This window comes from Lepisma saccharinum, chromosome 18, assembly GCF_977018435.1.
Source record: "Lepisma saccharinum chromosome 18, izLepSacc3.1, whole genome shotgun sequence".
Lineage (NCBI taxonomy): Eukaryota > Metazoa > Arthropoda > Insecta > Zygentoma > Lepismatidae > Lepisma > Lepisma saccharinum.
In genome coordinates, this window is record NC_139246.1 from 23,750,677 (window position 1) to 23,822,765 (window position 72,089).

The 72,089-nt window shown below is 39.2% G+C and overlaps 4 protein-coding genes and 1 non-coding gene across 5 annotated transcripts; 2 read left to right on the plus strand and 3 right to left on the minus strand.

Moving 5' to 3' along the window:
• Positions 1–24,006: 24,006 nt before the first annotated feature.
• LOC146001916 (uncharacterized) lies at positions 24,007–39,689 on the minus strand. The gene is made up of 5 exons (XM_083139633.1): positions 39,550–39,689; positions 30,775–30,829; positions 29,196–29,224; positions 26,476–27,868; positions 24,007–24,842 (listed from the first exon to the last, which is right to left on the minus strand). Exons 1-5 carry the CDS (start codon positions 39,607–39,609, stop codon positions 24,637–24,639), a joined length of 1,743 nt encoding a protein of 580 aa, XP_082995759.1. The 5' UTR covers positions 39,610–39,689; the 3' UTR covers positions 24,007–24,636.
• Positions 34,543–34,614, minus strand: TRNAH-GUG (transfer RNA histidin (anticodon GUG)). Its single transcript has one exon. It is a non-coding gene; the product is annotated as a tRNA-His (tRNA).
• An 8,702-nt stretch (positions 39,690–48,391) lies between the features above and the next one.
• LOC146002473 (uncharacterized) lies at positions 48,392–51,614 on the plus strand. The gene has a single exon (XM_083140344.1). It carries the CDS (start codon positions 48,433–48,435, stop codon positions 51,427–51,429), a length of 2,997 nt encoding a protein of 998 aa, XP_082996470.1. The 5' UTR covers positions 48,392–48,432; the 3' UTR covers positions 51,430–51,614.
• Positions 51,615–52,983: 1,369 nt separating this feature from the next.
• On the plus strand, positions 52,984–56,742 carry LOC146001917 (tetraspanin-18-like). The gene is made up of 2 exons (XM_083139634.1): positions 52,984–53,071; positions 55,862–56,742. The coding sequence occupies exon 2, from the start codon at positions 55,913–55,915 to the stop codon at positions 56,606–56,608; it is 696 nt and encodes a 231-aa protein (XP_082995760.1). The 5' UTR covers positions 52,984–53,071; positions 55,862–55,912; the 3' UTR covers positions 56,609–56,742.
• A 6,039-nt stretch (positions 56,743–62,781) lies between these two features.
• Positions 62,782–69,097, minus strand: LOC146001918 (uncharacterized). The gene is made up of 3 exons (XM_083139635.1): positions 69,001–69,097; positions 63,736–64,033; positions 62,782–62,860 (listed from the first exon to the last, which is right to left on the minus strand). Exons 1-3 carry the CDS (start codon positions 69,049–69,051, stop codon positions 62,847–62,849), a joined length of 363 nt encoding a protein of 120 aa, XP_082995761.1. The 5' UTR covers positions 69,052–69,097; the 3' UTR covers positions 62,782–62,846.
• Between the last annotated feature and the right edge of the window lie 2,992 nt (positions 69,098–72,089).

Genomic DNA, 72,089 nt, shown 5'->3' on the forward strand with positions numbered 1-72,089 from the left:
TTCATGGGCCATCTGCTACATTTTTTTTATAAAATATTTATTGGTTGTGGACAAAATCCATGCACCAGTTAACAATTTATCAATTGGTAATATATACATGTATGTACATAATATTTACTCACAATTATTCCTTTCATAATAAATAGTTTCCAAATTTAATTACACTTTTACAGATTTATATTAGACTTATTAAGATATTTTGTAAGAATATAGATAACCGAGGATGAAGGTGAAGTCAGTAAACAAGGGAGTGTCAGTGGCGCTTGATGTCCACTCCTGTACAGTGTCTCTCAAAAGTTTTAGGACAACGACATTTTAAACTAGGCAACCCAATTTACGCAAAGCGTTGGTGGGTTGCGTGTACAGTTAGGCTCTATTTCAGGGTTGCCACATGCACAATAGATATTTATAAAATACGCGAAAGAAATAAAAACAAGTATTATCGTATGAAATTATTAAAAATATCACTATTATATCGCAAGTGACAAAATTATTTCTCAAAGAAAAAAATAGGTTTTCTAGTATTTCATTGCTGATGAGTCTACAGAAAGGAAAAGAGGTGATAGAAAACGAAAGGTGACAAAGAAGAGGAGAAAGAGAAAGCGAAAGGAGAAGAGGAAAAGTAGAGAAGAGAAGAAAGAAAGGATAGACGAGGAGAGGAAATGTCGTAAGGAGAATGGAAGAAGGTTCTAGGAGAGATGAGGAAAATGGAGCAAAGAAGAGAAAAGAGAAGGAAAACGAGATGAGAGAAGAGGAGACGAGAAGAGGGGAGTGGAGAGTAGAGTAAAGGAGAGAAAAGAGAAGAAGGAAAAGACGATTGCAGTGGAGTCGGAAATCTAAGACAGGAAAGGAGATACGAGGAGTGGAGATGAGTGGGATAGAGATAAGATGCGAGTAAAGTAGGGAAGGCGATATGAGATAAAAGCAGAGCAGAAGGAGGGAAGAAGAAGGAGAAGGAGAAGAGAAGAACAGTAGGGACTGAAGAGAAGAGGTAGTTGCAGAAAATATGGTCTCAGCGTCAAGAATTGATGCATTGGTCAAATTATCGACATGAAACATTCAATAACATTTTGAAATGTATTGGAGAATGTATTAGATCGGTGCGAAATGCGTTTTGGCTTAGTTCAGAGCAAGATAAAATCTTCCATGCAAGATCTTTGATTTTACCTGCGATTATACCACTAAAAACATGAATGTAAATTTAATATTTATAAGAATTATCTCATTTTTGTCCACTTCTCGGTTCGTTGAAATGGAGATTTTGTAATTTAATATTTCCCCTCCCCCCATCCTTAATTTCAAACTGAATCATTCCGTTTCACATGGCGTGGACAATGAACACAATGGGATAGGTCTAAAACTTACGAAAATGTTCTGCCACCGGAAGGGTTTGAACCTACGACCATGAGATTGACAGTCCTGAACGGTAAACACTACCCTACAAGCTTTCGCTCCTGAAAGTAAGTAGAAGGAGCTGACCAATGTGAAATGTAGATGCAACTCTCCTCCTACATGTAATGTGCAAACAATACTTGTTTGTAACAAAGAAATCGAAGGTAGTACGACTCGGCGAAAACATTTAATGGAGAATTGCACATGATGAAAACTTTTCATTCTATATTTGCAGAGGTTTCCTTGCATTGAACTCGAGTGGGAAAAGGGGTAAAATTAGTATGTCCTGAATTTCCACAAATATAAATAGTTATTTCATTAATATTTGTCAATGTCTTTGAAGCAGTACACAATTATCGTTAGAGTATCATAATTCACGATCGTATACATGAAAATATCCCTTTGAACGTGTGTCAATTCATTTATTTGTTTATCTTTTTTTATAAATTCCATATGCAGAACAATGTAGCCACTATACACTGCTATTACAAAAAATGTTACCATACTCTTGTTTAATAGAATTGAATTAAAAATAGAAAAAAAAGAACACCTAGTATGGAGGATCGAACCTGAGACCGCAATCAATGCTTTCAAGAACTCTAACCAATACACTACGCCCTTTGTTTTCCTTGGATCAACAGTTTGAAATTCTTCCGTCGCGTCAATATTGTAAACGTTATCCTGCAAAAAGAAGTTCAATACTCTGATATAGCTCTGTACTTCTAGAATTACTCTATACACATGCATTTGTAATTTAACTCTGAATTTATTTCTTCGTTGTTAGTATATCTAAGCTTGTGAATATATATTTTATTTGTAATTTTATAACGGTTACATGAACATCTACGAAATAGTTCCTTATAATTACCTCCGGTTGACCAAGTTGCCAATATAAACAAATGGAATACAGATTGTCTTTGAGCTTACATTGTTAAGAAGGAGCGGATACACGTATTATTATCCAATACTTATTCAATAAGGTTTCTTGTTTGTCAGAAATTATCACTTAAAATATTGCATGTTGAGCTAGTGCCCACCTAGCTGCCTCTGATGAAATATATCATTCTTCAGATTTTCTTTAAAATTCGACTCTGGTCACTTGTAACTTGCTGGGTGCAGACACTGTGCATGGACGCACACTGTTTTGCGATAAGAAGCGGCCTTGAATAGCGTGAGTGAGTCACTTTGAACGCGAACAAGCTGCCCTACCAAGCTTGTCTGCCTTTGAAAACCAAGTCACTTTTTTTCACCGTTTCCGAACGCGATTGCTATTGTAGAAGTATATATTCTCTCAAAAGAGCAAGAAAGGAAATTAGACCAATGTTCTCCCGTCGTTTACAACCAAATATTATCTATTAAACGAAAAGTTCACGATTGTCAATAAACCTATCTGAGCATAAGGTGGATGTAAATAATAAATTTAATAGAAAGATTCTCCAAATTTCTCTCCCACTGTCTACGTCAAGCCAGTACCCAGGGGGGGGGGCATGGGGGCCATGCCCCCTCGAACCCTGAAATATTTAAATGTGAACCTATCAATAACTACGTAAATAACATCGTCGATTTTAGAAATGTGTAAACATTTCAATTTTGTTTTTACATTAATTATTCTGTTTCTTGCGCAAAAGTCTTCAGGCTGCAATATTGCATGGTTTTAGTTTCATAATGCAAGGCTAGCAGACGTCCGATTCACCGATTTAGTCAGGACAGTGCGTTACTTTCAATCCCTGTATCGACTTTTTCGAACTGCAATCGTGATTTGAGAATGTCTCTTTATTATTTTTTCCCTTAACTCACAATTAGACATGTTCTTTCTTGTAATAATAATTCCTAGTACGCAACATTTAATTTATATATATATATTTTTTTCTAAACATAGAATTATCATGACTTTTCAATGGCGCTCACACTATTTGAACTATTTTTTAATATCTGTGTCTCTCTCTCTCTCATATATATATATATGTAATATATAATAAAATATATATAAATTTGGGTCTGGCCCCTCCCTCAAAGAAATCCTGCGTACGGGCCTTGTCTACGTCAATGTCAGAAATGCAAGCAATATTTTTATTTATTTTTAACCCAATTAAAGGAATGTGGAAGAATTTAAAAGAAATAAGAAAGAGCGGAACGACTGTTGCTCTACTTTAAAAATTGTTGTTCTTCGAGGAAGAAAAATAAGAAGGATTTACTCCAGCACCTTAACACAGTGTCCCACGATTCTCTCTTGACTAATACTGTCAAATGTGAAGTGATTTTATGAATAAAATTTTCCGCCTGTTTACGTCTAACGTTGCGCAGATTTGGTAGTTCGCAAACGGTGTAATTGTTTCATGTTACCTTACGCAACAGCAAATATATTTCTGAACACGAGACTTGCGTCAGGAAACAAGCATTTAGTCTGTTCCAGTATTGCAGGAAAAGAATATCGTCCTGCAATGTTCAAGCCTCTAGATATTTTCCATTAATAATGTCTAATCACAATAATAAGTTAGAAGAAATAACTCGCATTTTCACAACTACTAATATTCTCGTTTTTCTTCATCACTTAGAAAATTATATCTCGAAGATATCTGCTATACTACAAGAAAGCAATTCAAAATTAAAGTAAAAGTTCAACTACATGTATACCCTACGACATTTACAAAATTGGAGGGACAGAATACTTGAAAATTGTTTCTTCAATAGAAGGTAAGGGCGTGGTGTAGTGGTTACAGTACTCTGTTGGACAGCTAACGGTCCCAGGTTCGATCCTCCATACTAGGTGTTTCTTTTTTTTCTATTTTTAATTCAATTCTATTAAACAAGAGTATGGTAACATTATTTGTAATAGCAGTATATAGTGGCTACATTGTTCTGCATATGGAATTTATAAAAAAGATAAACAAATAAATGAATTGACACACGTTCAAAGGGATATTTTCATGTATACGATCGCAGCCCGACCCTGTGGCCGAGTGGGAGTCGTGGCCGTGCAGGTATCAGTTCGTACCGAGCTCCGCTCTTCGCGTGAGAAGGCTTAGTGATCGAACTGTCCGAGTTAGCTAGGGCCGTATACGGTTTGCTAGTGTTGTGTTAGTTCCTTTTTCCTTTCGAGTGAAAGCGAGGTTTTGACTACAATTACCGTGAGCCAGAGAAGATACGATGAAATAGTTCACGATGAATACACAAAGAGAAAACACATTGAAATTTGTTTTCCGTGAGGTCAAAACGCGACCTACGTCATTGGATTTTCATCGATGGTTTCATGATGTCTACCAAGTGTCTCCGAACCAAGTGCTCAGTTTTGAAATAGATTACTTTCGTAAGTGTTTGTACGTGAAATTTGCGACAAAAGTGGTAGGAGAACGGTTACTAAATGATTTTGGTGCTGAGGTAATCTATAGTGACGTAGATGGTGATCATAAAGTTGAAGTAGAATGGGCCCACCAGCGGCATGTAATCGTCAGAATCCATGTAGTCCCAATTGAATTAAGTGCAGAAGTGATAAGTCGTGTCATGAGGTCTTATGGGGAAGTGTTAAAAATTGAAGACGAGACATACTCTGCAGATCACATTTACCCTACTCGAACTGGACGTGTCTTGATTAAAATGATACTACGTAAACCCATACCCTCATATGTAACAATGAATGGAGACTCTTATTGGGTAACATACCCTGGGCAGGTGCGTACGTGCCTCGCGTGTTCGGGGGAGGATCATGTAGTTGCTCAGTGCCCTAAGCGTCGATCCTCAGGGAACCAGCCCCGCAGGGGTCCGGTTAATATACCCGCTGACAATGTACCGATGGTATATGAACCAACTGTGCTACCCGTACGGACTAAACCAAGAGATTCAGCTCCGTTAGTTGCAGAAGTCCCAGCGTCAGGAGATAGCAATGGAGGGAACACGGATAGCCCCAGAATCACCGACGAGGAGACAGGTACCAGACAGGAAGTTAGTGTGAAGAATGCACCCACAGGAAGGGAAGAGATGGAGCAGCCAACATTGACCACTGCAGAGGAGATGTATCACATACCCCCGCCCCCACCCCCAAGTGCTTTGTTCGCGGAGGCAGAATTCCCCGTAGTTACCTCTCCTAGGAAATCACGGTCAAGATCTGTATCAAGGTTACGGTCAGTGGCGGAAGAGTCCATGGTGCTACGTAGAAAGAAGAAGAAAAATAATGAATGCGTAAGTTCCACAATAGTTCATAACGAATTTAGAGTAGAACCTGGTACCCCAAAACAAGATGTTTCAAAGGGTAGTTTAACAAGTCATTCAGGAAATGTAACTAAAGAGAAACCTTCGACGAGTAACAAACTTACCCCAGATTTATTTAGTGGAAAGCATAGTTAATGCAATATAGGCAGAAATTAGAGTTTAGTAATGTTGAAGAATGTAAGTAAGTTTAGTTTTCTTTTGTGGACAGTTATAATCATGCAAACATTTACCTTGGCATCTATAAATTTGAATCAAATGCAAAGTAAGACCAAAATAATTGCTCTCAATGACTTTCTCATTAAATCGTCTATTGATGTGGCCCTCTTACAACAGGTAGCCATAGACGATTTTTCTGTAATGAACATGTTTAAAGTTTACAACAATTTTACTCCCTTTGCACAAGGGACTGCCATAGCATGTAGGCGACACTTGGATTTACGTAATGTAGTGCCCCATCCCACGGGCAGACAAATAAGTGCCAAATTAGGCTCAGTGTTTCTCTGTAATGTGTATGCTCCGTCAGGAAGCCAAAACAGACGGGAAAGAGAAGATTTTTTTTCAACAGTTGTAGGGCCCGAATTGACATCCCACACACTAGACACTATACTAGTGGGAGATTTTAACTGCGTAATTCGTTCACAAGATCAAAATCCAGGATACAACTTCTCGCGTGCGCTCTATGAATTAACGCAGGGGTTACAACTGCGTGACGCTTGGATACACACCAATGGCGAAAGTCAAGGTTACACACATATCACCTCCAATAGTGCGTCAAGGATCGATAGGTTTTATGTCGCACCAAGATTTCAGGAATATATCATTAGTGTTCAAAATTTTCCAGTATGCTTTAGTGATCATAGTGTCCCAATTCTCAAAATAAATTTAGATTTGATCAAACCCCGACAAGGTAGCGGATACTGGCTTTTAAATAGCACATTATTACGCAATGGTAGTTATGTCCAGCTAATCAGGGAAACGTGGAACGAACTCAAGGCCTCTCGGCCAGTGCACAAGACCCTAATCGAGTGGTGGGAAACTCGAGTTAAGCCTAAATTTCGTCAGGTCAGTAAATTCTTCAGTGCAGAGGTTAGTAGAGATCAAAGAAACAAATATAATTTTTTGTATGCAGTCTTGAATGATCTCCATCGTTTAGCATTGCAAGGTAATTTCGATCGTCCTTATGCAAATGAAATAAAAGCGCAATTACTTGCTATACATAGGAAACGAAAATCTGCAGCAATAATAAAGAGCAAGATTCTTCCTATAGACCCAGACGAGCAAGCCACACTAAGTCACATTCTTCAAGAACATGAACACGCCAGGAGTCACGTTATTCATAAATTAACTTTAGATTCCGGTGAAGTTGTCACCAGCCCTCATAGTATACACGACAGGTTTTTGCAATACTATAAAAATCTTCTTGGTCAAGCCTTTAATCCAACAGAAACGCAATGCAATTTTTTGAACTACCTCCCTGCGTCACTGACAGAAAATGAAAGAACTGAGCTCACACAACCGTTTAGTAAAAAGGAGGTTCATGATGCAGTATTCAAAGCTCCGAGGAATAAAACTACAGCCGAAGATGGATTACCATCAGAATTCTATCAATGATTCTGGGATCTAATAGGAGTCGAATTAACGGAATGGGTCAACGAAGTGTTGACAACAGAGACTATAGGGAAGACCAGTAGCACGGGAGTTATAGATTTTCGTTTTATAAGGACATCGCTTTACAGGTATGCTACCAGTTATTACGACATGAGACAATTACACCATCTGTTAAAAAGTTATATAGTGAAATCAATAGTTTCAAGCACACAGTACCACGAATAGTCCGGGATTTCAATACACATAATTGGCCACAAATATGGGAAAATGTCTCCGCCAAACACCTTTCAAAAGCTGCCCAATCAATATGGTACAAAGTGGTTCATCGTGTTATAGTGACAAGAGATAGGACATACCAATATGGAATCAGTGACTCTCCTAACTGTATATCATGCAACGTGCCTGACTCTTTAGCCCACAGGATAACCAAGTGTCGCAACTCCTCCACGGCGTGGAACAAATTGCGAACAATGCTAAGTCGTATATGCCGCACCTCATTAACAAAGTTTACGGATACAGATATAGTTTTTCCTGCTTTCAATTTTTATCCACCAACAAAACAACGAGCAGTACAATGGTTGATAACAGAATACTTATTATATATATATTTCACAATGACGAGAGCAGTTTTAAGAAACAATTCAGTATCTTCTTGCAAGAACAATATAAAAAAATTCCTCTCCAAGCAAGGAAGAAATGGTATGCAAATTTCTTATTAGTGCTTTATACTTAATTTAGGTCAAACAAAAATGTAAAGGTTAACCAGATAGAAATACGAATTGTAATAGCAGTACTACACTTATGTCAAAAACAATGTAATTCCATAACTTGTATATCAGAATGAGACAATAAAAAAAAAAAAAAAAAAGAGTGGTTAGCACATCGCGCTGCGACGCCAAGGGTCCCGGGTTCGATTCCCGGTCGGGCTTGGTTGTTTGTGAATGTCCATTCATCAATTTCATCATTTCATCACTCATCCCCATCTTCGCAAATTAGCCAAGAGGCACAAAACGCGAAGTAAAATAAACTAAATCAAATAAAAAAAACAACAAAAAAACAAAATGTATACGATCGTGAATTGTGATACTCTAACGATAATTGTGTACTGCTTCAAAGACATTGACAAATATTAATGAAATAACTATTTATATTTGTGGAAATTCAGGACATACTAGTTTTACCCCTTTTCCCACTCGAGTTCAATGCAAGGAAACCTCTGCAAATATAGAATGAAAAGTTTTCATCATGTGCAATTCTCCATTAAATGTTTTCGCCGAGTCGTACTACCTTCGATTTCTTTGTTACAAACAAGTATTGTTTGCACATTACATGTAGGAGGAGAGTTGCATCTACATTTCACATTGGTCAGCTCCTTCTACTTACTTTCAGGAGCGAAAGCTTGTAGGGTAGTGTTTACCGTTCAGGACTGTCAATCTCATGGTCGTAGGTTCAAACCCTTCCGGTGGCAGAACATTTTCGTAAGTTTTAGACCTATCCCATTGTGTTCATTGTCCACGCCATGTGAAACGGAATGATTCAGTTTGAAATTAAGGATGGGGGGAGGGGAAATATTAAATTACAAAATCTCCATTTCAACGAACCGAGAGGTGGACAAAAATGGGATAATTCTTATAAATATTAAATTTACATTCATGTTTTAGTGGTATAATCGCAGGTAAAATCAAAGATCTTGCATGGAAGATTTTATCTTGCTCTGAACTAAGCCAAAACGCATTTCGCACCGATCTAATACATTCTCCAATACATTTCAAAATGTTATTGAATGTTTCATGTCGATAATTTGACCAATGCATCAATTCTTGACGCTGAGACCATATTTTCTGCAACTACCTCTTCTCTTCAGTCCCTACTGTTCTTCTCTTCTCCTTCTCCTTCTTCTTCCCTCCTTCTGCTCTGCTTTTATCTCATATCGCCTTCCCTACTTTACTCGCTTCTTATCTCTATCCCACTCATCTCCACTCCTCGTATCTCCTTTCCTGTCTTAGATTTCCGACTCCACTGCAATCGTCTTTTCCTTCTTCTCTTTTCTCTCCTTTACTCTACTCTCCACTCCCCTCTTCTCGTCTCCTCTTCTCTCATCTCGTTTTCCTTCTCTTTTCTCTTCTTTGCTCCATTTTCCTCATCTCTCCTAGAACCTTCTTCCATTCTCCTTACGACATTTCCTCTCCTCGTCTATCCTTTCTTTCTTCTCTCCTCTACTTTTCCTCTTCTCCTTTCGCTTTCTCTTTCTCCTCTTCTTTGTCACCTTTCGTTTTCTATCACCTCTTTTCCTTTCTGTAGACTCATCAGCAATGAAATACTAGAAAACCTATTTTTTTCTTTGAGAAATAATTTTGTCACTTGCGATATAATAGTGATATTTTTAATAATTTCATACGATAATACTTGTTTTTATTTCTTTCGCGTATTTTATAAATATCTATTGTGCATGTGGCAACCCTGAAATAGAGCCTAACTGTACACGCAACCCACCAACGCCTTGCGTAAATTGGGTTGCCTAGTTTAAAATGTCGTTGTCCTAAAACTTTTGAGAGACACTGTACAATTCCTGTAAAAATGGTTCTCTGTAAGTTTCATAAAGTTTGCATTGAAATATAATGTGGCTTGGAGTTGCAGTATATTCATTGCACAAACAAACTGGTGAAGTCACTAAATTCTTCTTGTACAGATGAGCTGCGGCGATAGTGTGATTTAACCTGCAGCGCATTATAGTTGTGAGGGAACTCCGGGAGAGTTGAATCTGTTTAAACCAACATTCCTTTGGAATTCTTTCTTGTATAGAATAGTAGGCCTTACCGCAGTGAGTGCCAGTATTTGTCCACAAGCTTTGCCAGTCAGTAAATAGTATTTTTCTAGTGTGTGATTCTGAAACTACGGACGGAATCTTTATTGAAAGCGGCCGTTGGATTGTTTGATTCGCTGCATATTTTGCCAAAGTATCTGCTATATTGTTCCCTTCTATTAAAGAATGTCCAGGTGTCCAAATAAAGTTGATATATCCCAATCTCGTTAATTTCAGTGTGAGTATTCTTATGTTAACAATGTACCATTCCGTATGACATTACCATGATGCAAACTGTAAAGAATTTAGCACAGAGGCTGAATCGGTTGCAATTAGAACTGAATTTAACTTCTTCTTTTGTACATAAAGCAATGCCTGTCGTATTGCAAAAGCTTCTGCAGTGTAAATGGACAGATACGATGGCAAAGGAAAAATTTTGAATTCTGCAGAATTATCACAGTAAAATGCTGCTCCTGTTTTTCCAGACGTTGATTTTGAAGCATCTGTATATATGTGATATTCACATTGTAATTTTGAATGTATGTAGTCTTGATATATATTATTTGAAATTATAGGGATTGTCTTCCTGAAAACTCGACTTGGGTAGGCAGGAAAATGAATCTTCATGGGAGATATCATATTAAAGTAGTCTGTCATGAAGCATGGTGCATTAGGTAAACGAATAATATTAGCTTGAAATTTATTAATGTCCTTATAAGCATAATATAGTATAGGTAATCTGGATTTATATTTTGCTGTACGTCTGTTGAGCATCAACATACACACTTAAAGTAACTTTCGAAACTTTTCAAATTAGCGAACTTGTACACTTGTTCCCCTTCATCCAATACAACATGCAGACATTTCACCCTATCTGTAATATAATTACGCCCACAACGTGGCCGAAGGTCACGCATGCGAGCGTACAAAGTACGCCAGTCTTAATATATAAAAATGGATGTATGTGTGTATGTGTGTGTGTATGTTTGTTCCAGCATAACTCTCGACCCCTGGAGCTATTTCAACTAACTTGGAACACGTATTACTTACAATCTCGAAATAAATACTGTGGGGGTATGACACCCTTGGCACCCCTGGGGTTGGGGTGGGAGGGGGTGACATGTAAAAATAATCGAAAACGTCCGACGTTAGTGTGGAATACATAGTTTTCGGGGTCGATAAGATGAATAGTGACACTCCCAATGCCGTTCCACTCCAAGTTCATCACCTATCGGGATGGGGGGTGACAGGCACCTCTGTATAAACTCAACTTTCCTGTCATAGGACTCACCTATATGAACTTCATTTTGTCATTTGTAAGCTATCAGGATGCTCCTATACTACGGCTTATTTACCCAACAAGACATAGTGAGGACATCTTTGGAGATTTATATTTTGTTATTAAAATAAAATTACGAATATTAAAGAAAAGGATTATTTCAGAAGATTGATAAAAATTAAGAAATTATATTTATATCTTACTTGCAAATTATAGAAAGCCAGAAAGGCAAAAGGCTAAATTGAAAGCATAGCAACCCTTAGACAGATAAAAAAAAAGGCCTAGTTACCGAGTCAACAAGCTCGGGTATAAAAGCGGGCCAATTTCGACAGCTTGTTAGAGACATATAGGGTTTTCACCCCATGTGTACTCTGCCCAATAGTCCCGTCAACAGGGTCTTCACCCTTGAGATGTAGACGGAGCTGTCTGAGGATCATTGCGGAAACTTGGAAGGGGGACGAGGTCTTCACCTAAATCCAACCAAGAGCTTTCGTGTGATAATCATCAGCGAGTCAGTAAGAAGGCGACCTAGGGTCTTCACCCAGGGGTACCTGATTCTCACCGCTAACGAGTCTTTAGTATTTTTTTTTAGGATTAATCAACGAAAGAAGATTAACGCAAATATCTTCTCGGAATAGCGATATAACAAGGGCTGATGACACACTAAACTGTTTATGAAGACAGCTAAATCATCTCAGTAAATAAACAGATGATATAAAAACCTGTTCGAGGAGACCTGCACAAGACCCGGAAAAACCCCGACTGCAAGGAGGCGCGCCTACGATAATATGCAACATGCACGTCGAGACCAGGTGTTCGACATCGATGGCTGGCTTTTTCTTTACCCGGGTCCTAAGAAGACCAGTGAGACTCGATCTTGCAGATAGACGCGAGGACTACTGTCAGTGTTGCCAACGGCCATTATATTTCACTACGCATGGAAATATTTGAATTTCTGCTTGGCGCAGGTGCCTTGAGGTTGTCCTAAGATTTTGTAACTTCTCAAATTCATTTCATTGTTATGTCAAACCAACTACCACATATTTGGATGGGTTAAAGTTACAGTGGTGTAAGTCACTTTCTTAAAAGGAAAAAACCGTCTGACTCAAAGCAGCTTGCTGATCAACACAACAGCTGTTTCCTTTATCACTAGACCTTAAACTGTCATCTGTTGACAGTTGAATGAATCTCTGATTTACTTCGCGTTTTCTGTTAACAGATTGACTTATATAGATCTGGTTTCTGTGTGTAAGTCTTTTTTCTAAAGTGACTTACACCACTGTAACTTTAACCAGTCCATTTGTTTCGAAGGTCTTGAAATAGGATTGTGTGTCTTGTTCATTTTATGTCACTTTTCTGGTCTTGAAATCGTAAATCTTCTCTCGGTTTCATATTTACGTTGTCTGTTTGTTGAAATGTGTAAATAGCAATATAACGATAAAATCTTGCTAATTATCAGGTAAATCAATTAATCACCGTAATAAGCAATAATATGCATTGGATTGTGGCTGTTCACCGGGAGTTGGACGGCGGAGAGCGAAGGACTAGCCTGTTTCCCGAGAGAAGAGGCCGAGCCTCGGGTAAAGAAATATAAAAATACAACTTTATTACCAATGGTCAGATTCAACTGAAATTAAAGACAGCCCAGCAGCGGATTATCATCGACGAAATCCCCAAAGCAGAATTTAATAGGAGATAAATTAATCCCGATATTAAAGGTTAAACAGCTAGACTGGATAACAATAGCTACAGACTCCCTGATCTGTCTTCGGAACGAACGTGCAGGTTACAATAGGCCCATTCTTAGGGTAACCTCTACTCGAGGTGCTGCTCGAGAAAGGTCAAAGAACTCCAATTACACGGGGGAAGATAGCTGGACAAGAGGCTACGACTTGAGGAGAATTTACCAACGCTTGGACAGAGAGGGTACCGTAACGAACCTTTTGAATAGCAAATAAATAGACGCGCAGAGAAGCGGAAGACACCAGTTTTACTCAGATTTTTCTTCGGCGTGTTATCGTACACAATCTTTCGCGAACCACCCGCTTAAAGTATCCGCTTTGTGTGTCGCACCGTTCCGTGTTGTGTTATTTCGCACGTGTCTGTGTACTATCAAGATGGAGTAGAGACAGAGAAAGGCCCTGCTGGGGGGCGTCTGACCCAGTTGCCACCTAGGAAGATGCGGAGATCCAATCTTATCGCCCGGAAGCCATCTATTGACCACGCCGATAAACATCCACGACTCCACCACGAGGACTTCAGTCAGAGCCGACAAAGGTAAGCCGGAATGGACCTGAAAATGGATAAGCTTCGTTCGCCCCGTCGTGACATCCAATGAACTCGCTTAATTACATAAAAAAATCTCGAAATGACATTGCTTATTACGGTGATTAAATTGCATCAACTATCATTTTAACATGTAAAACCGTACAGCGTTCAATTATCCATTCATCCAAAGTATTTAACATTCAGATTGTACGATGCTATAAATTGTCAATATAATAATATAACAGTGATCCAAGTTAACCGCAAAATTTAACCATATAAAGATTAATATTCAATTACAACAACATAAAAGGCATAGTGTTTTGTCGTACAAGTTAAGCTCCTACCGGAACATGTTTTTTTCCGTAAATGCAAAAGTATATGTCAAATTAAGAACAGTTTAATCAATGTAGCTAACTTTAAACATGCCGCCGAACTATTATTGTATTAATTACTCATGTATTTTGGATTGCCGAGATATGAATGCGTGAGTGAATGTATGAGTGAAATGGGCAATGATGTAATGTTTATGCATGTGCTCTTTTATAGAAATTACAGTATATATAGAACTAACCCTGTGGTGTGATTTGTTCTACCCTATGTAATCTCTTGGGCTCCGACTGATGGCACTTACCCTGGAACAAAAGGTAAATAGGTTACTAATGATTGCCTTTTGTTTATTTGTTTAATTGTTTTTGTGGGTTTGACATTACCATTGTAGCGTAGAACCAGAATGACGTCAGGCACGTTAAATAAGTAGACGTCGCGCTACATAAAAGATGGCGCCCGAACATGGTACATGTAGGTTCGACGAGTAATCCCGAACATGATGACATGTAGGTTCGACGAGTAATCCCGAACATGGTACATGTAGGTTCGACGAGTAATCCCGAACATTCGACATGTAGGTTCGACGAGTAATTCCGAACATGTGACATGTAGGTTCGATGAGTAATTCCGAACAAGTGACATGTATATTCGACGAGTAATCCCGAACATTCGACGTGTAGGTCCGAAGTTTAAATAAGTGTCGATAGTTGGAAGGAAGTTATTAATAGTCGCAAAAATGAGTTTATTGTGCCGTAATTATTCAGTTATAGAGCTATGTGCCTACATGCCTTCGACAGGAACCAAGAGATTGATAGAGGTAGAAAATCAAATATTAATCACTTATTGCAGTTAAAAAATACCACGCAGGACGCCTAGTTCTTTGTGTTGCTGTAATCAGTAATTTTCTAGTTTAGAGTATTTAAGTGTATTTACGCATAGTTAGCATGTGCATTGAGTATTTAATTGTTTGTGCAATATATATAGTGGGCGTGAAGTAATAATGGTTAAAGTAATTTACATAGCGAGAGATTTTGGATTGTTATGCGGCGATAAGGATAAAGCATCGATCGAGGATGGTAAGGGGGAAGACGCAAAACCCCGTAGGGTCTATTTATGAAAAAGAAAAGAGAAATTTATATCTCGCTGCGAGAACGCATCGAATCCAAGGAAGAAGAGAGAGAGAATAACGACCGAGGAGAAGGGTGATGGAGAGAATAACTCGACAAAGGAAGAAGATTGAAGAAATGAACAATCCAAAGGAAGGAGAGGAAGTGACGTTACTGGAAGGCAACCAGGGAGGAGAAAGCAACCGTGCTCCGGAGAATACCGTTATCCCTGAAAGTGAGCAGCCAACGGCAGTGTTACCAACCCAAGGCACCATGGATGTTCAAGCGATAATGGCGCTCTTCACTACGATGATGAAGCAACAGGAAGAAGGGAAAGAAAGTCGAAAAGAGGAGAAAGAAAGGAAGAGAAAATTGGAAGAAGAAGAGAAAATTGGAAGAAGAAGAGAAAATTGGAAGAAGAAGAGAAGGAGAAGAAGTGAAAATTGGAAGAGGAAGAGAAGGAAAGGCAAAAAGAATTGCGAAGAAGAGAGAAAGAACAACAACACCGAGAGATGATGGATCAGTTTCTACAAGCATTAAAAAAGAATGAGAAAATAGAAAAAGCCGAAGAAGAGTGTGTTGAAAGACATCGTGATAACTCGAAAGATATTGAGAACCTGGAAAAAACAGTGGAAACTGAAGTCAGGCAGATCCATGAACACCTGGCACACCTGGGAGAGAAGATAGAAGAAAAGAAGAATGACGTGGAAAAGAGAATGGAAGAGGAATTCCGAATAGTTGATCGTCGACTTGCAGCGGATTCCAGAATGGTGGAAGAGAGATTTGGACAAATCGAAACAAAGATGACCTCAGAAGAACAGCAATGGAGGAAGATAAAAAACATGACGCAAGACTTACGCCAAGACGTCACACGAATCAAAGAAACGATGCAGAGAGAGACTTCTTCAATCGTTATTACGTCACCACGAACAAGAAACGAGGAAGACCAGCGAGAAACAACGCCCCTGGCGACATCAGCGCAGGAACCATCTCGATCGGGGAGTCAGTCCACAGACGATGACGTCATGGAGCAGGGTAGCAGTTGCTCGCGAGTCCACTCCGTGGTACAGACCAGTGTGGCCACCTCGGAAATAGGCAGGCGTGCCATCTTCTCGAAGTTTTCACTGGACAACTTTATGATTTTCGACCAAGAGAAGACAGAAACTTTGCCATCCACGTTTCTTCAAGAATTCAAAAGAGATTGCATTTTATATGGGATTCACGAAGAGGATCACCTGAAGCTCATCCAGAAACTTCTTCGCGGTTCCGCACGCATTTGGTTAGACCACCAGGTACCAGCGTTCAAGACCTTTAGCACCTTCGAAAAAGCTTTCATTGAACAATTTCAGTGCAGATCATTGGTAGAGAGGAAGGTTACCCAGTTAAGAAACAAGCGGTACGACGTCAACGGAAAGCTCACATACAAACAGTTTTTCTGGCAGAGGGTGAATGAATTCCGTTCGCTTAAGCCCGGAACCGAAGTGATAGAAATCCTCACGGCCATCAGAGCTATGTATCCGAGCTACGTACAGAGACAGCTTACAGGAGATGTGTTAGAAAATTTTGACCGAATGTCGCTTATCCTTGAAGACATGGATTTGCTGAAGGAGAACGAAAAACATCGATGGGAAGATCAATCAAGCAGAAGAGGGAATAATAATTTTGATAGGAAGAGAGGAGAAAATTTTCCACGAGTGCAAATGGCGACTACACGCAATACCTACAATGGACGGCGACAACAATTCAATCGACAAGAACAATCGCAGTACAGTCCTCCAAGACAGCGAGACAGGGAGAACAAACGCTCGAATCGAGGAAACTACCGTGGAGGCAGACAGAACACAAACGCAGGTTACCGAGGGCCTGGCGACATACGATTTTCACGCGGGGAGGAAGACAATCGTATGGAAGAAGGCAGAACACAAGCTATTCATTTAGTAAGAACCGCCTACAACAATGAGAAGCAAGAAACTGAAGAACAATGGCCTCAACCATCAACGAGTATGGGACTCAATCCCAACGCGCCAGATTACCAGTCAGGTACTCGTCGGGATAACAGCCACGGCGCAAGAGCTGAAAACTAACACCTTCCGACGACAGCTCGGCTCGTGTCGGCGGAGAAGCTGAGATGCAAAAGGTTCTAGAGCCACAATCCTCACCTGTAAATCAACGACACAAAATGACAGACATAGAAGTAAGAAGTTGTTGGTTCATAAATAATTTATCAGAAGATGATGATGAAAGCGATGCTGCAGAGAATTCGAGCAGGAAATTATGGCCATCTCAAACGCCTCAAATACAGTTAAAAATAGGAGAAGACTACATTAATGCCATCGTGGACACTGGGTCGGAATTGAACTTATGTGGGGAACAGATCTGGAAGAAAATCTCTAAGGATATAACGAAACCGCAGCTTAGTAGCAGTAAGGACATTAGGCTAGTGGATTTCTCAGGCAAGGTTAGACAGCGACCACTAGGGCACGTGGTAGTAGGTGGCAAAATAGGAGACATGGAGACTCTAATAGATTTTTACGTCGTTCGAGAATTGAATGTGGATGCTATTTTAGGCATGGAGTTCCTTATACAATATAGCGCAGATTTGAACCTACGTAGAGGTACGTTACGTTTATGTGACGACGTCAGTCAGCAGGAAGCTGAATTTATAAATAATAGAATGTACTTCCCAGAGGAAGGAAAGTGCTTTAATGTTACAGAAAATTGCGCTACCTTAAGCCCTGAAGAAAAAATTGAAATATTAGTGTCTAATCTCAACGAAATAAACATGGAAGCCCGAGAGAAGTTCAGAAACATCCTCCGAGAGCATGCAGATATCTTTTCAGAAAAACCAGGCAGATGCAGAGTATACACTCATGAGATCAAAGTTGAAGGTGACGAACCAGTCGTGTCACGTGTATATCCGGTGGCCTACTCCTACAGGGGCGAGATCAGAAAGCAGCTGAGACAGATGTTAGATTGGGACATCATTAGACCGTCGAATTCTTGTCATCTCAATCCTCTACTGGTTGTTAAAAAACCGGGAGGTAAAGGATTACGTTTGTGTATCGACTTTCGCCGACTGAATCAGCGTTGCCAACTACAACGTGTAAAAACACTGAATCTTAACGAAATATTACAAATGTTTCATGGCAAAAAGATTTTTTCAAAGTTGGACGCTAATAGTGGGTTTTGGCAGCTGAACCTATCCGAGCACAGCAAGCCTTATACTGCCTTTCTATCTGAAAATCAATTGTATGAATTCCAAACTATGCCTTTCGGATTGTCAAATGGCGTTCAAGGTTTCACCAATGCAATGAACGCAGTGCTAGGAGCCGAAGTTAGTGGATTTTGCCTAGCGTACGTGGATGATTTGATCATTTTTTCAGAGGATATAGAAACACATCTAATTCACTTGGATACTGTTCTCAGTAAACTTCATGACGCCGGAATGACAATTCAACTGGATAAATCAGAGTTTTTCAAAACACAAATTGAATACCTTGGCCACATAGTAAATGAAAATGGAATTCAACAGCATCCCAAACGTTTCGAGACGATCAAGCAGCTTAAAAAACCGACCTCAATTAAAGGAGTTCAGAAACTATTAGGAGTCTTTCAATGGCATAAGAAGTTCACTGACCAGTTCACACAGATGGCAGCACCGCTGTATGAACTTTTGAAGCAGAACCGGAAGTGGAAATGGACTGAGGCACAACAGCAGAGTATGGATGCTCTAAAAGAAGCTGTCTGCAAGGAACTGCAATTATATCACCCAGATTTTAACGACACCTTCTACGTGCAATGTGATGCGAGTATGTTAGCGCTAGGCAGTTGCCTATATCAAATAAAGGATGGCGAAAAGAGGATAATTCAATATGCAAGTCGAGCCTTGAGAGGAGCTGAGAAACGGTACAGCATAAACGAACTAGAATGTTTGGCCATCATTTGGTCTATCCAGAAATTCCACATTTATCTGGCAGGAAGGGAATTTATTGTGGTAACAGACCATAAAAATCTGCAGTTTCTAAATCAAGCAAAAAATTGGAATAGTAGGCTAACGAGGTGGAGTCTCCAGCTTCAAGGCTATAATTTTAAGATACAACATTGCAAAGGGAAAGATAATACTGTTCCTGATTCACTATCCCGTTACAATGAGGGAAAAGGGGTGACCACTGTACGTGTGAATCATGTTATCCTAGCCGAACAAATGCTACACGGATACAGCGCTGACCAGTTCGCGCAAGAACAACGTAAGGATGCAAATTTACTGGAAATTATCCATCTAGTGGATGGCAACACTGAAGAAAGCAGCAGGAGGGGGAGGAGAGCGAAAGAGTTTTTCCACCTGGAGAACGGGATCCTCGTCCGCACTGATTTTCACGACGATAACGAGATAAGGATCTGCATCCCGAGTCACCTTATCAAGAACATGCTACAGGAATGTCACGAGAAAATGGGTCATTTCGGCTTCACAAAAACATGGAAGCTGCTTACCTCCACTTATTATTGGAAAGCGATGCGCAGTGATTTGAAGAAGTGGTTGCGAGACTGTGAAAAGTGCGCCGAAACTAAGCCACAAAGACAAGGAAAAAATCGCATTATCTCATCGTTGCAAGCAGTACGGCCGAGAGATGTAGTTGCGGTTGACCTAGTTGGCCCTTTACCGATATCAAGGAACGGAGAGAAATATCTATTTACGGTCATGGACCTAGCTACCAGGTTCTTAGTAGCGTATCCGGTGAGATCTGGGAATACTAAGCTATTGTTAAAATATTTAACAAAATTTTACTTCGTGCATTTGGGAAAACCAACGGTTATTCTCAGCGACAGGGGTCCACAGTTTTTAAGTAATGAATGGAAGAACACATTGCAGAAGTACAACATACGTGTGATGCTCACGGCACCATACCACCCATCGTCTAACCCGGTAGAAAGGATGCATGCAGAGATCAACAGATTGATGCGTGTATTCTGCCACGAGAATCACGCAGCGTGGAGTGAACATGTGACTTCCATTGTATTGCTGTTAAATTACACCATCTCCGCCTCATTGGGATATACTCCTGCAGAACTTTTCTTAGGACACGTAGGAAACCAAACTCTTTTGGAACATTTCGGAATCAAAACAGAAAGCAAGGAAACCTCGTGGGAGAAGAAGCTAATAGCAGCAGAAACTAGAGTAAGAAAACAAAAGACAAGAAGAAACCAGAAACAAAGCAGAATCGGAGAAGAAATAAAGGAAAGCGATCTAGTGTTTGTAAAAAGCCACTACTTAAGCTCACAAATCAACAAGAAGATAAGCAAGTTTTTTCATCTTTATGAAGGACCATTCCTTTGCGAAGAAAAAATTGGTAATAATATTTTAAAATTAAGAGACTGTAAACAAGGAAAGGAAATTACCCCACAGCACATAGATAACCTCAAAAAATGGAACTGTTCTCAAGAAAAGAGGGAGATGTGGCTTCAACAACTAGAAAAAACCTAGAGTATTGAACATCGAAAGAGCCTTTAAACTTGTAAAATTATTCTGCATACTAGTGTAAATAATTTAACACAATTATGATATTATTATTATTATTAATATTCAAAAAAACTGAGAACTTATATATATATATATCTATATACATATCAATATCTGAGCATATATCATGTTATGTTAATGCCAACATTAATAACGTATTATTTATATTCTTAATACCCAGAATAGATATTATTTAGTAAAGAAACATGTATTTTAAATGGTTTGAATTGATGATAAGAAATATTTTATGTAATAACTCAATAATTCTGAACTATATCTCAAAGAGTGAATTTTCATCATAACTTAGAGTGTGAATGTAGTAAGTTTACATATGTATATGCATACATAATAGGATAATTCTCATAAGTGTTAGCAAGGTGTTTGTTAAATGATCAATGTTACAGAGTCAAGAACTGCAAATGAATGTTGAGTAATCCTGCAATTTTATGTTTGGTTAATATTAAATGTAATGATGTAAAATTAATTGACAAGTGCAATTTAATCTGTAGAGAAAGACAACTATATATTCCAGGGTTCGAGTCCCTATTCGAGCGCCTATGTGTAATAATTAGGCAAGATTTAACGTTAATTATTAATTGTGTTTTGATGAATTTCCCCTTCGCATATAGTCTTAAGCTCAGAAAAAATTCATGTGTAAGGAGAGGGGAATGTTATAACGATAAAATCTTGCTAATTATCAGGTAAATCAATTAATCACCGTAATAAGCAATAATATGCATTGGATTGTGGCTGTTCACCGGGAGTTGGACGGCGGAGAGCGAAGGACTAGCCTGTTTCCCGAGAGAAGAGGCCGAGCCTCGGGTAAAGAAATATAAAAATACAACTTTATTACCAATGGTCAGATTCAACTGAAATTAAAGACAGCCCAGCAGCGGATTATCATCGACGAAATCCCCAAAGCAGAATTTAATAGGAGATAAATTAATCCCGATATTAAAGGTTAAACAGCTAGACTGGATAACAATAGCTACAGACTCCCTGATCTGTCTTCGGAACGAACGTGCAGGTTACAATAGGCCCATTCTTAGGGTAACCTCTACTCGAGGTGCTGCTCGAGAAAGGTCAAAGAACTCCAATTACACGGGGGAAGATAGCTGGACAAGAGGCTACGATTTGAGGAGAATTTACCAACGCTTGGACAGAGAGGGTACCGTAACGAACCTTTTGAATAGCAAATAAATAGACGCGCAGAGAAGCGGAAGACACCAGTTTTACTCAGATTTTTCTTCGGCGTGTTATCGTACACAATCTTTCGCGAACCACCCGCTTAAAGTATCCGCTTTGTGTGTCGCACCGTTCCGTGTTGTGTTATTTCGCACGTGTCTGTGTACTATCAAGATGGAGTAGAGACAGAGAAAGGCCCTGCTGGGGGGCGTCTGACCCAGTTGCCACCTAGGAAGATGCGGAGATCCAATCTTATCGCCCGGAAGCCATCTATTGACCACGCCGATAAACATCCACGACTCCACCACGAGGACTTCAGTCAGAGCCGACAAAGGTAAGCCGGAATGGACCTGAAAATGGATAAGCTTCGTTCGCCCCGTCGTGACATCCAATGAACTCGCTTAATTACATAAAAAAATCTCGAAATGACATTGCTTATTACGGTGATTAAATTGCATCAACTATCATTTTAACATGTAAAACCGTACAGCGTTCAATTATCCATTCATCCAAAGTATTTAACATTCAGATTGTACGATGCTATAAATTGTCAATATAATAATATAACAGTGATCCAAGTTAACCGCAAAATTTAACCATATAAAGATTAATATTCAATTACAACAACATAAAAGGCATAGTGTTTTGTCGTACAAGTTAAGCTCCTACCGGAACATGTTTTTTTCCGTAAATGCAAAAGTATATGTCAAATTAAGAACAGTTTAATCAATGTAGCTAACTTTAAACATGCCGCCGAACTATTATTGTATTAATTACTCATGTATTTTGGATTGCCGAGATATGAATGCGTGAGTGAATGTATGAGTGAAATGGGCAATGATGTAATGTTTATGCATGTGCTCTTTTATAGAAATTACAGTATATATAGAACTAACCCTGTGGTGTGATTTGTTCTACCCTATGTAATCTCTTGGGCTCCGACTGATGGCACTTACCCTGGAACAAAAGGTAAATAGGTTACTAATGATTGCCTTTTGTTTATTTGTTTAATTGTTTTTGTGGGTTTGACATTACCATTGTAGCGTAGAACCAGAATGACGTCAGGCACGTTAAATAAGTAGACGTCGCGCTACATAGCAATGCCTGCTATTTGCACCCGTGTGAAGATACAAGCTAACAATTATATTTTGCATCCTATTAGTATCAATGCGGTCTGTAGAACTAGATAACTAGCAACAACATGAACGAACGACGATTTGTTGAAAGAGATGACAATATTCAAAAACCTTTTATAATGCAAATTCTTATTTCATGTTACATTTTATGGACCATCGTGCTTTAGTGCTCAGGGGGGGGGGGGGTTCTTGAGCAACTAATTCGGACATTGAATTAGCAAAATTACACCAGAGAGAAAATCTGTTTAATTGATTGATTCAATATTTTGTAACTTTATGCACAATAAGGCTAATTGGGACTGGACTTACAGTTTAAAGAGGGATCAACAGCGTGTATTTATTTATGATTCATATGTGTTAGCTCAATTGGCACGTGAAGTTCAAAGGCGATTTTAAACAGGATTCCCGGGTGGAAAAGTTCCATGTCCTCAAACAATAAACTGAGGTAGATTAAATCTAATCTGGGGTAGATTAAAAAATGCTGTATACAAGTCAAACCCACACACCCTGAAAGAACTGAAACGTGACATCCGCCAAGAAATTACCAACATTAATCAGTGGGAACTGTAGCGAGTTGTGGGTAACTTCATAAAGAGGTGTCAAAAATGTGTGGACAGTTTCAGCACCTTCTTTCATAAATCGGTAAGTAGATAAACTAGTTACGGAAACCTGGGCGCTTGATTCACGGACAGTCTACAGTGTCGACATACGACCGCGAGAGCCTCGCTTGCCGATAGCGCCAACACAAACGCGCCGGTCTAGACTTCGATGGATCACTCTCTATTACAAATGGAGCTGCAACAAAAACCTGTTCTAAAAGTGAGTTTTCTGAAAATAATAGAATTTCGTTACTCACATTTAATACCGGTAAATACCATACAAGAAATGCAATTTGGGCTAAAAGAGCATTTATTTATCTGTTGCTTCTAATTTGTTGGTGGGCGGTAAGATGGCAGACCGGCCGATCGAAGAGCGTCTGCCTCTCCTGTCCCCATCTGGTACCGCCACTGCGGCAAACTACAAATAATTTTAAGTAAATATAAATGACTTCATTTTTCGACTACATAACATTGCGTCCAACGTAGAGAGGGAGTTTCCATACAACATCCGAGCACTCTGAACTCTGGATGCATCTATGTCTCCCACCATAAACAGAAACTATGGGAGTTTTTGAATGAATCACACACGTTTATTTCTTTATATATATTATTTAATGGATAAAATGTTCATTAAGGAATAGCTTCTTGCACAGAAGAGGTAAATCTGCAAGCTACATGGTGGGGAAGGCACAATTAGACGATTAAAATTTGGCGCCTTATCGCCATCTTTGTATGTGGCGTGGTGAAGCACACGTCCCTGAGTAGAGCGTTTTAAAGCCTTCAGTCGTCATGCAGCGTTGGTCAAAAGAGCATCGAGCGCTTGCTTGCAACGTTCTTTAGAAACAATGGCTCCGTTAGTGTGGCTTTCGACGACATTTTGACATCAGAAGGAATGGAATGGTTCCGACCCACAAAACAATATTGAACTGGGTTACACAATACAGAACTGCTGCATCAATTGTCAGCGAAAAGCCTTCTGGTCCCCTTCACGATTCCACTCTTCCGACCAACGATTAATGACAACTGGAGGCTTTAAAACGCTCTACCCAGGGACGTGTGCTTCACCACGCCACCTACAAAGATGTTGGCGTGGCGCCAAATTTAAATCTCTACCCCAATCTTTACAACTAAGCATACATCTCCTTCTCTTTCTGCTAATGCTTAAACCGTCTTCGTTCTGTGCTCCTTATCATCGCTTTCCCTTCACGTTCAATGACTGCTATCATTGTTTCTGTCCCTTCTTCGGTTTCTCCCCCTTCCGTTACCGTACTCTCCTCTGTTTTCATGATTGTTTTCTTTATTTCTGCGTTCGTTTTCCTCTTTTCGATTTTCCTTACTTTTGCCTCCACTTCGGTTATTTTTCTTCTTCTTCTTCTTCTCTCTTCCTCTTTCTCTGCTGTTACCACGTCTGCGTCCTGAAAAATAGAAAAGAAAATCACAAGATATTCTGTGGACTACTTCTGTTCGTTACTTAGAAGCGCCATGGACGTACCCAGCCTTTCTTTCTAGGGGGTGGGTTGGTGGGTGCAAACAATTTGTTTTTTCCAGGGGGACAAACAACACTTTCCATCTTCTACACAGGCTGTAATCAAGGGTAGAAAGCGATACACGTCCTATATATGTTTCTTACACATTAGAGTATATCTTCTGCCACAATGTGATACTTATGTTTCATTTTGTTGATTTGAAAAGAAAATAATATTTTCTTTCCACGTAACAGAACACAATAAACAGAAATAAATTTTCACTTGTTTCTCAGGAGGGGAAAGTGTTCCTACTGGCACCCGCTGGATACGCCCATGTGTGCCCAGTAAGGATACTCTAAAGAGAATCGACGTCTTAAAAAAGCGTACTTACTCGAAAAACGTTAAGTATATCGAAATGGTTCAAGTGTTACATTGTGTCGAAACAATTTTAAACATAATTCTCAAATTAACTTCAGGTCCAAAATTGTCTGGAAGATTTGCAAGATCTTAGATCTGTATGGCTTGTCAAATGTAGGAAACAATGAATGAAGCATAACCTTGACTTTAATTAGGTGAAGAGTTGGATGCCTTGGATAGTGCAAGAGGGCACTAAAGGTAAAGTTTCTGAAGTATGTAATTTCTTCTTAAAGCATTAAACGATTATAATAATATGATTTCTTCAAGTTGTTACGACCTTATACATTGTGTATGATTATTATTTTCTCTTAAAGAAGTTCATTTTCGGACGTTAACATTCAATAATTTCCAAAATATACATTTCTAATCGTTATTGTTGTTGTTGAAGTAAATGTTCGTACTGTGTGCAACGTCATAATTGCTCAATGTTATCACCAACAATACCCAATCGATGCAATTTGTCAGGATATGAATCTACCTGGATATACACCTCAGGGTAACTAATAGTAGGTGAATTGTCCATCACAATTTTCATTCAGTCTGTTTTCCAGAATACAAATTGATATTAAAACGTCAATAAGCAGAGAACAACATCTGCTTCGCATCTTCAGAATTCCACTCCTTAAAACAACGCAGGGATTAGAATAGAAAAGAATGCAAATAGCGATGGACAATTTGCCTACTATTAACATTGTCGTCGGCTGTACGCTCGGGGTATCGCTTATCTCAAAAACTCAAACATCTTGGTCAAGTGCAGTATTTCGTCTTCTGACGTCAGGCTAAATACATTCGTTGTTAGGCTAAATGTAGTGTATTTGTGCTGAGAGATTTCAACCTAACAAGCCTAACCTAACCACGAAATGTCAGAAGATGAAATACAGCACCTGACCAAAAGCTGTTTCAGTTTTGGTGCGACGAGTCACACCCCGTAAGCTCGCAGGAGAGAAGCTTGATTTCTGGTTCCGGGACAAGAGATTGTTGTGGAATAATTCTTCATGGAAGGAATATCTTGTATTACTAGATTGTGTAAAGAGATAAAACTGGTATTAATAGGAAAGAGAATGTTTCTTCATCAATAACCGCACCTGAATATTGCTCACCCATAGCTGAACAACAGACTAAGATTCAGTTGTGATTACAGGATAATAAAGTACTTCAGTCATACCTTTGTTTTTCTTTTTCTTCTTGCGACTTTTGTTTTCTTTACTGCCACTAGATTTGCTATCGCTTTCTTCTTCATCATCATCATCTTCATCACCATCATCTTCTTCTTCTTCCTCTTCCACGTCTTTACCTCCACCTTCACCATCATCATCCTCTTCTTCAGCCTTATCGTTAACTTCGTCGTCGTCAGTGTTGATTGTCGTCTCCTTTGTAACTGCTTCGTCATTCTTGCTGCTATCGTCGTTTATCACTGCTGTGACGTCAAACGTTTTAGCCGTGGTATAAACATTGTTCTGGGGCCTAGTGCCATCTGGTTGTGTGGTGGTAACGTCTTCGCTAGATGCAGGCATGGGCTCTGTGGTTGTTGCAGGTGGAGATGTGGTTGTGGTCACCTCGGGACCAGCAGGAGGTGTGGACTGTGCAGTACTGAACGTTGTAGGTGGATAACTCCAACTTGGAGATTGTTCAGAAGATACTTTGTCTGGTGTAAGTGTGAATTCTTGGAAACTTAGAGGTGTACTCAAGGTTACAGGTGGATAACTCCAACTTGGAGGTTGTTCAGAAGATACTTTGTCTGATGTAGGTGTGAATTCTTGGAAACTTAGAGGTGTACTCGAGATCACAGGTGGATAACTCCAACTTGGAGGTTCTTCAGAAGATACTTTGTCTGGTGTAGCTGTGAATTCTTGGAAACTTAGAGGTGTACTCGAGATCACAGGTGGATAACTCCAACTTGGTGGTTCTTCAGAAGATACTTTGTCTGGTGTAGCTGTGAATTCTTGGAAACTTAGAGGTGTACTCGAGGCTACAGGTGGATAACTCCAACTTGGAGGTTTTTCAGAAGATACTTTGTCTGGTGTAGCTGTGAATTCTTGGAAACTTAGAGGTGTACTCGAGGCTGCAGGCGGATAACTCCAACTTGGAGGTTCTTCAGAAGATACTTTGTCTGAGGTAGGTGTGGACTCTTCGAAACTTAGAGGTATACTCGAGGCTACAGGCGGATAACTCCAACTTGGAGGTTCTTCAGAAGATACTTTGTCTGAGGTAGGTGTGGACTCTTGAGGGAAGCTTGCAAATGAATGCGTTGCATATTCTGTCATGTCAGAAAAACCTTGTTCAGATGGAGTATAATATGGAATAGTACCAGAATCATCCCACCAGGGTGAGTAAGTTGAGTGTGACGGGTTTGCTGAAGATCCTTGCGGTCCATTTCTGTCAAAGTCTGATGGCTGTTCTGTTCCATAGTCTTGAGTATTCTGATCGTACTTAGGCGTCCAGAAATATGTACCATAAGAGTCATCCTTAGTGTATAATGTTGATTCCTCTTGCTCGTTATCAGGTCTCTTGGTGTTTTCATCTTCATATCCATTGTGGCCAACATCCTGACGTTTGTTCTAGAAAAATATATAATTAATATTATTTTCGAAAGTGTAATAGTAATGGCGAATATATGCATGCCCTATGGACTATATTTTCCCTAGTTATTCAACCACACTTTCCTACCACATTTTAAGAATCTCTGCTTAATATTCGACATCTTTACATCTCACAATAACGACTTTACACCAATCCGGATTGAATGTTATAGATAAATCCCTGCATCTGTGTACCTTTGACCATAAAGGAGTTAAAATAAAAGCTGTGCTATGAAGGTCCAGCGTCATGTCATGCTTGCAGAACACCATGAGCCTTATATTTGACTATAGCTACATTGTTGGTATATTACCTAGAGTGGTTGAAGCGTTTTTCTGGCTGAAGAAAATTGAATACCAAATTTTACCTGCTGTTTCATAGCAAATGGCGAGGAAGTATGGAGATTCAAGACTAGTGTCTTTTTCATTAAAGTGTTTACTTGCTGAAGCCAATTGAATGCCAAGTTTTGCCTAACTTTCTTGTGGAAGGAAGCAATGAGGGAAGAGAGACTGGAGTGAATTTAAGGGTCTCCTTGTTAAAGCCAAATCTTGCCTAGCTATCTGGGTCTTCTGTTTACGCAGCTACAGTTAACTCGCTTTGATCCGCTCCAAATGATACAGCAACCATACTGTTGATAGTGAGACTTATACATGTATGTAGTTTATAAGTTCATGAATACCTAAGACACACATTTCAATACTTTGGCTTTGGATTTTGATATTCATAATATTGTCTTTGTACGAGTTATTTTTTAACTTTAAATTCCATCATAATTACAAATATTTGCGCCAATGTTGAAGCGAAAATCCTCCTTCTCCCCCCTCATAAAGGAAGTGGACTAAAAATTTAATTTTCAAAGATTTCAAAAAGATTCAATTCAAAATTTGTACATTTATGTACAAAAGTGAATTGTAACTTGCCAAAAGGAATTGATTTTCCCTTTCCTATTTTAAAGTTAGAAACTCATGAGAAACAGCCATATCTCTTGCAGATCAACATATTTTTGTTCATAAACACTACGATAGAAAACTAGATTCATTCTGTATATTCAGTCCACTTCTGTCTCTGAATGTACAATTATGGAGCATAGTGATATTTTATATGTTTGATTTCATTTCATTTAATTTGCTTTATTTTATTTTTGCGAAGATGGGGATGAGTGATGATATGATGAAATTGATGAAGGGACACTCACAAATGTCCATGCCCAGGCCAGGATTCGAACTCGGGACCCCTGGCTTCGTACAGCGATGTGCTAACCACTCCGCCACAGGGGCCGGTGATATTTTATATTTATACGCCACTTACCCTAATAAGAATCATCTGCTCTTCATTACCTGTGAATGGATAAAAGTTCACATTAGAAAAATATATATATATATGATGCCTCAGTTTGAAACTTACAATACATATCTTCAAAGAAAAGTATAACTATGATAAATACATCTTACTAACCCACGATCGGTCACGCTCGCTTGAGTCACGCGGTGCCTAACCTTTCAGGCATATTTCACCACATGTAATTTTTGTATTTCTATTTCTACTTCTATTGATCTGTTAATTATTTCCTTTCTTCTTTATTACAATTTTTTGTTTCAAAATTTTTATGGAGCATAAACGTGTGTGTGACATTTTGCACACAAAATTTAAGGTTCTAGACAGGAGATTGGATTAAAATATTCCTAATGAACTGATTTGTGGTGTCTGAGAACACATGAAAAAAAAACTAGAGTATGATGGCTTAATGCACGAAAAGCATTAACAAAGAGTGCGTTACGTGTGTGACGCTTTAAAATGCAGCAAATTTTGACTTCATTTCTCTGTGAAGGATATTGACTGCAAAGGATAGTATCTTTTATTGGTAAAATGTACAAATAATATGCACTCACAAACATCTATACCTTAATGTAATTAAAAATAATAATAATTTCCACATTAATTCATGTTATTGTTTACATGGAGTAGGGCCACTTTTCGTGGAATGTCACTTTTCTGTTTTCAAACAGATTAATACATCGTCGAAGCGAACAGCTCTCAGTGCTAACAAAAAAATGCTTGTTTCTCAAAGCTGCCCTGAAGAACTCTGAGCATTTACATCTATCTGATATAATATAAAATGATTTAGACACTTTTCGTATTCTTTATTAACATGACAAAAACATATAGGTGCGAAAATTCACTTGAAACAGCTTAGACTTACATATTGACTAAATAATGAACATATCTAAATAACAAATATGTAACGTAATCGGTCGCGGGTAAGCTCTACGCTTCTTCCACAACAATGGTCTTTCTCAAACTGCCGTTTTCGTCATCCCATAACAATGTGATCAGGTCACTCCTGACACTAAAAGTCAGCTAGAGAGCACCGCAGGCCAATATTTTAACTGTTAAAATGGACAATAAAACATTCTGAATGTACTTCATAAATATAACTTAAAATATTTTTAAAGTCTGCATAATATTAGCTGCCATGTTAATTTACAGTTTAATGATAATGACACTATTTATGGTTTAACAAGAATACTATTTTGTATATTTTTCTACACAAAATATTTGCTATTTTTGCCTATAAAAATTATTCAATTTGAAATCAAGAGATATGTAAGTGTTTACAGTTTACATATTACATTTCCTTCATATAAGCTTCACCCTATCAGTACACATATTTTGTTTCCTTTCATTTCCTTTATTAGAGCCTAAAAAACACAATTAAATGATTACGAGATTAATGTACTTTCACGAAAAGTGATTCTGAGATCTACAAAATCCTTATGTACATTATTCTATAAATTATTTATTTAAAGTGATTTAAATCGCGATTTATATCAACCTGATTTAAATCAATCCACCTTGTTGACATATAATGATAATGTTAATTGCTCACCTTGTGGTTGTAGTGCATTTTGTTCACCACTAGAAACACTAGGACTAGGGAATGCCTGAAAGAAAATCAAATAGGAATGGGTCAAGTAGGGTTCAAGATTACAAAGCACAAACAGTATTATTTATCTGCGTAGTTAACACGATGTCACGAAATAGAAAAATCTATAGTTCAATAATTCACAAACCAAATATTCACTTCCACTCTAATATTCCCGAGTTATTGTTACTTGTATGTGAACCTTGTCATACACTTTCTTGCTTGTGGAGCATTCCATTGTCACAGGTGGGACACGAGGACTACATTTGTTGATATTAAATTGACTATTCTACTGATAGGTAACAAATATTTTTCTTACAGTTTCTGTGCAATGAGATATGAAACTTAACACTGTCGATTATACATAAATACCCTTTTCCATGTACTGAGTTCAAATATACAACCACGGCTTTTATCTTATGCATGGTCAACTTACTCCTTAAATGCATGTATTATGTTTTATGTTTATTCTTTACCAAATGTATGTTTCATTCTTGAATTGCGATTCATTCCCGCAAGATTAGTTTCTAATCAAGATATGTTACAGAAGTGGTAAAGAAAAAAAGGAAGAAACCAAAAAGGGGAATAGGAATAACAAAGCTAGCGAGACACGCAGAGAGAAATAGAGGAAAAAGATAAGTAAAAAGAAGAAATGAAGAAGATGACGACAAAGAAAGAAAGAGAAATAAAGGAGTGATACACAGAGAGAAGAATAAGAAATGAAGAAGGGAAAGAAAAATAAAGAAATGACATAGAGAAAGAGAGACGAGTAAAAAATGCGTTACAGGGGGAGAGAGAGAGACAAGAAAAGACAAAATAAATAAGCGTTAGAGGGAGAGAGAAATCGAGAGAAACAGAGAGAGGAAGAAGAAAGAAACTACACATACAGAAAATAAAGAAACTTAGGCAAAGAAAAGGGTAGAGGAAATGAAATGATCAAGTAGAAATCACCACGAACAAAAGCGTCTAAAACCAGGTAAAGAATATCGAAAGCTTCAAAGAAGTTACAAGAAAACAAGAGACATTTGCAAATCAAGTTAAAGTTAGAATGTATGAATAACCAGGCATTTCTGCTTTATTCTAGGGGGTCGAGTTATTATATATTTGTTATATCTGTGCTTTCTGTTCACTGGACGAAACGATCTCGTGTTCAAAATAAAGTTCTCGCAAAAAGGTAAAGCTCTGTGGTAAAACGACTGTAGTTCGTCCTCTCTCTGTTAGATGGCAGGCTTTCACAGGATGACTTACGCGCCATCTGTTGAGAGAAAGAAGCAAAACATGTTCTTGCCCAGGAACTTATAATCTGGTGTTCAGCAGCAAAAAAATCCCAACATGATAATGAAGGAAAATTACCATATAAGTGCACATTTTTAAAAAGTAAAAAAAAAATCTTTGATGTATTTACTTTATTGACGATGGAAAGTGATTGTTCCCATTGAAAGCGTAAGACCAGCTGTCCACATTTTGATATCTAAAAATGCAATTCCCTCTCTATTCTAAGAATCTAATTCTAAAACTAAGTGGCCCCCCGATGGCGCAGTGGTAGCGTTGTTGCCTTGTAATCAAGGGGTCCTGGGTTCGATACCCGGTAGCAGTGGCGTGCCCAAGGGGATTTGGTGGGGGTTATAACCCCTCCCCTTGGCCCAGTATTCCTAAAAAAACCATCAAATGCAGGAAAAGATGGCAAAATGAGGGCTGACTACTAAAAAATGTATACATAACCCCCTCCTTTCGAAAATCCTGGGCACGCCACTGCTACTATTATCCATTTTCCTCTTGCATCTCACGTCTTTTAAGGCATGGGATTATACTAATGCTAATACACATACAGGTTGTCAATATCTTTGTTGGTGTCTTGATTCAATTCAACCGTAAAAGAAAATGAATGAACATGGTGATAGGCAATTTGCCAGGTAATATTTTTGCATACAATTGTACAGGTCGCCGGAGGAGAGAGGTAATTTCAAATTAAAACTTTTTCTTAAAGTGGTAGAACTGTCTTGGGTGAATATATTCAACTTTCTTGCACTGACATGGAAAAAAAATCTTGAGTTTTGTTCAGAATCGAACCTGAAAGCATTACATACAAGAAACCGCAAGAAACACAATCTAAAAATCCCCTAACATAAAACAGCCACCTATAACAAACAAGTCCTTTATTGTTACAGGGATAAGGGAATGGAACAAACTGCCTGTATCATTGACTAACGTTATTTGCCATCAAAGTTTTAAGAAACAACTAAAGAACTTACTATTGTCCCAACAACTACATTAACCTTCATATTTACACATCACACAATGCATACCTAACACCCCTCCCCCCGCAACTCACAATGAAGACTTATTACTTATCTTTTGTACTTATCAATTCAATGTATCATTTTATTATTGTACGTATAATCTTTATATTATCTTTATTGTATTATCATGATAAATGTGTTTTTTCTGTTTTTATTCATTTGCTGTATCTTTGACAAGGGTTGGTTGTAAGAACGGCTCACGAGGCCGAAACACGCCTGCTTAAATAAAGACCATTCTATTCTATTCTATTCTATTCTATTCTATTCTATTCTATTCTATTCTATTCTATTCTAACAGACACTTGGGTTGTAACAAACTGCAAATCCATTGACTTTCAATGGGATCATTACAACCCAGAAGTGTTAGTGACTGTACATACACACATGGACGTCCTGAAAGGGAAGCAAGAACCCCCATGGAAAATGATAGTCATATGTGCTTCGTTCTCGACTGGAAAAATCCTTCGGACGTCAATGCACACACACACACACACACACACACACCCACACACAAATACACACACACACACACACACATGAAGAAGAAAGAGAAAATTAGTTAAGATAAATATTTTTAGAATGGAACGACAACAAGAGAGAGAGAGAGAGAGAGTGTGTGAATTTGAATTAATTTTTGGGTGCGTCAGCACTGAGGCTATTGCACCCGTCACACTATACGGGGTCCAGCCCCTTATCATAACAAAAATAAAAGCGTGTCTGAAAATTAAAATTTCTTACCTTGGCTTAAAGCTGAGGCTAAAATGGGCGCTCAGCACAAATAAGGACAAAACACAGGACGACACAAACGAAATTATACTGGCCATGGGGCCAGTCGCCAGAGCCTCGTTAGTCTGCAGTCCAGGGTGTACTACGTGGAAGTGAGGTTGACTATTGGGTGTACTACGTGGAAGGAGCACCTCTTACACCCCAGAGAGAGAAAGTGAGAGAGGTATGGTAATAGAAGCTAAGAAAGAAGATACAGATTAATAAGAATTGAGAAGAAAAGAAGAAAGAAAAAGTAAAAGAGGTAAGATAAAAATCGGAAGTGAAAGGAGAGAGAGAGTGAGAGAGAGAGAGAGAGAGAGAGAGATCATACAGTGTCCTGCCCACTCGGTAGAAAATTTGTGGCGGCGCCCCTGTTCCAGAGATAATCGTACCATACCCTAACAGTATATCCTGTGTTCCTCACAGAATACAATGTAGATCCGCTTAAATACATAACAAATTTTCATTCTGAACATTATTTTTTGTTTTATGATTTGGAATTAATACAAAGTTCTAACAGCATCTACAAATCACTATTGAAGTGGATATTTAAGAATTAATTGCAAATTTCACAGAAAGTAAAAAAAATATGCTTTGTTTTGGTTCGGCAAATAATATTGCGAGTTTAAAAAAATATGCCCTCATGACGTCGCAGTGAATTTTCCACTGCCGTGACCAGGATTCGAACCTGGGTTATTGCGGCCACAACGCAATGTCCTAACCACTAGACGATCACGGCTAAGACGAGGGACACGCTGTCACAAGCTTACAATCGCTCGCACTTGGCGTTGATCCGTGTGCCACTGCCTACAATCGACATTTTCCGTAATGGTAAGAATCGGTAGCCCAATTATTCTTTTACCACATGCTATGTTTAATTGTTGACCCACTAACAAGTTAAAAGTAATATTTTTGTGTTGTTAATTCAAGGTGGTTGAAGCAAGCAACTCTGCGAAATTTCAGTACGACTGTCATTTGTTTCATTAAGTTGGTCGGGTTCAAATCTCTCTCCACGTTTCATGTCATATTCTGCATTGTTAAACAATTCTCTCCAAAAATAAAGTATTTTCAAGCCGACGAACGTTCCAAGCAACTACGGCAGGTATAGCCTATTTCGTATGTAATTGGACTATCTCACTTCGTTCTCCAGAAAATTAATTACGTCGTTATTAAGACTAACGCACCTTTTTGGTTAGGGTAGTTGTGTTACACGTACATGGTCGCAGAATAAATTGCTCACACATTGGAAATGAATTATGTGTAGTTGTTTTGAATCTGCTGTACGAAATCATGTCTATATGTAAATTAGTCTGAACCACAGAGAAGGGAAATAAAGAGGGGACAGAGAATTTTTGAGGCACGGAAGCTGGAATTCTTGATTTTTGGTGGGTACGGTCCGGACACACACTGCGCTGTTAAGTACCAATCAATACAATGAAACAGTGAGATGGAATGAAGTTTTTCTTTCTCCGAATGTTATTTGTTATTGTCCTTTCGTCAATTTAATATTATCACTATTCATCCTCATCTTTGCAATTAGCAGTGACGTAGCATGGACATTTCGGGTGGGAACGCCAAGTCCGAAGGAAAAGTCGGTCCTTTCTTGCTTAATAATTTACTTATGGTATTAGTCGCCACAGGTATTATTTGCCTGAAGTAAGCTGGGTTTTCAATAAAACATCATCATTGCATGTTTTAGCTAGAAAATTAGATGCCTCACTATACCACAGATGTTTTGAACTCTGGTGTTATATACCTTTTTTTATATCTTTCTGCATGACGCAAGTCATTAAAAACCTACCTGAATCACAAGCGCCTCTGCACAACAGTAGACGTCATTGTTGTGGGCGATCCAACTACTGATTGATTTGGTTTATTTTACTTCGATATTCTACCACTTTTGGTTAATTGCGAATATGAATATGAGTGATGATATTGATGAAGGGACACTGACAAAGAACACCCGTGCTCACGCCGGGATTCGAACCAGGGACCTCTGTCGTCTTGGCGCACTGTGAAAAGCAGAGTGGATGATCCAAATATCGTACACTCTACTGACGTAACAGTGCCGATTAGTAATTCAGACCACTGTTTATTACATCTTGAGAATGCTGATAAACATTTTAAAATAATTTTCTCCAGAGACCATTCGATGTTAAGAGTTTTCAAATGAATTCTAAACATTTCCATTCACACAATATTAAGTAGTTGGATGCTGCCTATCGCCTACTTTGTTTAATATCTATTTAGAAGATATAGTGAAAACTTGTTTCCAGGGTACAGGAGGTGTCAAATTGGGAGGAAGAAGAATAAACTGCATAAGATTTGCTGATGACATGGCATTATTCGCTGAGGATGAAATAACCATAAATAGTATGTTAGAAGAGTTAAACAGCAGCTGTGAGCAGTATGGAATGAAGATTAATGTAAAGAAGACAAAGGCAATGGTTATAGGACGGAAACCAAGGAATATTAATGTGAGAGCAAACAGTGAAAGAATCCAGCAAGTGGATAGCTTCAAGTACCTCGGATGCACTATAAGCAGTGACATGAGCTGCAACCAAGAAGTGAAAATGAGAATCGCAATAGCAAAAGAAGCTTTCAATAGAAGAAAAAATGTTTTTTGTGGACCCATGGACATAGGTCTAAGGAAGAGATTAGTGAAATGTTTTGTGTGGAGTGTAGCACTATATGGTGCAGAAACCTGGACATTGAGAAGAAATGAAGAGAAACGACTCGAAGCTTTTGAAATGTGGACATGGCGAAAAATGGAGCGTGTAAAATGGACGGACAAGGTAAGAAACGAAGCCGTACTGAAAAGAGTTGGTGAAAAAAAGATCAATACTGGAGACCATCAAGAAGAGGAAAAGAAACTGGTTAGGACACTGTCTAAGAAGGAACTGCCTGCTAAGAGATGCCTTGGAGGGAATGGTTGAAGGAAGAAAAGTCCGTGGAAGAAAGAGATATCAGCTTATGGATGATATTAAATTAACTGGGTCGTATGCTATTACGAAGCGTAAGGCAGAGAACAGGGAAAGCTGGAGATTGCAGTGAAAAACCTGCCAATTAGGCAGAAAACAATGAATGAATGAATGAATGAATATAATAACGAAAAAATACAATAAAAAAATAATAGTTTTGCGGGTTAAGTTGTAGAGCAGCCACAGGCTGAATTTCTACCACGAGGACTTCACCAACTTCTATCGTCTGCTTCAGAAGGCAGGAAGGGTCACATGAACCAATCACGGTAGACCTCTCGTACGCCGGCGTAAGAGAGTCCATTTACGCGCGTGCTGTAGAAATGGAAGCTTTCCCTCCATAAAGGCAGCAAGGAATATAGGAGTCCTGTACGCCGAACCTGCTCGGCGTCCGGCCGGGAAAGGCATTGAAAAGAGATGCTAGAACGAGCGTTGAGAGTGGAGCGTTGCAAGTGGATCGCGAAAAATAGCCATTATAATGCCATGAAGGTCAAACATATATGAAATTAGTCACGTTTTACTTTATAATCACAGCATTTAAGCATTTTTGAAATTTTAAATCTGGGAACGCCGGGCGTACGGGCGTACTATAACGCTACGCCACTGGCAATCAGCCAGAAGTAGCAGAAAAGCGAAGTGAAAGAAACAAATCAATCAATAGACTTTACGATTGAAGATACTTTAAACCAGGTTAAGGCGTTCACTCGTCTTGAGATCGTTCGCTGCGGGACGGCGTAGGTTCGAATCCGGCTCTGGTCGGAATTTATTCGGCCTACGTATAGGGCCGGTGGCAACCCACCATCGTGAGGAAATTGGGGAGCTTCGAATGAGTAAGCATAATCCGGTCCCGGCTGGGGATACGTCGGGCTGACTCCCTGACTATTCCAATACTGGTTGAAGATCTCCACGCTTAGAGGTGACGAAGGAAAGCGTGGGAGGGAGACCGGCAGTCGGTAGGTACGCCAAGGCCCTTCATGGGCTGTAGCGCAAAGGATTATTATTATTATTATTATTAAAATACATGATCTTTTTTTGTGCTTAATCATAAAAAGGCTTAACAAGAAGTGGCCGAAGTGAGCAACCGCCCGGGGCCTTGTGTCCCATGGGGCTTGTACAAAAAAATAAAAAAATAAATAATGAAATGCAGGTGAGAAAATTGATGGACAAGATTAATTTTTGTGGGCAGTAAAACCAAAGCATTCCGTTTGTATCGGCTCCAGATTCAAGCTATACTCTGTCCGGGGAATCCGTTGAGCATGGCTGAGCCCTCTAGAGTCACGTCTTGCGCAGAGACTTGTTTTCGTTCGCTCGCTCCAGAGACACCCCGGGATCAGTGGCGTGCCCAAGGGGGGGTTGGTGGAGATTTTAAGCCCCCCTTTGACCCAGAATTTCTAAAATAACAAAGTCAAAGATAGGAAAAGATGACAAAATGAGGGGCAACTACCAAAAAATGCGTAGGCTATGTAACCCCTCCCTTTCGAAAATCCTGGGCACGCTACTGCCCGGGAGGCACAAGTGGTTCGGATCCCACTTTAAACTGTACGTCCAGTCCCGATTAGCCTTAGTGTGCATAAAGTGGACTTTAAACAAAAATTCAATCAATCTAAAACTAAGTTATCAATATCGCACGGCAATGATTATTCGATGTCTAAAGGAGCGATAACTTCATCTAATGTCCAAAATCAAGTGACCGCAACCTTATGGCCTCTACAACCAATAATAACCCTCCAATTAAACTAACTAAATAATATTTACCCAAGTGACATTGAATATCATCCTTTTAGGTGTGAGAATAATATACTAAATAATTGGCCACTCCTAACCTAGGCCGTCATTGTTCTTTACTTTATTGGTTTAGAGTTTCCTAAGGGTTGTATTTTCTATACATTTATGACTCTCTACATTATAGGCGTAAAATTGGAGGGACAGAGGGAGCACTTGCCGCCGCCCCCCTAAAAAAATTAAGTTTACTAATACTTCCAAGTTAACCCCCTCGGACGTGAGGAGCAAAGTAATGAGTAATTTTTGTAATTTCACAAATGCAACAGTTATTTAGCAAATTGCCTTGCATGCTATTTTATTGGATAAGAAAATTGTAAATTTTGCCCCCCTCCCCCGAAATTAAAGCCCCAAGTTACGCCCATATTCTACGTTATCGCAAAAAGATTACGAAACATATATTTTATTGTAAATTTAGGTGACAATCTTCTAATTTTCGTTAAAATGGGATATGAATTGAATTGGATTTACTATAATTGTTGTTTGAAGTCACTTTATGCACAGATAAGCTAATCGGAACTGGACCTACAGTTTAAAGTGGGATCCGAACCACACACAACATTGCTCCCTAATAAAAAACATACCGCAAAGAAGTGACGCGCTATGCAACTATCCTAGCGCCTCTGTCGGAAAAGTTTAAACTTTACAATCCAAGATGAACATAGTGCAATAGACATTTCGTTGTGCAACTATCTTCTGATTATTTAATTAAGGGTTATAAGCGCAGTGGTAGCGTCGTTGCCTTGTAATCAAGGGGTCCCGGGTTCGATACCCGGTGGAGGCACATAGTGGTTCGGATTTCACTTTAAACTGAAGGCCCAGTCCTTAAAACCATGTAAAGAAAACCAGTCCCGATTAGCCTTACTGTGCATAAAGTGGACTTAAAACACCAACAGAATCAATTAAGGGTTACTTACTCCAACCAGGGTTAAGCACAGAACCAAAAGGATTGCTGCTGATGTACATCGTGAAATCATTCTCTGCAATACCCTCCACCAAATTATATCACAGAATGTCCGCTACACAATTCCTGTCACTTGCTGAGGCAAGTCTGACCTTTTACATTACACTAGCAGAAGAAGCGACATCAACATTCTATATTACGTCATAAAAGTGCTAGAAAAAATGCTTCCGCAAAAATTCAATGACAGTTTCGTGCTGGAATTCCAATTCTCTGATGCGACACAAGAAAGAATATCAGTGTCAATATTACGAGGAAAATAAGAGTTATGGCGTTACATTGTACCTCTTACTTCATCTAGAGACTTCTTTTATTGTAAATCTGCGCAAGATCCATTGAGTCGTACTAATGTATTTTTCTAGTGTTTATACATTGACATTTGTCGTATATTTTCGTGCAGCTGATGGTAGACGAATTGCCCATCATAATTTTCCGCGAGCCGCCCTCCGTGACGCAGTGGTTATCACTGCGCGCTACGATACCAGGGGCCTCGGGTTCGAATTAGGGCTGTGCAATATTTCGATATAAAGTCGGTATCGTAAAAATTTCGATATCGATAATATTAAGGTCGATGGTGTCGTTATCGATATGTCGATATTCGGTATGTCGTTATCGTCTTCTTAAATTCGTTGGTATTAAAATACAAAGCAACGAAATATACGGGATTCACAAACGTCCTTACTCGATTTCACCATCATTTCATGGTACTGTAGGTCCGAACTTCGTGAAGTTCACCCAAGGTCGTGAAGTAGAGAATATCCAAAGAAAGAAATATGACACTAAGAAACAAACAAAGTTACGTAAATCATAGACATAAAGAAAGTCATGTGGAAAGAAAGTATGGATGATTGATTGATTTGCTTTATTTTACTTCGCTTCTTGTGCCACTTTTAGCTAATTTGCGAAGATGGGGATGAATGATGATATGATGAAATTGATGAATAGACTCGCAAACATCCATGCCTAGGCCGGGATTCGAACACTCATATCAATTAAACTATTTTCTCAATTTTCCTCATGACAGACGAACACAAATACCCATGCCTTACCCGGGACTCGAACTCGGAACCTCTGGCGTTGTAGCGCGCTGTGTAAACCAATCCACCACTGATGTCGACTACCACTCCGCCACCAGGGCGGCTAAGCTATGGATGATAATGGTGTGAATGACGTAAGAAAGAGGAATGGGCAGTGGCTTATTTGAAGGTAGTAATCGAATTCGAACCATACTAAAAATATAAATACGTCATTGGAATTGGAAGAGAGGTTCTTTTGTAGTACGACTGATATGCGATTAGGGTTACCACACTTCCGCTTTTTCATTTTAACCTTGTGTCCGTTGTCCGGAAGGAATTTGAAAAATATCATAAATACCCTACAGTTTGAGCGTCACATAATATAAATTAGGAAAATACGTGTTTCAGATGGACAAAGAGAAATCATGCAAGTTACATTTCTATGGACTGCACTCCCAAACTCAATGGTGAAATTCATTTTGATTCAGCATTGCCCAGAAAAAGAGTGGGCTAGATCAAAGACGGAAGCAATTAATGAACAAAGTTTTGAAGTCACTGTTCAATACCTGAGATGAATTTCATGGTTTGGAGTTTATACTGATGGAATTAATCATGGAACTTACAAGGCCGTTTCACATTCGTATTCAATATTTTGATTGTAAAGCAGGGGGTATACAGGACAAAGTAATTTAACTAAAAAACATCCCAAATGAAACTTCTGGAACCATTACAAGTTACATTAATAATTGTTGAATATTTGTTTGCCATTCCACTTCATAATGCAAATGTTGAGAGAGTACTTCATTAATATCAACACAACGGACTCATAATAGGATCTGTACTGGTACCGATTCAGAAAAATTTCAAAGAGTTTCATTGTTGAGAGTTTCATAAGTATATTTTGACTGAACCTGGAATTTTGAGAAATATTACCTCCTCTGAGAAGTACGAGTCAAAATATGTGTAGTAAGAAGTGTATTGCTTAGTATTGATTACAAGTTTGGAAATTTTGCATTCAGGAAATCATAAAGAAATCATACTTTTATTAAAATTGAAAATGTGTAAATTTTACATTACTTTTTAACGTGTTCTAGAAATGTGTACGATTTACTTCGAATGTTTTGTGTCCTACGTTTCGACTTAAGGTCCTACATTTTGGGACATCATGTCCTGTTTTTTTCCAAATGGCGATCTGGTAACCTTATCTGCTATTTATCAACCAATGTTCACAAATCGAGATCATCACAACCGCAGATTCTTCTAAATCGAGACTGGGACTTAGGTATGACATTTAAAATTTTACGCACGTGGTCGTCAGTGACGCAACTCTGACGATGAACGAGATAACAAGCTGATCGTTGCTTCGTCTGTCCTCCACATTTTCTTTGTTGCAATGACCAACAATACACACGCGCATCTAACCTAGAGCATAAAGTGACGCAGTTGCATTTGGTCATGATATATTTGGGGGGAGGCGTAGCGAGGTACTGGAAAGTGTATTTTCTCTTTATGTGGTATACATTTGTAAACTATTCTGTTAGCTTTGTGTCACATTATGAGTTTCTACCTCTGCAGCTATGAGGGATTTGGATTGACCACATGAGCTGAACAAGTTTCACTATACCTGCAAAAATGTCGACCTCCGTGGTGGTGTGGTTAGCACAGCGCGCTACGACGCCAGGTGTCCCGGGTTCGAATCCCAACCTGGATATGGGAGTTCTCTGTGAGTGTCCCGAAAAAACCAGAGTCGTAAATCCAAGACCTCCCCCCTCCTTAAAATGCCCTCCGATTGACATATTTGAGATTGGAAAGTTCTAAAAATACGAAATATATTATTGTGTATACCGCTCCCCTAGGAAGTTGCAGCTATGTACTGTCCACCTTTACAATTCCAGCCCCTCCCCCCAAAAAAATAACCTGCGCACGCTATTGATCACAGAAGTCTAGTTCTGAACTGCAGACATCAAAGTATATTCCATCTTGTAAAATAGACTAGTGAGAAACAACAGGTAGGTCAATAACGTTTGCAAGATGGCTAACGATTCTTAAGACAAAATTTGAATTCAGTTTGTTCAAGGTGAAGGGGGGGGGGGGTGAGAAGCTAGTCCAGTTGTCAAAATATCTCATATATCTGAGAGAATACTATATTTTCCTTTTGTTCGGATGTAGTTGAATTAATCCAGTGTCGACATTTATCGGAGACAAAATATGAAAACTACTCTTTTGCTAAATCTAATTGCTCGTTGATGTCGCTTAGGATATGTTTTTCGTAACTACTCTATTATAGGGTGGACAGAGAGATATTGATGTCAATTGTAACCTTCTGTAACCTGGCTTTTTGTAACAAGAACGACAGCTCTAGGTAAAACATGAGGTTGACTGTTTTCAAACAAGAAAGATGCCACAGCAATCCTTTAAGTTAATATCCCTCCTGTACAAATTCGTGAGTACGAACTGGAGGTGAACTAAGGATAACGATATATTGCTGAGAGAACCATCGCGTTGACTGTGTGAATTCTGGTCTCAGACAGAAGTCAGGAGGCTTGCCAATGCGCATGCTCAACTTGCAGCCTTTCGTAGGTAGGTTGTTGAATCACAGATGACACAGACTATCTCGTATTGGCTGAATTCTTAGATTCGCTCGTTTTCAATATGTAGAGTTGTTTTCTTGTTTCGAAAAACACCAATTTAATTGTAATTTACAGTATTAAATACACACTTTCTTGGAATAGCAGATAATATGTTGTAATATTAGAAATGGGCAGAAGCATATAATAATTTATGCAAAGAGGATAGTGTGGTCCAGTAAGTATAATAACTGACCACCATATGAAGGTTCCCTGGTTTCATTCTCTCCTACAGTATACGACGCCAGGGGTTCGAATCCCGGTCTGGGTATGAGTGTTCCTTGTGATTGTCTCTTTATCAAATTCATCATATTATCATACATTCTCATCTTTGCGATTAGCCAAAAGTAGCAAAAATGCGAAGTAAAATAAACCAAATGAATCCATTAATCTCCTACAGTTAACAGTAGAATACCAACTTATATAACTCTGTGAAATATTTGTTACATATTTTGGCACAAATGCTTTTATTTCTTAACAGGGTGGATAAAAATCATTACTTAAAAAATCATTCTTGATGATTTTCTTATTTAAATCGATTTTTTTTTAAAAAAAAAACACGCTTAAAATTGCTGATATGGTTTTTGGCACCATACATATAGATATATTGTTTCTATATAGAAAGGCCATTTCTAGTAAACGACCCTGTAAAATATTTGAAAATTTTGATTGAAGCAAATAAAGAATAAATTATATGTAAATGTACATATTTTATATTTTACCTATCATATAAATGTTTGTCGAGTATGTCAATGAAATTATAATACATAATTTCAGTAATTTTTCTTCCAGTAAAATAAAACATTCTGGATGTACTCAACAATTGTAACTTAACATATTTTTTAAAGTCTTTGTAGCTGAATTTTGTTTGGTACATTTTAAATGATAGTTGCAAAATATCAGCTGTCATATTTATTTACAATTTAATGATAATGACACTATTTACTGTTTACCATGATTAGTATTTTGTACATTTTTCTACAGAAAATGCTTGCTATTTTTGCCTATAAAAATTATTGAATCTTAAATCAAGATAAATTTAAGTGTGTTAACAATTTACACATTGCATTTCCTTGTGTATCAGCTTCACCCCATCAGTACATATATTTTTTTCCATTTCTCATCCTTTCTTAGAGCCTAATAAACACTATTAAATGATTACGAGATTAATGCATTTTCACTAAAAGTGATTCTCAAATCTACAAAATCCTTATTTACGATATTATAAATTATATATTTAAAGTGATTTAAATCAGCGATTTTTTAAATCACCTGATTTAATCGTGATTTAAATCGTGACTTAAATCAACCTGATTTGAATCAATTCACCTCGTTTCTTAATAAGAATTGCAGTTCCTTTTGAAACTACTCAATATCAGAGTACTTAAATAAGCTTCATTTGATTTCATGTATTTTACTTCGCTTTACTGCCATTTTTCGCTAATAGCGAAAAGGATGAGTAATGATACGATGAAATTGATAAAGGGGCACTCACAAGGAAACACCCATATCCAGGCTGGGATTCGAACCCAGGACCCAGAGCGCTGTGATAACCACCTCACCACGGAGGTCGAAAATTTTGCAGGAATAGTGAGACTGGTCCAGCTCACGTGGTAAATTCAAATCCCTCATAGCTGCAGAGATAGAAACGCATAATATGGCACAAAGCTTATAGAATATTTTTGAAATGGATACAATTTCAATGGACGTTCCAGTACCTCACTACCCTTCCCCCCCCCCAAGCACGTGGTCTTCAGTGACATAACTCTGATGAAGAAGATAATATATCGGCTCCTAGCTTCGTCTGTCCTCCACATTTCCTGTGTTGCAATGACGAACAATAAACACGCGCATCCACCCTAGAGCAAAAAGTGACACAATGCATTTGACCATGAGAAATTCGCTCGGTATAATGATACTTCAAAGACTGATGTCTAGTTGGTTCAATTGTATCAAATGCCTTGTCACCATGGCCGTATTTAGAGGGGGGTTCTAGGGTTCAACCCCCCCCCTGAAACTTCTGACATGTTGGATTAATGGAAGTTCAGAAACCAAAATCTGTAACAAATTTTCAATTTTTTTTCGAAGCATCACAAAAATACATGGAGACAATGTTGAAACGATCGAGCTAGAATTTTCATACATTTGGAATTCTGAAAGTTGAGTTAAACAGGATTTATTCTCAGAATCGTAGCCCTCCCTCGACCCCTCCATTATCACTTCTGCTGTCATCTTTCCAGTGTTGCTCCTGTGTCACAAGGAATATAGACTGAAGATTCCCTTATGATTGTCCCAAAATTCCCTTTCCAGCTTTTAAATTCCCTGTCCGATAAAGTCGAAAATCCCCCTTGATAGGAGTTCAAACCTAGAATCTCCAGTTTTGTAGCACATTACGTTCGCGATTGAGGTTACAATCCATGCACCAGGCTAGGTTTTTAAAAATAATAACTGGTTCCACACTTTTCAGAATTCCAAAAATTTAATTTTAAAGTCAAACAACAAAAGCTTTATGACTAAAATTTCCATCTAACTTTTAAAGCTTTTCTCTTGAAGGTATCTAAAGTTTAATGACGAAGTATAATAATTGTGCATTTCAGCACACACTGTATGAAACGTAAAAAAACAAAAAGAAACTTGTGCTGGATATTCACTCATCTGCTGGATTGAGTAAGCCCCCTCAAGGATATAACAATAATATAATAATTATTAGTATTATTATTATTATGGAATAAAATTGTTTTATTATTATGATATTTTAATTATTATTGTACAATTATTGTTATTGTTTCTATTATTCAAATTTCTGGCGACGCCCATGGGAACAATTATGAATGAACCCCCCCCCCGAAATTTTTTCCTGTCTATGGCCATGCTTGTCACAGACTACTGACAGGCCCTCCGATATACAGGCGCCGGCGATTGTGCTATTATGATATATTTCTTCTACACGAGCAACGTTAATGATGCAGTAAAATAGGCGTAGTTGGGTAGGGGCTAAGCCCCCAGAACCAGTCATTAGCCCCCATTCGCAAACACCTGCGACATATCCACAAAATAATTAAGGAAAGACAAACTGCTCAAAGAATTATAAAATTCATCACGAAACCTTTATGCATTACATGTGAACACAAGAGCACCAATTAATATTATAATATATTAAAAACTATACCTTATTTTTTTCTAAAGGAGAAATGTATTCTTTAACAATTTTGCAACCATTTGTAATAGTGTATGTACTCGTTGCATAAAAGTGATACTCGAAATAAACATAATTCCATTTCGTTTAGAAAAGATGGTGTGGGGATCACCTGTTTCTCAAGGAGAATGCCCGTGATGATTCTCGAAATAAATAAAGGCGTGATTAATGTCATGGGCGTAACTTGGAGCCTAACTTTGAGGGGTAGAATCGAAGGGTGTCTGCGAAACCTCTAGTCGTTGTTGTGGGTTTCTATTACCGAGGAATAAGGCACTTACAATATCATCATTTCTTTTTCCAATGATCTGGAATCCCCATTTCAAGAAGTTCGTTAAAGAAAAGCGAAAAAATTTCCGAACAATAATTTTAAGCCCAATGGAAAATAGCTGTTATTAATTAATAGCTATTGAACTTAAAATATCGTCGATCAGATTTGTATAAAGTAACTTATATTTCTCTAAATAAAGGTAAAAATTAATGGTGTAATCAAAATGAATGCCACAAATTTCCAAATTGATTTTCAAGTGTTTGTAGGTTGATGCAATGTTAAATTAAAATTGTTCGATAATGTTAATGTACAGTTGTTCCATCAAACATCGTTGTCGTGTTGTTTTTTGCAAGCATACATCATAAAATGTCATGTTTCCAATTGATCTTGTCCTATAGTATATTTGTAATGAGCCAAGCGAACCGCTGATTGTCAAACGAAAGTAACAGGATACTCGTAGATTGAGATCCATGTGAATGTCCTTTGCATTTGAATTCCCTGTCCCCTGCACCTGTATAATTCCATTTCCTTAAAAACATATACGATTTAAGAGATAATGAATAACAAGTAGTGATGGATAATTTATCTGGTATTATTTAAGCATTACGTTCTATATCTCTCTTTTTTTTCTCGTTTCATCTTTTTTCTCTTTGCATGTCACTTCGCCCTCGCTTTCTCTGTGTCTGGGGAGACCAGATTGAAAAGGAGAATGATAGAGAAACTATTATGTGTGTAAAACAGAGAGAACGATAAAGAAAGAGATGGAGAAAAATCAGGGAAGAAGGGGGGGAGAGAGAGATTGATGGTAAAATAAAGAACGAAGGTATATAGGCAGAGAGAGAGAGGGAGAGGTGAGTGAGGAACACGGGGAGATAAGGACAGGGTGGGAAAGAGAGAGAGAATAAAAGGGGAGAAGCGAGAAAGAAACGACAAAAAGAATAATGATGGAGAGAAAGGAAGACTTAGACTATGTGTGTGTGTGTGTGTGTGTGTGTGTGTGTGTGTGTGTGTGAGAGAGAGAGAGAGAGAGAGAGAGAAAGAGAGATAAATAGGCAGAAGGGAAAGGGGTGGAGAGAGAGATAGAAGTGGAATGTGTATTCATGCGTGTTTGTGTACAAAATCGCATTTATTATAATCGCAGAGGTATTGGTGTGGTGCTGTCTGCATTTTGCATGGAAATTCTTCATGAGACGCAGTTTTAAACCTCAGAAAATTGTACAATATTACAATTGTGAGGTACTTTTTTCTCAGTTTAGTCTTTCTCTTGTGCGAGAAAATAATTGTACATAAAACTCTTACCATAACAAATAAAACGCAGTTCCTTTCAGAATGCCAAGGGTCTTCTCGTTACGTCATCCAATCAACTTTATACATTTAGATATTCCCCTTGATATAATTTGCATTGACCTTGATGTACAATAAAAGTGACTGTCACAAGTGTATGACGGAAACTGCATTATATGTCTCGGCAATTTCAGTAAAGTCGTCCAGAATGCCAAAAATGTTGAATTGTGGTCGCATGTTGCAGAACAATATATATATTTTCGGTGCGACATTTGAAGACTTTTTTTAAAAAATAAAATTACACACAATTGGCGGATGTGCGCGGACTTTTCGTCGGATTTCCTCGCTTATCGCTCAATCATTATATTTTTTTGCATGGCTAGTGTCCGGATGTATATATGATTCGTACGTTCTTTTTTGAGACCTTAGTGAAGCAGTGATTGCAACCATGTACGTTTTCGTGTTGTTCTGCATTTTGTCCCAAGCGTACAAAATCGTAGCAGGGACCGATTGCTATACAGATGAGTTCACTTGTGCATCTGGGGACTGCATCCCGTTGCACCATGCTTGCGATGGAAGTCACCACTGTTCCGATGGGAGCGACGAGTTGAATTGCGAGTCTGTGACCTGCCCGTCAAACTATTTCCTTTGCAATGGGTCCAGGTGCATACCTTCATCTTGGCTTTGCGACGGTGATTCCGACTGTTCCGACGAATCCGACGAACTCAACTGCACCTGCGATCCGGACACCCAGTTCAGCTGCAACGTCAGCGGACGGTGCGTGCGACAGTACCACAGGTGCGACGGTGTCCCGAACTGTCCGGATGGATCCGACGAGGAGAACTGTCCTGAGGTTCAGTGCCAGGACGAATCGGACTTCAAGTGCGTCGGCGGAGGAAGGTGCGTTCCGAGTGCGTGGGTGTGCGACGGTGACCCTGACTGTCCCGACAGTTCGGACGAAGTGAACTGCACCTGCAACAAGACCACTCAGTTCAGTTGCAATGTGACCGGATGGTGCATTCCCAACCATCGTGTCTGTAATGGTATGGAGAATTGTCCCGATGGATCGGACGAAGAAAACTGTCCAGCACTGGCGTGTGCCATCGAGTCCAATTTTATGTGCGAGAATGAAAGTAGGTGCATCCCTAGCCACTGGGTGTGTGATGGTGACCTTGACTGCCAGCAAGGGTCGGACGAGAGGAACTGCACGTGCGATCCGGACATCCAGTTCAGTTGCAATGTTAGCGGACGCTGCATTCGCAATGAGCGAGTATGCAATGGTATTAGTGACTGTCCCGATGGTTCCGACGAAGAAAACTGCCCTGAGACAACGTGTCTCCCAGAAAATTACAAGTGCAGAAACTCCAGTAGATGCATCTCGTCTTCATGGGTGTGTGATGGGGACCTTGATTGCGATGATGGAGGGGACGAGGAAAACTGCACTTGCGATCCGTACACGCAGTTCAGTTGCATGGACGGATCGAGGTGCATCCGTCTCCACAGTGTGTGTGATGGACGGGATCAGTGCCCGGATGGATCCGACGAAGCGAATTGTACATGCATAGGCAGCAATCAGTTTGGTTGTAATGATGGTAGCAAGTGCATAAGGACTTACATGGTTTGCGACGGAAGTCCAGACTGTCTGGACGGATCCGATGAAGAAAACTGTCCGAAACTTTTGTGCGACATTCAATCCAATTTCATGTGTAAGAATGGCAGCAGATGCGTTTCGTCTTCTTGGTTGTGTGACGGTGACCTTGACTGTCCGGATGGGTCCGATGAGGAGAACTGTACCTGCCAGGGCAACATACCATTTAGTTGCGCCGACGGTAGCAGGTGTCTTAAGTCGTACAGTGTGTGCGATTATGTGCAAAATTGTGATGATGGGTCCGACGAAAAAGGCTGTCCAAAACTGGCGTGCGATTTGGATTCGAGATTCTCGTGCGAGAATGACACCAAGTGCATAATGAGCTCGTGGGTTTGCGACGGTTATGTTGACTGCGCGGATGCGCTAGATGAAGCAAATTGCACATGCAATCCAGAGATCCAATTCAGATGCAACGACACCGGTAGATGCATTATGCTAAATCGACTTTGCGACGGTACACCCGACTGCCCAGACGCGTCAGACGAAGAAGATTGCCCGGAAGTGACCTGCTCACCGGACACGGAGTTCAAGTGCAAGAATGCAAGCAAGTGCATCCCGTTGCGGTGGGTGTGCGACGGTGACGATGACTGTCCCGACGCCTCCGACGAAGAGAAATGCAACTGCTCTCACGTCACTCAGTTCGGTTGCGAGGATGGTTCCAAGTGCATTCGTGTTTCTCGAGTTTGCGACAACGTAACGCACTGTCCCGATGGGTCGGACGAGGAGAACTGTCCCGAGAAGAGGTGCATTGCCGGGTCGGGTTTCAGTTGCGATAACGCCACAAGGTGCATCGCGGCATGGTGGCGTTGCGATGGTACTCCTGACTGCATCGACGAATCTGACGAAGAAAACTGCACTTGCAATTCCGACACGCAATTCACCTGCAACGGTACTGGGAGATGCATTCCTAGTTATGAAGTATGTAATGGTTACGCAGACTGTCCGGGAGGGTCGGATGAAGAAAACTGTCCGGAAAACGTATGTCGGAATAACGAATTCAGATGCAGCAACGGGCAGTGTATCCCGTCCAGATATTTATGCGACCTCGATTTGGACTGTCCGGACGGTGCGGACGAGGACAATTGCACTTGCGATCCGGACAACCAATTCAGCTGCAATAGCAGTGAGAGGTGCATCAGGAACTACCTCGTCTGCAATGGTTTTTCTGACTGCCCCGATGGGTCAGACGAAGCAAACTGTCCAGAACCAGAATGCAACCCAGATTCTGAATACAAATGCAGCAACGGTGCCTGTATTTCATCGAGATGGAGGTGCGACGGGGTAGCTGATTGTTCCGATCAATCAGATGAGAGAAACTGCACCTGCAAGGAAGATACCGACTTCACCTGCAGCTCAAAAGACCAGTGCGTTCCGAAGTATCAGACTTGCAATGGTATTCTCGACTGTGAAGATGGATCAGACGAAGAAAACTGTCCGGAAGTAACCTGTCCGTCAACGTACTTCAAGTGCGCGAACGGAGTCCGGTGTATTCCTGGAAACTGGGTCTGCGACAACGAAACGGACTGTACAGACCGTTCAGATGAGCAAAATTGCACATGTGACGATAACTCACAAATCCGATGCAACGGCAGTAACGTGTGCATTGAAAATCACCAAGTTTGCAACAAGATATCCGACTGCCCACATGGATCCGACGAGGAGAACTGTCCCACACTAGCGGAATGCTCTCCAAACACTGAGTTTGATTGCAACGGCATCGCTTGCATTTCAAATGCACTTGTATGCAATGGGAAAGAGGACTGTCCAAACGGGGCAGACGAAGAGAATTGCACATAATCTAGAGACATTTCTAACAGATAAATGTAAGAATGTCAGCCTTTTAACTTTGCGATTCTACATCAAGTTGAATGTACACATCACCTATATATGTGTATTTGCCTAAAAAAAAAATAACAATTTTACTTGCAGAATCAAGTGTATCTTAATGAAATATCAATAATAAAGTTAAGTATGTAATAGAACTACTTCCATTCAGTTTACACTATTGTTTGTTATGTCAGTTTTATATCATCAATTATATCGTTGACATAAGTGCTAGTGAACATGAATCTACACATCTGTTCTAAACGTCAGCGTCAACAGTGGTCATGAAAGGAACTACCAACATACTACGGTGTCCAAAAGTAAGACTGAAATACCCACCTAAAATGGGAGATTTGGAAAGAAAAATGCATAATTAGCAACACTGGGTAACAAACACATGTATATAATATGTCTATGTTTTAAAAATAACCATGCCGCCCATTCCTAACACACATGGAGCCCCCGTGGCGGAGTGGTTAGCACATCGCGCTACGACGCCACGAGTCCCGGGTTCGAATCCTGGCCTGGGCATGGATGTTTGTGAGTGTCCATTCATCAATTTCATCATGTCATCACTCATCCCCATCTTCGCACATTAGCAAAAGTGGCACAAGAAGCGAAGTAAAATAAAGCCAATCAACCTAACACACATGGGGAAACTACATATGTAAATATGATATCGACGAGTTAAAGTTACAGTGGTGTAAGTCACTTTCTTAAAAAGAAAAAGTCTGACTCACAGCACTTTGCTGATCAACACAACAGATGTTGCCTTCATCGCTAGACCTTAAACTGTCATCTGTTGACAGTTGCATGAATCTCTGATTTACTTCAGGTTTTCTGTTAACAGATTGACTAATGATATAAATCTGGTCTCTGTGTCTACGTCTTTTTTTTCAAAAGTGACTCACACCACTGTAACTTTAACACGTCCGTATTTAGAATTATATGAAATGTAGCTGTTCAACTTCAACACAATCAGTATTTCCAATCTAGATTAACAGCTCCAAAAATAATTTTCATCTTTTTACTTACATAACGTTATTATCAGAATCACAAGTGTTTCATGTAACGTTTAATTGTTTTATGTGATTTTAACGTTATTTATTTATAGAAATAAGGATACTTTATTATTATACGGACTACCTCCAATTTGAACCCTACAAGTACCTAACTTATTAGATATGAAGGTTAGGTTAGATTCAGTTAGGTTAGGTACGTATAGCGTACTAATTAGAGGTAATCCATATAATACTAAAGTAGCAAAATAAGTTAACTGCGTTGGGATGTCATAAATCTATCGAACATGGGAGCAATTGGTCATTTGTTTGGGGGGTTATTGCATAAATATTCCTAGCTAGGGGGAAAACCATCTACCCGTAATCCCACCCACTTGGAGCACTGGCAATACACGAAAGCAGTTGAACATAAAAGTGAAGTTATAAAGAAACAACATGGTTATTCTTAAAATGTAACAATGCCGCATTGTCACCAGAGTTCCTTGAAACCATGGTCGCTTTATAATGCTTTTGTTGTTATTTTTAGTTGGCGCTTTTAAGCATTGACAACTTAATATCGAAGGGATTCCAAATTTTCATCATTGTTTCGGAAAAGAGTAAGCATTAATAGATTTTGCTCATCTTAACTGTGTGTCTGTATGCTTCCTATTCCATGTCTCTGTTCTGCCTCTTTGGGTTAATTGCAACAATGAGGATGAATGGTGATCTCCCGTTCTTACTGATTTTATACTCTATGGAAAAGTTTGACAAGATATTTTGAAGTGCAGGACTTCTCTGTGTAGTTGATTCAGTACTATACACTTCCGCATATTGTACGGTGTGGTGCATAAGTATTGCTCGGCAATTTGACAATGGCTTATAGCTATCAAGATTGTTAAAGGTCCAGGAATATATATATATATATTCTAATATATAAAAGTGGATGTATGTGTCTGTGTTTGTTCCGGCATAACTCTCGAACGCCTGGAGCGATTTCAACCAAACTTGGTACACGTATCACTTGCAATCTCGAAAGAAATACTGTGGGGGTAAGACAGCCCTGGCACCCCTAGGGGTGGGGGTGGGAAGGGGTGACATGTAGAAATAATCGAAAACGACCGATATTAGTGTGGAATCCATAGTTTTCTGGGTCGATAAGATGAATAATGACACTCCGAATGCCGTTCAATTCAAAGTTCATCACTTATCGGCATGGGGGGAGAGGTGGTGAAAAATAAAATTTCAAAAATGACCTACAATAGAGTCGAATCCATAGTTTTCGGAGTCGCTAAGCAAATTGGTGACATTCACAATGACATTTATTTAAACTATAGTTAACTATAGCAACGCCGGGTAATCAGCTAGCAACTTGTTTTAAATAAATCCAATTCCGGTCCAGGAGAGAAAATCAAGAAGCGTAAATGGGTTCTGGACGGTAAAGAACCTTCTTATCTGGAAAGTATTTCAATTCGGTCCAGGAATCTCTTTTCCGTATCAATATAAATACGGTCCAGCAACCTTTTTTCCGGTTCAATTTAAATTCGGTCCAGGAACTTTTTTTTTTCGGATGAATTTAAATACGATCTAGGCCCCCCTTTATCCGGATCAGTTTAAATAGTGTCCAAGTCCCGTATTCAAATTAAACAACACGCAAATTGGACCGAATTTAAATTGTGCGAGCGAAAAGATTCCGGTCCTGTAACGTAACCCAATAGAACCCATTAGAATGTATGGGTTCCTGGATGTTTATCAGCGCTGATGGCTATTTTCATTAATTGTTCTCTTGCATCCTACGTGTTTTTTAGGACTGGGTTCTTACGTGTGCTGTTTTTTGTTTCAATTCTTGAAAAACTGACTGGGCAAAACAAAGAGAATAAACATGGTGATGGACAATTTGTTTGGTAGTACTTATACAGTGTGTCCGAGAAAAAATATACCAATAAAGAATTTAAATAACTCAACAATCGTTAACGACAGAAATGTCAAATAACGTTTATTTGGAAGAGAAAATCTTAAATTTTTTTTAACCAAAGAACAAGATTTTTTTTCTACCATAGTAGATCTCAATGTGTGCTCCTTTGGTGGCGCGACAAACATCAAGGCGGTACTCAACCTCCATCCAAGTGTTCTTCAACATTTGATGAGTGGCGGAGCCACATGCATCGATAATTCTTTCACGGAGATCATTGAGGTCCTGCACAGGTGTTTGGTAAACCATAGTCTTCACATAACCCCAAAGGAAAAAGTCCAAAGGAGTCAAGTCTGGTGACCGTGGTGGCCATTTAATGGGTCCACCCCTCCCAATCCAATTACCAGCGAAATTTGTATTAAGGAAGTTAGTAACACAACGGGCATAATGTGGGGGGGGGGCATCCTGCTGAAACATGTACCCATGAGGTATACGAGGTACAGCATACTGTTGCAACATTTGCAGGTAACTTGCACCTGTAACTGTAGCTTCCTCAAAGAAAAAGGGCCCAATTACGGAATCTCGTGTCAAACCACACCACACATTCAACTTGGGGCTGTCGCGTTCATGTTCAACAACTGCATGGGGATTCTGCTCACCCCATATTCTACAGTTATGCCTATGCACTTTTCCGGAAATGTGGAAGGTAGCCTCATCTGAAAATGTTACGCGTGTCAGGAATTCATTGTCATCATCAATGCGTGATAGCACTTCACTAGCATAATCAAACCTAGCGGATTTATCACTGCACTTCAGTTTCTGAACAAGCTGTAACTTGTAGGCTCTAAGCCTTAACCTTTTATGTACGATATCATGCACGGTAGAACGTGGAATTTGAAGTTGAGAACTAGCACGTCTCGCAGATTTACGCGGGCTTCTCTGGAAAGCTTCCTGAACTGCAACCACTTTATCCTCGCTCACACGCTTCCGACCACTACCTTTCTTCCTCAACAAAGACCCTGTTTCCAGCAATTGTTTATGCCATTTAACAATGTAATGACGTTCTGATGCTTCCTGTCCATATTGTTGCCGGAATCTTCTTTGTACCGTTACAGGAGACTTTAATTCTGCAAACCAAAAGCAGCGCTCAACTTTCTGACGAACAGTAAACGGCGCCATTGTACAGACTACTTACGAACAAAGCCGCGGATGCGCTTAATTACGTTACGATTTTTTCCCTTCTGGTGGTAAAAAAATTCCTTTCTTCCCTCTTCCAAATAAACGTTATTTGATATTTCTATCGTTAACGATTGTTGAGTTGTTTAAATTCTTTATTGGCATATTTTTTTCTCGGACACACTGTACATCCCACCAAGGGCGAAGGGAACACTTTTCCAGCCTGAGATATTTGGACAGGACAGATATATTTTACGCACACTTTGTCAGTAGCCTGCAGGAATCGTTTATAAGCTTTCAAAACGATTGATGTTCGTTTCAGGTGTTCTAGAAACTAGAGTTGAGAAATCGCCCGTTGAAGCCAAAATCCAAAATGGCGCTTGACGGTTACACGAAGTTCTTCCTCTATTTCGCCATGGAGTCCTTCATGTTCTTATCCTTCGTCGTGTTCGTGGTGGGACTCCTATCCAGGACCTTCTGCTGCCAATATGAGGACTTCCTAAGCAGCCGCTTCCACGCTCTGGGAGTCATGTACACATGGACGGGCGCCATCTTGTTCACGTTGTCATTCTACTTGTGTTACGGGATAGTTATCGAAGAACCCCGCATCATGAAGAAGTTCGTTGGTGTTCTGGTCGTGGTCATTTTGCTGCACGCCGTGGGGGCCTCTGTTGGTTACGGCCTCAGCCCAAGCCTTCAACAATCGCAGGCGGCTTTCAACAATACTCTAACAATGTACAACAATGATACGAGGATTGCGGCATCGTGGAATGGGATACAGAAGCGTCTTGGGTGCTGTGGTATCCACGGGCCTAAGGACTGGAAAGGTAACTTGTCCAGTAACCGTCTTCCGCTGTCGTGTTGCATCATGGGTACCGCCCATTGTCTTCTGAACAAGACGGCCAGTGTCCATGAGACTGGTTGTCTGTTGAAGTTAACCAGAAGGGCGGATATATGGGCCAAAAGATTGGGGGACGTGGGCCTTACCACAGTGTGCCTATTTGTCTTTCTTGGGTTATTCGTTCTAGTAGCTATTAGGACATATCGTAAACTGTACGAGATCATATAAATCCTGCATTGTTAGTTGACAAGTAAGCATTGTAGACGCCAGATATGTGGTTATTTGATAATATTGTCTTTCTAGGGGGATTGAGCAATGCTATTGTAACCATCACAATCAACGTATAGTTATTAAAAGTTGAAACTATGCATCTTTGTTATCTTTATCCAGTGACGTTTCTTATTTGGTGGTACGTACGTACAAAGTTGGATCTCCACATTAATATGAGCCATTCCATTATTTTAATACAAGCTGTATAGTTGCCGATTTTTTAAAATAAACTGCATAACTTTGTCCTTCCGCTGAAAAAAAGCAATGTTTACAAAATAATTTTGATTTTCTTAAACAAATGTTAAAGCTATTTTGAAGATAACCTTTAACAGAGTATAAAACCATGTACGATTCGCGACTAAATAAACTGTAGACTTCATTTCTTCCTTTTGCACTAATTATAAACTGTTCTTACTTTCTTACAATATCTTGAAAGAGCACATATCAAGTCAGGTAACTACAGTCCCTCAGAATTAACTTGAGACAAATGGCTGCCTGCGCCGCTGCAGGCGTACCAACCTACAGCGAACGCTTGACTCTCACGCGAATCATGGGCAATCAGCTGACAACCAGAAATGGATGATTTCAAAAATAATTACATTGTGTAACGGAAATATCACTGTATTAAGAGAACATGCTTTTCTGATTTGGCTTCTATCCATTTATCGCGCTGTCGAAATAATTACACACGAACACTCACTAATACACGAAAAAAAAAAATCAGAAAGAAAGCTACTAAGCTTGCTTCACCAGTCACTGCACGCGAGTCATTTCAACAGTTGGTAACATTTCGCGCGCCCGAACACTAGAGTTTCCGCTGGCCAATTCGGGCGCAGTTGCATCACTCACAGAGCGGCCATTTCTTCAAGTTAATTCTGCGGGACTGTAGTACCGCAATGTAGAGCAATAGGTTCACGGTGGTATTGCTATTTGGATATGGAGCTAACGTAGACAAAATAACCTCTTTTGCGTTTATACTGCTCGCATTTCCAACCTGTAGCTGGGGAAACAACAAATCAGCGATCAGTTGAATTCTATTCGACTGACATCGGCTAATTTCGAGTCACAAGGCACCAAAAGTCGCTGGCGGGACGAAACAAATGAACGTCGGATACACAGCATGCTACAAAACGTACTGTAAAATGGGTGGGGAGAGAGAGTTACTGGATTAAAGTTGTTCATTAATACACAAAAGCACGGTAAATTTGTACACAAAACACCCAAACACTATGCAAACAAATTTATAAAAACAATTGACAGAAACAGGTGTACGCTTGGCAACGTTGTAACGGGAGAGAGATGTGCTGACCAGACGTCCTCTTTTGTCCGGACATGTCGTCCTTTTTAGGTGTCTGTCCGGTGTCCGGGTGGATTTTTTAGAAATTGGTAAATGTCCTCCTTTTTAGAAAGAGTAGCTATAGCAAAGCCCATAGCAAATGTGCTACCTAGAGAATGCTTCAACATATAAAGATCATTGTTTAAGGCATATCACTTCGGGTGCGTTAAGTATTCGAGGAATGCTCACCTAGCATCTGGGAGCTCAACACGATCACTTTCCCGACAGTCATTAATAGGGTGCGGATTTATTGGCACTAAAAACCTCTGAAATAGGCACTTAAAAAGGCACTATAAACTAAGAAAGGACATTAAAATAGGCAATGAATGTGAACTTATTTCAATTTTCTTCTTACAATGCACAGACTGTATTAACTAAGGGTGTGCGGGATCCCAAGCAGTCAGGAAATAAAATACCGAATATTCACTTTAAAAAGTCATTAACTTTCGACGTTTTCTGCATTGTAAGTGTCTGGAACTTATCGGAAATTGTTAGTTTTTATTTCAGAAATGCAAAAATAACCACTTAAAGTGAAAATGACGTGTAGAATTCGAGATTTCCAGAGCTTAGGGAAATTGCAAATTTTTCCCGTCCCGAATGTCGGGATTTAAAAAATTTCCCGTCCCGACCAAAAAAATTCTGTCCCGCACACCCCTAGTATTAACACTTCAGTTTATCCACAAAAGTACGATAACATATTAATATTAATTAACACTCTTTTGATCGAAATTCACATTTGTGGGGAAAAGTAATTCTCACAAAAACAGCTTGTGGTAACTACTGTGCGAATTTGAACAAATGATGAAAAAACAATTTGCACCATTGTAACAAAAATAATATTTTGAAATAATGTTCCAATCAATTGAGACCCTCAAATCTGGTAAATACCAGATTTCAGTCAGTACAACATCAACAAAGCCTTACATTCTTGAATCTAGGGTAAGCCAAAGGCACGTAAAAAAAGCCGAAGTATGCAAAAATTGCAGAATAGCGATTTTTGAGCACGATTAATGAAAATAGGCATTTATAGGCACTATAAAATGCGTTTTCGAACTAGAAACACCATGAAACGAACATACATACTACATAGGAATATAAATGGCAAATAGGCAAATAGGCAAAATTCGGCACCCTAGTCATTACTACAGAGCATTCCCTGACATTCGCTACGAGACTCGGCGGCAAGCGGCACCGGCATCAGCGCTTGTCTTTCCCGGTGAACGGTGAACAGTCGCACGCTACAGTCTTTTTTTTTCGCTCTCACTGCCTTCGCTCTCTTTCCCTTTCTGTTGACGTTGCAGACTGACGCCAGTATAATCCTCCCTCGGAAGTTGTGTTGTGTCGTGTCCGTGTGTTGAATATTGTGGCTTAATATGGCACCACAAAAGTTTACATTACAACAAAGGATTTATCTTGTCGAGTGTTACTTCGGAAAGAGGAATTGTGGAGAAGTGCGACGACGTTTTGCAACGAAATTTCCTGGTGTTCCCGTTCCACATAGGACCACTATATTAAACCTCTTAAAAAAGTTTAGAGTAACAGGGTCAGTTCTGAATAAAAGTGAAAAGAAAAACTCACGTGTACTTACTGAGATAAAACTCGATGAGGTAGGACAAAGGTTAGAACAGTCTCCTCGGAAATCTATCCGCCGCCTCTCCCAAGAAACGGGTGTTTCAAAAACCACAGCATTTAGAGCCGCTAGAATTCTTAATCGGGAGAATTATAGTAGACGAACGTGCACGTGTAAATGCCAATTTCCTTCGGAGATGCCAGGAATGTGTTGCAGCAGAGGGACCTCATTTTCAACACCTTCTGTAGTCAAGGTTAGTACACAATATGAAAACTGTAATTGTAATACTGTCGAGGAACACCGTTCACCGGGAAAGACAAGCTCTGATGCCGGTGCCGCTTGCCGCCGAGTCTCGTAGCGAATGTTAGGGAATACTCTGTATTATTCCAAGTTCTAACTCGATGTTTCGCCCTCTGAGACTGCTGGAACGCATGTAGTATGTTAAGTTCCTTTTTGATTGATTGATTTGGTTTATTTTACTTCGCTTTTCTGCCACTTTTGGCTAATTGCGAAGATGGATATGAAGCATGATTTTGATGAAGGGGCACTCACAAAGAAAACCCATGCCCAGGCTGGGACTCGAATCGGTGACCGCTGGCGTTGTGCCAACCACTCCGCCACGGGGTTCGGCCAGTTCCTTTTCGAGTTATACATACACGATACAGAAACGCGTAGTGAGAATTTTGATTATTAAGTAATATTTACTTTCATGAAATAACGAAGCGAAAGTGTAAATTCAACAATTGTCTTGCAAGAAAATATCCAGCTTTTAAAGGATGGAAGAAACGAATATGAGATAAAGTGTAAGGTGGCTGTCACTTTCACCTACTGCTGAAAGAGTGATAGAAATGTTCATGGCATTAAAATCATATTTCTCTACCAAATGTAAACAACTTAAAAATTGTAATTCGGTGTTTGGAAATAAGTTAAAGGTAATCTTACTTGTTACATTTGTATTCACTTGTGGCGATATTTTATTATAATATCCAAGAATTAGAAAAGGAGTAAAAATATGTGCTTCAAATTGTAGATATTCCTTGTCAATTGTTAGATGATAGATTCGGAGATTGCTTTCTTTGCTTCAAGATAAGAGGAAGTTATTGAAAGAGATCACCTGAAAATTCTCTGTAAGCAAAGTGTTATAAGATTTTTATATATTGATTAAATTATGAGTAATAGCAAATGTGTTGCCATTCTTTGCGGCGTCCTCTTTTTTATGACTTTGTCCTACTTTTTCGCCTGCTCTGTCCTCTTTTTTGAATGTGTGTGTCTGGTCACCCTAGATGTTACCTCTACATCTTTTACTTCACAACCGAGGTTGTTGCCACTCACCGAGCCACAGACCCAAAAGACGATTGGTGGACAGATGGAGCTATGTGGGTCAGCCGCCAGTTGGGCAAGCGATCAATATAGCTGCAAAACACTAAACTATTTTAACTGTAGCATCTTGCATTTGTCAAATTACTTGGGGAGGGGGTACAATTCGGATCGACGGGTTTAGGAGGCCACTGTATGCTTCTCAAATATTTGGCGGGTACGATGTACTCCTGTACCTTTCGATTGTACGCTTCTTTCTCTATCACCAATATAGCCTCTAGAGGGGCCTGTAGTAATCAAGCCGTCCCCCCTGGCGGAGTGGTTAGCACATCTCGCTACGACGCCAGTGGTACCGGGTTCGAATCCCGGCCTGGGCATGGATGTTTGTGAGTGTCCATTCATCAATTTCATCAATCCCCATCTTTGCAAATTAGCAAAAAGTGGCACAAGAAGCGAAGTAATATAAAGCTAATCGATCTAATAAACTTCAAATAGATATTATATCTACCATCTTCAAGAAATTTTGGGATAGGCTGCGGGACAGTCCTCTTCGATGACGTAGTGATAATGGCGTCCTTTATAATTAAGGGTCCTCTATCCTCGGCGAAATAACATTGACACAGTTGTTCGGATCCAATTTTAAACCTTTGTCCAGTCCCTATCAGCTAACCGAACAAAATGTTGACTTTAGGCAACGAAACTTTGGAAGAGAGTCGAAACTTCTTCATCCTCCACCATTCCGCACATATTTTGAACCCCGTCGTGTAATGTAAATATGTGCCGAATGGGGGAGGCTATATGTGGAAAGATGGTAAACATATAAACATTATAATTCTACATTTATTATTTTATTGGGTGTTCCTGCGTTTACAATCTTTATGATTAGTTAATAAAAATGTGAAACACACGTATGCTAAGAAGTCTATACAAACTTAAATTTCCACATATTTTTTCCAGAATTAATAGAAAAAAAGTAAAGAACAAAAATAAGTTTGTAAACGAACTGCCAAGTACAATTTTGTAGTTTTTATTGTAAATCCTCAGAGTTTCTAGTGAAAAGGATGTGCCTTCATAGCCGGACACCGTTTCTTGATGTCTGGTTGCACACTTGAAACTTTCAAGTGGAGATTCGGATCCAAATTTAGTCTACGATAGATTTCGAACGAGTATTTTATTTCAAATTATATGAAACAAAGATAAGAGTGTCAGTGATAAAATCAGCATTATTTTCCTGTTGAGTGTTAAAGTTATGAAGTCTGAAACAACGAAGTCTGCTCTACACATCTGCAGCAAAAATGTCGTGGGGTATTCCCGACGTTTCTCTTCCGGGTTGATCGCGTACCCCTTTCAAATCGTTCATGTACACCTGGGGGTACGCGTACCACAGTTTGAGAACCACTGGTGGAATGCACTGTACACACATTTAACTCGACATGCATCAAATTCGGGTTAATGTATCTTTAGTGCATCAATTGACGCACTTAAACACGTAATTAAGTTTTATTTCAAATTATCGTGTCTAATCTGTTCAATTGATCCAATTTAATGCATCAGACAAGACGACAGCTGATACATTTCTGTATGTATTTTGATGCATTAAAAGTGCATCATTAAGGCTTTCATGTGCAGCTGGAGTTGACATATTTTTAGATACAAGATTGTATACGTTTATAAAGAAAATCGCCATAATAAAATTGACCACTTTCTTGTTAAGATTTAGATTACATAACTTCATCTTAGTATTATTACACAGTGTAAAAGGTCAATGTTTAGCATTCACAGTATGTTGTTCATTAGTTTTCGCACATTCTCAGTCATAAAAATATTTAAAAACACACACAAACACATATTTCAGAATTCCGAAACAAAAGAAAATCTATTTCAAATAGTATAGAATTTTATTCAACACTAGGGCTACATATCACATCTTAATTTCTTGACAATCCAATACTTGTGCAGATAGTTCTGAAGAATTATGATGATCTGTCTGCAAGTAAGAAAAAAATATGAAAATAACTATAATGTTTTTTGATCAACCTGAAGTGCATTCAATTCAATAGTGAGAATAATGTCAAGATTATAGAATTAAACAGCAATTGAAAACAGGGTTGTTAATGCTCCGGGAACCCATTAATTCTAATGGGAACTTTTGGGTTCCGCAAGAGGACCGAAACCATTTTTCTCGCACAATTTAAATTCGGTCCATGTTGTGTAGTTTTATTCATTACGGAACTTGGACTCTATTTAAACTGATCCGGAAAAAAGGTTCCTGGACCGAAGATATAAATTGATCCGGCAGAAAGGTTCATGGACCTTATTTAAATTAATCCGGAAAAAAAAGATCCTGAACCGTATTTAAATTGAGCTGGAGAAAGGGTTCCTGGACCGAATTGAAATACTTTACGGATAGAAAGCTTATTTACGGTCCGGAACCCGTTTACGCTTGCTGATTTTCTATCCTGGACCGGAATTGAATTTATATAAAATTCCCGGACCTTTTAAAACCCTGCCCTAAACTAAATCCAGTACGGTTTAGACTATAAAGCTTTTAACGCCCACTGAGACGCGGAGAAACGCGGCAACAGAGAGCAACAGATCTTCTGTTGCCTGCTTCTATGGAAATCAAATTGTGTAACGCCCAGCACAGGGAAACGCTCGGAACCGAAGCGGGAATTTCCGTGCCAGAAGTCTGCAGGTTATCTTAAAAGTTATCGCCCACTGAGACGCCGAAAATGGATCTGTTGCCGCGTCTCAGTGGGCTTCAAGCTTTAGAGCATAAAGTGGATTTATGCTAAAACATAACTTTCACGTACCTGAACTTACGTGCACAGGAAAGAAGAACAAAACAATGTATTCACTTACTTCTTCCACCAGTTCTCCTGTTGCCACCGTTGGAGCTACTGGTAGAATTGCCTCTGCTCCTATTTCTTCCACTTCCGCTACTGTTTCCTGCAGTTGAGCGCCCGCTGGTGCCTTGATTCCCGTCAATAGGTTCTGCGTCGGGATTCGAACCAGAGTTTCCGTCGTTTCCGGAGTCAGTGTTGCCTCCCCCGTTATTGTTTCCCCTGCCGGCGCAGCGTTTTGCTCTTGAGAGTGCTTTCAGGATGTTCGCTCCTTGAATGACGCTTCTGGAAGAATGCTCTGGAGCTGGAACTGCTCCCTGGAAGAATTAGGATGGTGTATTAAGTAGAGTTGGTATAGAGACATGTTGTTGGATTTGAGTAATATTTATTCTCTTTCAATCTCCCTATTACTATTTTCCTCTCACTGGTTCGATTTGTATCCCTTTCTAAGCTCTACTTCAGTATTCAATGTTCAATACTATTTATATCTTTCTCACACACTCACTCTCTTGACTGACTGACTTCCCTATCTTCTCTCTCCCCCGCCCCCACACACACCTCTCTCTCTCTCTCTCTCTCTCTCTCTCTCTCTCTCTCTCTCTCTCTCTGTTTCTCTCCCTATGCACGTGAAACTGACCTGTTTAATGCATACAAACCTTAAAGTAAGTGCGCAGTGGAAATTTCAGCCAGCCTTAAAGGTCTACTTATTTGCTATGGGCAGCTATGCTATTAGAAAGTACTGATACGCCACTTTTCCAACTAAGGCGAGTTTATTCACATATGTGCAAGGACAATTAGACTACGATAACGAAAATTGTTCGATGATAAACTCGCTGAAACGAACCTTGTCGTATCACTTGGCCAGTTTGATGGGTATTAGTTTAAACAAATTAATAATAATGAACTAAATATGTTTAGTTACTGTTAAGTCACTTCTCGTATATACGAGAAAGATGAACAAAATGTAATTTGAGTGCGTGAGTGCAAGTTCAAACTTAAAACATTACGGAAAGTACCAGGTGGTTATAATTAAAGTGACGGTGTTCAGAGTGGTACAGCACGGGCTGTAATGAGAGTAGCAGTCTGAAACTTCGTAGATATGCTAATGAAGCAATGCGCTCGCGAATTATGCCAAAAAAAAATTAGTTCCAATTCTCGCCACCAGGGTAAAAAACGGCGCTGTGAGCAGTCAAAACGTGGAATTTTCCATAACTCTGACGTCGAAGTCGGTGAAATTGCCTAACCATTGTGTGAGCTCCCTGGTTGTTGTTGGTGACGCTTGTTGCTTTTTCCTTTAGTAATGTTCATGTAATTCGAATAGTGAAATTGTAGCGATATTTTATTACAAAGAGTATTGTTTTCTGCGATTTATAGTGTTTTTCCTGTAACTATACCAAGTTTTGACTGCTTACAGCGCCATTTTTTACCCTGGTGGCGAGAATTGGAACTATTTTTTTTTTTTTTTTCATAATTCGCGAGCGCATTGCTTCATTAGCATATCTACGAAGTTTCAGACTGCTACTCTCATTACAGCCCGTGCTGTACCACTCTGAACACCGTCACTTTAATTATAACCACCTGATACTTATACTACTCCTCCATATTCAATTCAATTCAATTCAATGGTCTTTATTCTTGGGCGAGGTTCAGCAAATGCTGATCTACCACCTAACCCGACAAAGAAAAATGTAGCAAAGTACCTAGGTACATTATTATACATGAAGATTATGAGACACTACATAAGTAAAATAACATAAAAGAAACTATATAAAAAAAACTACTACTACACAAAGAAAATCACAAAAAGAAAGCAGATGACAAAATATATACAGTGCGTGTGTGCTAATAAATGAAAAGATAATAATATACATGTATTAACTTAGTTTCGGTCCAGTTTTTTTCAATAATTCACAGGAAACAGTTTTTAATCATATGTGGTCTTACCTTGCTTCTGATCATCAATCAGTGAGTCATATACGAAAGTGTTTGTAATAGTTCAGTTGCTTTATTTCGTTCGGGAGTGCATTCCAGATTTTAGGTGCCATGTAACTGAATGAAGATTGCGAAACAGAAGTTCTGCAGCGAGGTTTATGGAGATTAGCGGCGCTTCTGGTGGAGTATGAGTGCGTTTCACTCCTGGCTTTAAGCTTTACACTCAGATAGTCCGGGATGTTTTTATTTATAACATTGCAAGTAATGCAGGTCATGCGCAGTTCTCTCCGTCTTGCCATGTTGAGAATTTTGTGCTGATTAAGCACAGGTAGAACGTGTTCGTGATTTTTAAATCTGTAGACATACTTCATGCATGCATTTTGGACTTTCTGAATTTTGGCCGAGAGCCTTTTTGTGATTCTTGGCCCGTAAACAACGTCGCAATAATCGAAAAGAGGATATATTAAAGATTGGACCAAATTTAATTTAATTTTGGGTGAAATAAAGTCAACAAGCGTGTAAAGGCTCTTTAGCACTGAATATCCTTTACCGCACTGTTTCAGTACATGTTCAGACCAGTCTAATTTTTGATCCATGGTCAAGCCCAAATTTCGTACTGTTTGTGAGAATTTTGCGTTCTTCGTTTCAATTAATATTTTGCATTCGCTTAGATTTATTTGTTATACGAGATTATTGTTTCCGATAATAGTAAATGTAGATTCATTTAAATTTAGAACTAAGCCATTTGATTCACACCAGTTACTTATATTTTTCAAGTCCTGATTTAATAGTGCAATCGCATTTTGTAAATTAAATATATCTGTCGATATATACAATTGCGTGTCATCGGCATAACAGTGCACATTACTATATTTCACTGACGTAATCAAGTCGGCAGCTGCTAACGTGAATAACAAAGGACCCAGGATTGAACCCTGAGGGACGCCAGCATCCACTAGCAGAGGCGACGACAGTTTATCTGTTAATACACGCTGTTGCCTTCCACGGAGATACGTCTCGAACCATTTGAGTGTTATTGGAGAGAATTTGTAATATTGTAGCTTTGCAAGAAGTAGTTTATGTGGTAGCGTGTCAAAAGCTTTGCTGACGTCAAGTAAAACTAACATTGTTACATGGGATTTGTCCATTGCATGGAAAATATCGTCGGTCACTTTCAGGAGAGCAGTTTGCGTGCTATAGTGAGGACGAAAACCGGATTGTTGCGGAGGAAGAATATTATAGTCGCCAATGTACTTACGAACTTGATCGTTTACTATTTTCTCAATGATTTTTGAGAGTACCGGCAAAATACTAATGGGGCGAATGCCATTTACAGAGCTCGGGTTCTGTTTCTTAGGTATGGGAATGACCTTTGCCTCCTTCCAAGAATGCGGGAAACAGCCTGTGAGGAGGGAATAATTAATGATATGCGTTAATGGCGGAAGGATTTGGGTGGTTCCTCGGACACCTTCCCAAAGTGTCTACCTAGAGGAAGCCAACTTCCTCTCCCTGGGTCAGAATCCAAAATGCGCTGCCTGAAGGGCTGCGAGTTCGCACCGAGGCTTTCTTGTTACGTCATTGCGTAACCGATTCTATTGACCTCTGGTGGCAACATTAAGAATGATTCCATGAATCTGGCACAAATTAACAAAATAACGGCTCCGCGCGCACTACGGTCCATATCCCTTACCTATATCTTCATTCTATCACTATCTATCGCTTTAATTCTCTTTCTATCTATTTTCTGATTCTTTCCATGCTTTTGTTTTCTCTGCTTTCATCTTTCTCTCTCATCTGTCATTCTCTGTCTCTATTCTGTATGTCACTTCCTATTCTTGTAACTAATACATCAATTGTGCATGTGTATGTTGTCCCCTGTGATTTCATTTTCGACTGACGGAAATAACAAGGATCAAAGAATCGATTTTCGCAAATAAGATGTAGGTCTCGACTCGATCTGGGTGTAGATTCAATATACACTACTGTCCAAAATTAAAGCAACAAACAGAAATCCTTTCCTCGTCTGATTTTTTTTTGTTGATAAATTTGCCAAGTTTAACCTGTTTGCTATCGTGATTTTCTTGTTGATAAATCCTGGCACATTAAGGTTAGTTTATTTTCTATCTTAAACCAGTTGTCTATGACATCATAAATATTACTATCACCTGATCGTTTTATGTGGTCAATTGGACACACGGGAAAGAATTTCCGTTTGTTGCTTTAATTTTGGACATTAGTATATATTTATTCAAGATAATAGTGTAGAAATTCAAAATTTTAATTTACTTGATATTTTTATAGAAAAAATGTAACATACATCATAGTACCTAAGGAAATGTATCTAAGAGTGTGGCTCGGAATCAGTGTTGTATTTCAGGAAATATCCGCGACACTGAAAATATTGTCTTAATAGTTTTAATTAAAATTTTGCATTTTTAAAAGTATTACCAACTAACCAATATATTATTGGGGCAAGGGGGCACTGCTCTCCCAAAATTTCCAAGTTAATTAACATATATATGTTATGGGTATATTTTTATACTTCTGGAACCTGATGTTTATGTTCTGTCTCCTCCAGAGTTAAACCCAAAGTTACGCTGCTGCATTATATTATGAATTTCTTCAATTACAGATGCAATTTATTCGGCAGGTGTGTCAGCTAAGTTCGCAATGTTTTGAAACCTTGGCCAAAACAAATTAAAATCGTAAATGTGTAACCGATCTTGACGCACCCATTATAAAAGTTGACCCGCCCTCGCTGGGGAAAAAAGGGCGGGAAGAGAAGTTAACGTATTTTCTGGGGGACGATTGATGTGCGTTGCAGAGAAGACAGTCCTAGTCAAGCATTGATACGGTTAGGATCTGTGTTACGTTGGTTATTGGTTTCGCGGGCCAAAGGACAAACATTGTTCACAATACTTGCTGGAACTATCCTTCTCAGAGCAGCCAGATATGGCCAGAAAGCGTAAAATTTCCGGCAGATTTAAGTATTCGTTTACATGAAAATGTGATTCTTGAAATGCAACAAAAGCAAACAGAATGAAGCTATTTACGGATTCTACATTACTTTACAGAACGATTTATATCTCAACAAATTCACACCGGAAGCTGACTAATCTGTGTATTCCGGAATCGTTTGTAAACCACAGACGTCAGGTGCCTGGGCCTTTAATAAATATTAATACTGTATTGTGTGGTGTATAAATACTTAAATATAAAAATTCACTGCTGGTCTCCTTTTGTGTTATTGACGTTGTTCGACGGCAGAATAAAAAAAATTGCTCTAATAAAACCAAAGAAAAAACGATATAAATATACCACTGCACTGCAAGTATAGTGAAATATAACTTACCATAAGAGCAAGTCCACAGAGAACTAGCATAAATACAATTGCCAACTTCATCTTGCCTTGCTGATGCGTAACTACAAGTAAACTACTGCCATAAGCTCCTTATATATACGTATTTCAATCTTTTGTGCTTCCCTCCACATAACCTGCACGTGAACGTCAGTCATGGTTAAATCGTCGAGTATTTTTGGTGTTGACTCGACAGGAAACTAGAATTTACCTGTTTAAAGAGCAGAACTATGTGCGTCAAATACGGTACTCGTCTGTCGTGAGCTCAGCAGTACATTTTTCAGTATATGATTATCTTCTTTCGATGGAGCGATTTGGTGACATTTGCCCTTGTACACTTTTGTACATCTGACAAGTAAAGTGGTGAGAAGTGTTGAACGAATCTTATTTCCGGAGTTAAAATTATTCTTCAAGAATCACATTTTCATGTAAACGTGACGTAAATGAATACTTAAATCTGCCGGAAATTTTACGCTTTCTGGCCATATCTGGCTGCTCTGAGAAGGATAGTTGCAGAAAGTATTGTGAACAATGTTGATGTTAAGAGTGGGCCGGTCAAGGTTATGGCCCAACAAGAAAAAAGCAGACTCGCTCTTAAATCCTGCAACTCATAGCTCTAATTTATATTTTAGAACACAGGAAATGGAAAATTTTCAAAAATGCATTGTATAATCACTCACATGAAAAATCATATATTTTGAATTCTATTTAATTAATTGCCATGTTTCCCTTGCCTATTCACACACTGCGTTGGCTTGTCTACAAATGAAAATAGATAATCTCACTGGCGGATTTAGCGGGAGGAGCACGGGGGCACGTGCTCCTCCCAAAAGGAATGACTAAATAAAAATTTTAAAAGACATGGTATAATGATCCCCAAAGGAATAAAGCGTTCTGTAAAGTAATGTAGAATCCGTAAATAGCTTCCTTGAGTAATATACTTTTATAGACCAAAAATAAAACGAAGTTTGGAACAAGAAAGCTACCCCTATTTGTTAAACCTGGTCCACACGTGATGTTTTATCGTCAGTCTGACATGATCACACCAAGGCCCCCTAAAAGCTTACTTGTCTCCGCTTTGTTTGTTTTGTTGCATTTCTTACCATTTTTTTAGGTCTCTTTTTGCTCTCTCCCTGTTGCTAGTATGCCATTTTTAGGGTGAGTGAAATTATTAAATATAATTTTCGTCAGTAATTTATTATTATTATGATTATTTAATTATTATAATTTGCTGACGTATTCCTGAAGATTTTGTATCGATTCGCGTTGACATTTCAAATTTAAAGAACACATGATGGGCCTCGCATTTTAATCTTGCCCAGGGCCTCGCGATATCTTGCTACGCCACTGCCTGCACTGCACTTGGTGTCAACAAGTGCAGCGAACTGGACGGGGCCATTATTTTGGACCTTCGCAATAGTGGCTAAAGGTGAATTGCGTAATATTGCTAGCTTTATTTGTTGAACATCCGAACGATTATTGTTTAGCCACAGTCGTCTCTAGGAAAACGAACTTCCAAGCACACATTACTTGAACACAAAGATTATGTTCGACACTGACCATGAGCATTTTCTGTAAATTGTTTCTAATGTGACCTTTTTCATCTTGATTGTTAGCAGCATGCATTGTAGGTTTCAAAACTTTAAATAAAAGTAATAATCAAATAATAGCAACATATTTAAGTTTAATTATTGTCATTTCTAAGTAACGTAAGCAATAAATGAAAACAAGAGTTGAGCGAAACTGAAGTCAACGTGTTGTTTACTTTAGTTTAGCTGAAGAGACCTTAAAAGAAGCAAGGTCTCCCTGATAGCATAATAGCTAGCCTTCAAGTTGTAATGACGAGGGCACGGATTGCACCTTAAACTGTAAGTTCAATTGCGATAAGCCCGTACAGATATAAAAATTAATCGAAACAAAAATAACAAGCGGTTAGCAGCGAATTCAATCTGAATGCTTCCATTTACTTCTGCATGTTTGAAAAATAAGTTCCATCCATTGTTCTTCACTGAAGCTCATAGTGTGTACCTGCTGCTTCGATATGTGAACTCCCTAAACAGGTTAGAAATACTCGACAGAGTACTCACTTCAGTACTTGAGATAGTTCAGTAGCCATCCCACTAGTATCTTCCCTACACCAATCGTAAGTTTGATTTTGAAATAGAATTTAATTTGTTCAAGATATTTCTATAGTTCTTCACAGGAAGCTCCTTGATGCATGCCTGTAAAGGTTTCCATTACACAGTTGAATTCAAAGTTAGTTAGAGAACCAACTAAATACCGCAAGCCGGTAAAGTGACATTAACGGTGTGTAAGGGGTGAACCTCATAAGCCACTTAAATGTCAACCTCTCTTCGACATAGCATACCATGGGAACTGCAATCTTGCAGGCCAACGAGGCTTTCAAAAGTCATCTTAAAATGCTTTAATATTTGAGTTACTTGAGCCAGACACACTATACCAAAATTATCATACACAAAACACTTAAGTAACCTATATGCATTAACAGACACCCAGTGGGATACGGTGATTTATACACATACCCCAACACCCCCTAACACTTCCCAAAAATTTCCTCAACATTCCCCTTAAAGACCCGATTTATGATCATTTCGACTCGAAATTTCCCTTACACCATCCTAAATTTGGACTTACACCCCTCCAAATGGAAATAAACCACTGATGGCACACGTTCCAATAACTCTGGAAGGGTGTCTTCCAGAAACACTCTACACACTCCTCCAGTTAAGAAGGGTGAAAGAAGGTTCACTTGAGCTGGGAAACATTCCCAGAGGCAGAGCTGTATGCCACCAGGCGCGTCCCCAGGTTGCGGATAGGGGAACGGCCAGCAGATATGTTGGCTAGCTAGAAACAGTCGCGGACAAGCAGCAGCAGGATTGAAGGAAGCAGCGAGGTGTGGAGTGGCGTCTACATCTCAATAAATCCTGCATAACTCCGAAGAAAATCCTGTGATGTGGCGAGAAAGAGCCGCCACTAAATAAGCTCAGCCCCTGCTGCCTTCAGGAGGGAGAGGGGGTCCCTAAAGGCTAAGGGAAGGAAAACCCTAACAGAAAACCCCTAGG

What these genes read in the sequence shown, in the direction of transcription:
- LOC146001916 (XM_083139633.1), bottom strand. Translation starts at nt 39,609, where the DNA reads ATGATTTCACGATGTACATCAGCAGCAATCCTTTTGGTTCTGTGCTTA. An exon ending in AAATGCACTACAACCACAAG is followed by an intron (nt 29,225 to 30,774) that starts GTGAGCAATTAA and finishes ATCCATTCACAG; the next exon opens with GTAATGAAGAGCAGATGATT. An exon ending in AGCAGATGATTCTTATTAGG is followed by an intron (nt 27,869 to 29,195) that starts GTAAGTGGCGTA and finishes ATATTTTTCTAG; the next exon opens with AACAAACGTCAGGATGTTGG.
- LOC146001917 (XM_083139634.1), top strand. Translation starts at nt 55,913, where the DNA reads ATGGCGCTTGACGGTTACACGAAGTTCTTCCTCTATTTCGCCATGGAG.
- LOC146002473 (XM_083140344.1), top strand. Translation starts at nt 48,433, where the DNA reads ATGTACGTTTTCGTGTTGTTCTGCATTTTGTCCCAAGCGTACAAAATC.
- LOC146001918 (XM_083139635.1), bottom strand. Translation starts at nt 69,051, where the DNA reads ATGAAGTTGGCAATTGTATTTATGCTAGTTCTCTGTGGACTTGCTCTT. An exon ending in TCTGTGGACTTGCTCTTATG is followed by an intron (nt 64,034 to 69,000) that starts GTAAGTTATATT and finishes TAATTCTTCCAG; the next exon opens with GGAGCAGTTCCAGCTCCAGA.